Genomic DNA, 72,089 nt, shown 5'->3' with positions numbered 1-72,089 from the left:
AAGCACACCATTTTGAAACTTAAGAGTTATGTTCAAAGTTTAAGTGACAAAATTGGAAAATGTGTTATATTTTTTAATATTTTCATGCATCCAAAATGGAATTTTTGTCACCCTGGATTCCATATGAATGCATGTACTATGCTACATGCATCACCACAAAAAATATACTATGAGGCAGTAGTTTTCAAACATTCTGCCTTCAGGGAACACTTTCCATAATGACTTGTTCAGTAAAGCAATCCCTGAGTCTGCCACAGAATCTTTGCACATTGCAGAAGATTCTGGAATGTTCTAGGGTGCACATTCAGTTATAGAAAGGCATAGGCCTGGCATTTGAGACACACACAAAAAATCTCACAAATGTTGTCATGTTTATCTATATTATTATTTCTTATTTACACAGTCAGACAGGTGTTATTGACTGGTTTGTTTTATCCAGACATCGAGTCCTTCCCAAGGACCTGGGATGGCTGAATTTTATTGTTAGTTGTTATAGATATCGTCGCAGAATATAGGCTGTTCCCAGTAAAGCTGCTTTTTGTAACTGGCTGATGGTGATTTCTGTGGCCCCTATGGTGTTGAGGTGCTCTTCAAGGTCTTTTGGAACTGCACCCAGGGCGCCAATTACCACTGGGATTATTTTGGTCTTTTTCTGCCACAGCCTTTCCATTTCAATTTGTAGATCTTTGTATTTGGTGATTTTTTCTATTTCTTTTTCTTCTATTCTGCTATCCCCTGGTATTGCTATGTCAATTATTTTAACTTGTTTTTCTTTCTTCTCAACTACAGTTATATCTGGTGTATTGTGTGGCAGATGTTTGTCTGTTTGTAGTCGGAAGTCCCATAATATTTTTACATCTTCATTTTCGACCACTTTTTCAATTTGATGGTCCCACCAATTTTTGGCTACAGGTCGCTTGTATTTTTGCAGATGTTCCAGTGTATCATCCCTGCTACCTTGTCATGCCTTTGTTTGTAGTCAGTCTGTGCAATATTTTTACAACAGCTGATTAGGTGGTCCACTGTTTCATCTGCTTCTTTACAAAGGCGGCACTTGCTGTTTGTGGTGGATTTTTCTACTTTTGCTCTTATTGCATTTGTTCTTAGTGCCTGTTCTTGCGCAGCCAGTATTAAACCCTCTGTTTCTTTCTTCAAGTTGCCATTCTTAAGCCATTGCCAGGTCTTGGTGATGTCTGATTTTCCACTTATATTGTGCAAATATTGACCATGCAGGGGCTTATTTCTCCATTTTTCTGCTCGGTTCTTGACTTGTTCTTTCTTGTAGGCCTGCTTTCTTTCATTGGTGTTGAATAGTTTCGCGTTATTGATCATTTGAAGTGCATCTTCTTCACTGTCCTTGATATATTCTTCAAGGCCTCTTTTCTCCTCCTCTGCTGTTTGATGGACTTGCAGCATTCCTCTTCCACCTGAGCTGCGAGGGAGGTATAGCCTATCTACATCACTGCGGGGGTGCAGAGCATGATTGATGGTCATGATTTTCCTGGTCTGACGATCCAGCCTCTCTAGCTCTGCCTGGGTCCAGTCTATTATTCCTGCACTGTATCTGATAACAGGTATAGCCCAGGTGTTTATGGTTTGTATGGCGTTCCCGCCATTGAGTTTGGACTTGAGGATTTTTCTAACTCTCCTTCACTTCCAATTTTTCTTTTAACTTCAGTGTGTGCAATGTTATCAGCCTGGAGAATGCCCAAGTATTTGTAATGTTCTTTCTCTTCCAGGTTCTTGATCTTGCTTCCATTGGGCAGTTCTATTCCTTCTGTTTTTCTTATTTTCCCTCTGTTCATTATTAATGCAGCACACTTGTCTAGTCCAAACTCTATTGCTATATCGCTACTGAATATACGGACAGTATTTAGCAGTGATTCGGTTTCTGATTGGGACTTTCCATACAACTTCAGATCGTCCATGTACAGCAGATGGTTGATTTGACTTGATGTTTTAGATGTTTGGTATCCGAGGCCTGTTTTGTTTAGTATTTGTGAAAGTGGGGTCATGGCGATTACAAACAACAGAGGGGATCGTGAGTCCCCTTGGAAAATGCCTCTTCTAATGCTAACCTGTCCAAGTGTCTCTCCATTGATTGTTAACTGTGTACTCCACATGCTCATTGCTTTTAAAATAAATATCTGAATGTTTTTGCTGACACCAGTTGTTTCTAAACATTTTAGTATCCATGTGTGAGGCAATGAATCAAAGGTTTTTTGTAGTCAATCCATGCAACACTTAGATTTGTTTTTCTTCTCTTGCAGTTTTCTAAATTCATTTTGTCAATCAGCAGCTGGTCTTTTGTGCCTCTGGTGTTCGGGCAATTTCCTTTCTGTTCAACTGGAAGCTGTTTGTTAGTTAATAAGTGTTGCATCACTTCATCTGCTGTTATTCCAGTTAATAATTTGAACATGGTTGGCAGGCACGTTATCGGTCTATAATTACTTGGAACTGCACCTTTTTTGGGTCTTTCATGATGAGATGAGTTTTCCCAGTTGTAAGCCATTGTTCAATATCACCTCCTTGCAAAATGTGATTGAACTGTTTTGATAGTTGTTTATGAAGGCTTGTTAGGTGTTTAAGCCAAAAGCCATGCAGTTCATCGTTGCCTGGCGCAGTCCAATTTTTAATTTTCTTTGCTCTTTCACTTATTAATTCTGGTGTTATTATTAGATCTTGCATTTGTTGGTTACATTTTTCGACCTCTTTCATCCAGCCTGCTTTTTTATTATAATCTATTGGATTGTCCCATAATTTCCCCCAGAATTGCACTGTTTCTTCTTTATTTGGTGTTTCTAGGTTTCTTGCAGTTTCTCCTTCTATGCTTTGTTAGAAACGTCTTTGATTCGACTGGAATTGGAGATTCTGCCTGTGTTGTGTAATTCTGGCTTCATACCTGCTAATCTTCTTTGACACTGCTGTTATTTGCTGCTTTATGATTTCCAGGACTTCTCTAATTTTCCTTGAATCTAGGTGGTATTTTTGGATCAGATACTGTTTGGTGTTTTCATTCTTCAGCTTCTTGTCTTTCACATCTTTCAATTTACTAGCATCTGATCTAAGCCTGGAGATTTTATTTTCTAATCTAATCTTCCATTTAGGTGATGTCCTGCTTTCTTTTTTTACAGGTCCACTGATCTTATATCCGAGCTCTTGTGTTGTTATTGTTGCTGCACTGTACATTAGTTGGTTTGTTTCTTGCAAATTCTTGGTTGTTATCTCTGCAAGTGCAGCATTGACATCTTTTAATGCCTGAGCAAGTTGTTTTTTGGCAACTGTTTTTAGAGCTGGAAGTCGAACCCTGGTGGTTGTTTGGTTCATGAGCTCAGTTATTTTTTGCTTTAGTTTTTGTTGCTTTTCTGTTAAATGGCATTTGGGTTTTTGAGGTGAACGCAAAGGGGTGGTTGCCTGGTTTTGATTTTGAAACAGTTCAGTAACAGTGGCATCCTCGATTTCCAACACCTCCTCTACCTGCGCCTGAGCAACTTCTTCAATTGGTGGTAATTCTTCTTCCATATCTTGAGCCTGTGTTACTCTTTCCAGTTCTTTCAGTTCAACTCCTGTGAATACTTTATTTCTTATTATGTATCTTCTTTGGTCTGCTAGCTTTTGTTCTGTTATTTCTGTATCTGGATGCTTCTCTTTCCAAATTTGGTACATTCTTTTAAAATAACCTCTTCTAGTTGGACTAGACTTGTAATAGCAGATCATTATTTCCTTGTTGGCATTTTTCGTATATTTTTTTCAGTTAAGCGACGTTTCTTCCAGTAACTTTGCTGTCTTCAGCCCTGGTTGCTCAACTGAAGATTCTGAGTCCTGTTGCCCACTTGCCACCAGATGTCCAGGGACTATAGCACCTGGTGCGGTCCTTGTTGACCCAGGCGATGACCGATCCGGTATAGATTTATTAGGGATGTGCAAAAAATTTCGGGCACAGAACGATCTGTGCCCGAAACGAACAATTTTGGGTGATTCGGGGCCGAACCGAATCACCCCCGATGCCCCCCGAATTTTTTCGGGCACGAGCCGAATCACCCGAATTTCGGGCACAAAAAATTTGGGTGATTCAGTTCATGGTTGATTTTTGGCAATTTTTTAAAGTTTTAGTGACTTTGGGGCAGTTCGGGGGCATAGCATGGGATTTGGGCAAAAGGAGTGGGGTGGGGTGGTAGTGCCTAATGGGTGCAGGCTACCACCCCAATTTCAGGGGGATTGGGCAAAGGGCTGATTTTTGGTAAATTTCTGAAAATTTCATGTCTTTGGGGCAGATTGGGGCATATTGGGGCAGAAAGTGGGGGCTGGGGCAGAATAGTGGGGTGGGGTGGTAGTGCCTAATGGGTGCAGGCTACCACCCCAATTTCAGGGGGTTTGGACAAAGGGGTGATTTTTTGAGAATTTTTGAAGTTTTAGTGACTTTGGGGCAGTTTGGGGGCAGAAAGTGGATCTGCCCCAAAATAGTGGGGTGGGGTGGTAGTGCCTTATGGGTGGAGGCTACCACACCAATTTCAGGGGGATTGGGAAGAGGGCTGATTTTTTGAGAATTTTTGAAGTTTGGGTGTCTTTGGGGCAGATTGGGGGCAGAAAGTGGATCTGCCCCAAAGGAGTGGGGTGGGCTGGTAGATAGTGCCTGATGGCTGGAGGCTACCACCCATCCCCAATTTAAGAGTGATTGGGCAGAGGGGTGAATTATGGTGAATTTATTTGTATGAGGTTTGTCTTCATAAGGTGAAGTGTGCTAAATTGATTACTTCCTCATATTATTCATAGTAAAGGAAAGTGTGAAAAAGTGAAAGTGGGGTCATGAGAGTTGTTTAATTGAAAAAAATCTCATTTGCTATGATAGAATGAGAATTCACACCTTCTGAGATCCACTTTTTGCCCCCAATCTGCCCCAAAGACACCCAAACTTCAAAAATTCTCAAAAAATCAGCCCTCTGCCAAATCCCCCTGAAATTGGTGTGGTAGCCTCCACCCATGAGGCACTACCACCCCACCCCACTATTTTGGGGCAGATCCACTTTCTGCCCCCAAACTGCCCCAAAGTCACTAAAACTTCAAAAATTCTCAAAAAATCACCCCTTTGTCCAAACCCCCTGAAATTGGGGTGGTAGCCTGCACCCATTAGGCACTACCACCCCACCCCACTATTCTGCCCCAGCCCCCACTTTCTGCCCCAATATGCCCCAATCTGCCCCAAAGACATGAAATTTTCAGAAATTTACCAAAAATCAGCCCTTTGCCCAATCCCCCTGAAATTGGGGTGGTAGCCTGCACCCATTAGGCACTACCACCCCACCCCACTCCTTTTGCCCAAATCCCATGCTATGCCCCCGAACTGCCCCAAAGTCACTAAAACTTTAAAAATTCACAAAAAATCAGGACTTTGCCCAATCCCCCTGAAATTGGGGTGGTAGACTCTACCCATTGGGCACTACCACCTCACCCCAAAATTTTGCCCCTGGGCCCCTTTTTACCCCCCCAAATCGATTCGGATTCGGATTCAGATTAAATCCGAATCCGAACCGAATCAAGGGTGATTCGGGTGACCCAGATTCGGGCACAAAACAGAACGGGGGTGATTCGGCTCGGGCCCGAGCCGAATCACCCGAAAATCCGAATTGCACACCCCTAAGATTTATTAAAGTTACGTCTCACCATATTGTTGATGGGAGAGGCACTCTTTGTCTGGCTCCTCTGGTGAGACCTGTCCAGTATGGTTGGACCTCTGGCATAGCTCTCACCTTCCTCAGAGCACACAAGCCCCACAACCACGCCAAGGTAGTGCCTCACTGGGGGTATTATTATTATTATTATTATTATTATTATTATTATTAGTTTTTACTTTGCCCTTACATATATTAATAAAAAATATTTATTTAAAAAAATCTCTACATGTGCTCAACAAAAGCATATCTAAAGCTGGAAATTGTAGGGGAAGAACAATGGCTGTCTTTCAAGGAACTTCTCAGATTATCGCTGTAGAACCACTGTTCCCTCTAAGGTGTGCGCATGTGCGCGCGCTCACACATTTTCTGATGTCTACTCACTTCTTTTTAGATCCTGCTCAGGTTGAATCAGGAAGGCCCCACTCTGAATGCATGAGCGCACACACACTGCCTTGATACTGCCACCCATAATGAAACTCATTCCGCACAGAGATGAAAGAAATTAGAAAGAGCACCTGATAAGCTTCCAAGGAATTCAGCATTCCCTGGAACACAGTGGAAAACCAATTGTACAGTATAGGGTTTTTGCCTACATGTGTCTATGCACAGAAACTACAGAAATGTTATCATGTATTCAGTGAAATGCCTCAGAAGAGTGAGTATGAAGTTCAAAAACTGAAGATCCTCATTCACGGCTCCTGCTGTATGAGATCTGCACCAGTGCAAAATCAGTGCATGATACAATTTGAAGATCATTACAAGAGCTGCTAATTTTGACAGCTGAATTTAGGATTTAAGCTAATTTGGTTTAACGAATTTACAGGAGGTGACTGGTTTTTAGATCTGCTATAAAATATGAAGGAATTGACAGATGTATTCAGTTCTATCCAATTTACACCCAGTGCAGGGGCATCATTAGGGGGTGCCCCCTCGGGCACAGGCCCCCAATGAATGCCTGAGAGCCCTGAATCTCATCAGCCACCCCCTCCTCCATGACCTCCTTCAGATAGGAAATACAACAGTAGAGGCAACTGCATAGAGTAGGGGAGAGAACTCCTAGTCTCACCTGGTTCTCTGCGATTTCCACCTTCATACTGTAGGTACTGTATTATAACATTAGAGACTTTAAAAAACATACATAATTGTTCTTGAGGGAAGGGTTTGATTAAGTTTAATTATTTTATTTATTATTTATTTAACAAATTTATATACTACCCCAAACCTATGTCTCTGGGCAGTTTACAATAAATTATCAAAGTGGGGGTTGCTGTAGGGCCAGGCTCTAGATCTTCTAAGTAAGGTAAAGTGTGCCATCAAGTCGGTGTCAACTACTGGAGACCACAGAGCGCTGTGGTTGTCTCTGGTAGAATACAGGAGGGGTTTACCATTGCCTCCTCCAGCGCAGTGTGACATGATGCCTTACAGCATCTTCCTGTATCGCTGCTGCCTGATATAGGTGTTTCCGATAGTCTAGGAAACATACCAGTGGGGATTCAAACCAACAACCTTCTGCTTGTTAGTCAAGCATTTCCCCACTGCAATATCTCTGATCCAGTGTAACAAAGGAGATACAAATCCAAGTAAGGAACTCTGAAGCAGTATTGGATCTACTGTCTCATACCTGCCAACATGTCCCTATTTTCCCATCCAGGTGAAATATATAGGGTACGCAATACACGGGACTTATAACATTATACTATAGCTGCAGATGAGAGCATTCCTGTGGTCAGTGTGTCACCTTTTGTACAAAAGTGCTGCAACCCAGGGGAGTAACTTTAATAGGGCAAGGGGAGACAGTTGTCTGGGGGCCCACTGCCTTGGGGGACCCCCAGAAGCAAGTCACATGACAGACTCCCCCAGCCAAGCACCCGCCCGGACTTCCTTCAGTTGTATTCATCCTCCGAAATTGATGTGAGTGTTAAGACCTGGAGCTACCAGAACAACATGTCTTTCTCTAGTACCATTAAATGACTTGCATTGTCCACAATTTACAAAGCCTAATATCTATATCTATATCTATATCTATATCTATATCTATATCTATATCTATAGATATAGATATAGATATAGATATATCTCAATCAGTGAGTGGGGGGCCATTTTAAAATCTTGTCTCTGGGCCCACTCCAACCTTGCTACGCCCCTGCTCAGAGGCGTAACTAGGGAAAATAGCGCCTAGGGCAAGCACTGAAATTGCGCCCCTGTCCAAACAGGAATGATGGAACTTGTAGTCAACAATATCTGGAAATCCCTGTTAAAAGGAACACTGTACCATCTAGACATGGTTGTTGATCAAAACCTGAAAACACGAGCCATCTCTGTAAAAGACTTAGAACAACAGTCAGGAGTTATGTGAGGATTCCAAGTGTCATTTTCTCTGTCTCATCTCATTCTTTTTAAAAAACATTTATTTATTTATTGTTGCATTTATATACCGCCTTTTGTTAAAAGACAACCCCAAGGCGGTTTACAAAAGTTAAAACATACAATAAAAAGGCAATAAAAACATCAAGCTAAAAAATATAAAAACATATAAAAAACAGGCATAAAAACAATACAACAAGTAAAAACATGACTTTGTCCTAGAGGATCACCTGCCCAAATAGCCACTAGCAAAATAGGGGAAGAAGAAGGTGGTGGGGGGGTGTCTATAAACCAGTGAATAATTCCTGCCAGCCTTTGTCTTATGATGACTGTTGGCTCATGATGGGGTATATGTGCATTCACCACACTAGTGCTTACTTTGACACCAAGAGGGAGGAGGATACATTAGTTTGCCACACTAGACAGAGGAATTTTCAACAGGAGCAGACAGCCAAGTTCTGCCAGGGCCAAAACCAGCCCCTGCCAGACTAAGAAATCATTGTAATTTGCCCCTTCCTGTCACAAGCAGCATGCTGTTCTTTTATTATTGACTCTAACTCTCAAATATCCCAGTCATGGATGGAAAATTCAGGGTCTATTTACAAGAGACACATTTTCTACATGGACGTTTCTTCTGTGCAGGTGTTGTACAGAAACCCATGTGTAGTGATTGCCAGGGGCATAGCAAGGTTGGAATGAGCTAAGATGAGATTTAAAAATGGGCCCCCAGCCCCTCAAAGTCCAGGGCCTCCACACACCCCAGGCCCCCAAGGATTTAAGTCTGATATTTCAAAATACGTATGCTGCCTGGAAATACATTTCACTGAATACACACATGCACACTTCACAGTATATAGTGATATACATTGAGCAGATCCTTATATTGGGGGGAGGGGGGTAACCACAAAAAGGAATTCACAGCCTACCTGGCAAAGGTTGTACTGGATGGTCTGGGCAGAGGGTCTGCTGCAGGGAACTCTGCCAGCCTCCTTCCTGGCTTCCTGCCTCCCTTGGGGCCTTCCGAGTTCAGGCTTCAGGGAGGCCTACTCGGAGGCCTCTCTGGAAGCCCCGCCCACCCGCCAATCAGCTGAGAGGCAGGGAGAGAAGAACTCTGCAGTTTGCAGGCTGCTCTGATCCTAGGCCTCGTCGCCAATCCTAGGCCAGAGCTGAAGGCAAGTGGCTGAGGGGCCCTGGGGCTGGGCAGGTGGGCAATGGGGTGGGGGTGGCAGGAACTGGCGTGGCGCACCCACCTCAGTGGCGCCTAGGGCACATGCCCCTGCTGCAACCATTTAAAAGTGACAATCTTTAAATATTTCTCTATCTTTTATGACAATGATGAATACTGCTGCTATCTGTCTCTAATCTAGAGGCTTCCATATTTTCTATGATGAAGGAAGAGTATGACTGCATATTAAGTGGCTCCATTCTGACTTCAGATAATCAAAAAGCACCTGTGCTTGTGGAACTGGGCAAATGGTTATAGTAAGCGTATATATAGCACTTCTTCATAATGTTCAAAGTACATCTCAAAAATATATCCTCAGAAATCCTTACAACAACCCTCTTCAATATTACAGGGGCTGAGAGGTAGGAGGCAGGTACTGAGTCCATGGCAAAATGGAGATTTGAGCCAGAGACTTCTCAACAACACAGTCAGGTAAAACACGCTAGCAGACATTTAGAATCATATCCTTTATCAAAGGGATTCTCAACATTGGGTCCCCAGATGTTTTTGGACTTCAACTCCCATAATCCCCAGCCCCAGTGGCCTTTAGCTGGGGATTATGGGAGTTGAAGTTCAATAACATCTGGGGACCCAAAGTTGAGAATCCCTGCTTTATCACATATTTATTTAACACAAAAGAGATGCTAAGTCATGGCCTATAATGTACACATAAATGCACATTCTGGGGTCCAGCTTAACCATTAAGCTGCAGTGCAATATGTTTATTGATTAATTCAGCCCCTTATAGTCCTCTCTCGTATACAGAAAAAACTATGCCGCTTCTACGAGTCATTTTGGGCCACTGCTTCACTCACTCCTCCCATGGTGTCCTTCAGGCTTTTCTTGTTCCTTCCAGTTTTGTCCTCCTTGTCCCCTGCTTCTTTATCCTTGCACAAAAAATCGGTCTTCAGTAGTGGCATTTGATACTTGGAGGAAAATTGGCTTCTTTTGTGGGATTATAGGAAGGATGAAAAACTGGATTCCTTAATGAAAATGGTATGTGTCCCTTTAAAATAACATGTCATCATGCCGTTATGATTCAAAGTGGCAGAAACGTGCAGGAACGGCTTGGATAGATGGAAAATAGCTAGTAGAAATCCCCTCCACTCAAACGACCAATGCAGATGCTCTTGAAGTTCCTACATCTGCTTCTTTGAAAGCCGTTTCCTCCATGTCCTCTGCTATGGTGCCAATGTGCACTCTTGGGAGAGAGATAAAAGCACTATGTTGCATCTCACAAGCCAAAATAAGAATAATGATTCATATATTAATTCCTCTGTGCAAAACAAAAGAAAATAAAAATAATGAGGGGGTGGGGGAGAGTGGAGAGCTCCTTCGAAACAGTCTGGTTAATGAGAACTGTCTAAAAGTAGCATTCCTCCTCAACAATCTTTGAAAGACTTGAATGAACCTGCCTTTAAAAGGTGGGGGGAGGGCAGTTGCTTTATGTGCGCATATAGCTATATGACAGAGGGAGAGAAAGAGCAAGATTTGAACTCAGTCTCACAGGAAAAACAAAATTGTTGGGGAACTTGATGTACAAAGCTGAAACTTGGTACATTATTGCCCAAGATATTCTGCTTATTGTAGCCACCTTAAGAGGCGCAGCGGGGAAATGCTTGACTAACAACCAGAAGGTTTCTGGTTCAAATCCCCGCTGGTACTATATCGGGCAGCAGCAATATAGGAAGATGCTGAAAGGCATCATCTCATACTGCGCGGGAGGAGGCCATGGTAAACCTCCTCCTCCTGTATCCTACCAAAGAAAACCACAGGGCTCTGTGGGTGTCAGGAGTCGAAATCGACTAGATGGCACACTCTACCATTTATTCTGCTTATTAGAAAGCCCTAGGCCTCTTCACAGCTTCCCTTCACATGCAGAGTAAAGAAAATGGAAGGAGGAATGGAGACATGCCTGCTGACCCCACCCTGGTTTTATTTATTTATCTATCCTGCCTTCCCATTCAACTGAACACACAAGGCAGCTTATAATATAAATTAGAAACACCAATTAAATTAAGACATAATTAAGATACCATTATAAATGTCATAAAAACACAGAATAGAATAGAATTAGGGTTCGGATGAAATATTTGATCTGCCACCACAATTTGCTGATATTTCAACAGCTGTGGTCAGGGGTTTGACACAGTTTAGAAACTGTCAAGGTAGACACATGGGAGTTCTTCTAAATTAATAAATGGGGCAAATGGCTTACTTACAGTGGGGACAGCAGTGGTAACAGCAGGCTATCTTTTAAAAAACCTTTTCTTTAACACACACAATATATGCTTTAATAACACCATGAGCAGCAGTAGCAAGGTTATTAACACCACTTGTCTCCTGGCTGGCACTATTTTCTTTCCTGGAATGCACCATGGAATGTTGTGTCACAATATCAGGTCACTGCCTGGTGCATTCTGGGGAAGGAAAATGGCATCAACCAGAGACAAGTCTCTGCGATAACCCAGAGAGACCATATTACGCCTGTTTTAAAACAGCTGCACTGGCTGCCGATATGTTTCCAGGCAAAATACAAAGTGCTGGTTATTACCTTTAAAGCCCTGAATGGCTTAGAGCCAGGCAGAGAGTGCTTTCTTTGGTATGATCCCCATCACACGTTGAGGTCATCTGGAGAGGTCTGTCTCCAGTTACCACCAGTACGTCTGGTGGCGACTCGGAGCCGGGCCTTCTCTATAGCTGCTCCTGGCCTATGGAATGCACTCCCGGCAGATGCCTAGAGTTTTGGCTCGGATAGAGCAGATATCTGTAGCTGGCCTTCAAGAGAGCCCTAAAAATTTACTTGTCCTAGCCTTCCAAGGTTTTAAAATTGTTTTAAAGTATTTTAAATTGGTTTTAAATGGTTCTGAACTTTTTAAAAATCATTTTTATTTTGTTGTAAGTAGTGTGTTTTAAATGGTGTTTGGTTTTTCTGTGTTTTTTAAACTTGTTGTGCACCGCCCAGAGCCTTTGGATGGGGTGGTCTAGAAATGTAATAAATAAATAAATAAATAAATAAGTGGTATTTAACATTGCTGCTGCTGCTTGTGGTGTTATTAAAGCTGCTGCTGTTGACTGCCACATTGTTAAAGCAAAGAAAATGCTTTTAAAACAAGAAAAACAGTCTAAGAAAGGAAAAAAACTTCCACAGCCCCCACCTTAGATGAGCCTTTTGCTCTGTGGGTGAATTTTGACAAACCTTTGGTGGTCCCCACATGACACGTCAAGTCTATCTAACATTTATTTCCTCCATTACTGTAATGACAATATGAGGCACATGCTGACGCACACCTAGATCAGAGGATGAAAAAATTAGGGAAATGACTTTGGAATTACCTAAGGAAAGTATCTGATTTTTCTTGATTTGCGAGAAATTGAATAATTTTTAATGAAGTTTATGATGAAAAAGGGATGGCTTATCCACATCTAATGCTGGCTGATATTGTTTAGTTGTTGGCTTATGATATTTTTAATAATAGTTTGTATTGTATACACCAACCATCCTGTGATAGGTCAAAGGGAAGGAGATATATATTTAAAATAAATATAACATAATAAAAACGGATCCAAACTTGCTGACTTTAAAATTCATACTTTAAGTTCTTACTAGTTCCCCTCAGTAGCCAGTTGCCTGGTTCTAGCCCTTTATGACATGAGGTCAGCTAAATCAGTGTCACCATTGAGTTCATGTTCACCTGACCTAATCATGGGCTAGGTTCTCATGACCTGTGCAAGGCTGGCTGACCAGGAATTGTGATATTCATGAGCCGTGTGTACTCCCAATTTCTGGTCACAAGAACCCAGAAATTTTTGGTGATGTTTGGTTGGCACCAACCTGACATTTAACCAGAATCAGTAATCTAGGATTTGATCTACTGCCAGTTTTGGTTAAATGCTGGGCTGGCACGATAACAACCTGACATCACAGAAGATTTCCGCATTCTTCCGACTGGAAATCAGAAGTATGCATGGCTCGCAAATTTCCCAGTTCCCCATCAGCTGGCCTTGTGTGGGCAGAGGCGCTCTTACCCCTGGAGCCAAAGTCCAGGGCCTCCACACCCTCTGGGGGCCCCAAAATCATTTTTAGTCTGTCCTGGGTGATGTGGTTTGTGCCCTCAAGAACCTACATTTTAAAAAATGATGCTTAGGTTGCAGCGGGAGGTGCAAGGGGCGTGGCCTCCAAAGGCCTTTAGGTACAGGCTCCAAAACCACCTAGGTACACCTCTGTGTGTGGGTCATGAGAACCTACCCTATGACTGGCATTAAAAAAAGGCAAGACAGGAAGGTCAGGAAGCGACTGAAGGACAATTGGGGAAGGTTGATAACCATAGCCCATTAATGATGAATTTGCTCATAGATACAGAAGCAAGAGGCAAGAACTTTTTAGAATACAAGCCCTTTGAAGGTATAGATACTGGCTTTTTTTAAACGAAGCATTGAACCAAATATATATATTTCCGCAAGACTTCCCTTCAAATATAGTGGCTTATTGGAATATTGGTGACTCTGTCCGTCCACAAAGCAACCACCTAGCAAAAGAGAAGTCTTTGCATGCACCAGCATTACCAGCTTGTCCATCAGTCCAGCTGAGAGGGCTGACAAGACATACTGCCCTCAAATGTAAAACACATGGTTGGGAAACACTTGGTTTCCTGGCAGTAATTAAGAATGTTACTAGGCAGGTTGGCAGCCACATAAAACAACTGTTACTCAAAGCTAAATTTATTACTTTCTCAGCTTATTGAAATGAAACACATATTATAAGCATATGTATGAAGCTACACACGTACAACGATGGAATAGGACATACATGCAATCAAAATAGGTACAGATCATTTTGCTGGCCCTTAACAAATAAATGCATTCTGAAATGAACTGAATGCTTGCTGCAGTTTGCATTATAAGGACACTAAATAAATGGCACAATTTTGAGCAAAACCATCTCACCTCACTGCAAGTACTGGTAAAATAAAGCTCAATCCTTGGAAATAAACCTTCATTGAGCAGGCTCGTGGCAGAAGGCATCAAGATGGCTCTGAAGATGGTTTATGGAACCTGAAAAAGAGAAAACAAATTCATCTGAAGCTCAACAGAACATACAATTCATAAAGGTAGTGACTGCAGTTGCTTTCATCTTTATCCTCATCTGTAGGTATGCATACATACATATGCCCTGTATGCATACCAAGAATGTATTAATACACTCTGCATAATAAATATCTCTGCATGAGAGCAATTGTCTGGGGGTTTTTTTGCTACCCATTTACAGCCAGATGTATAGGTTCTATTGTAAAACCAGTGTGCCAGTGTGGAGTTTGATGGAGACATATGTCTATTCTTAGACTCTTTCACATGATAATTCAGTCTTCTCATCCATGGCAGACATCCTGATTAATGAAGTGCTTGCCTAATGAGCAAAGTTGTGCCAGCACAAAACAGATTGCATAGTTTCAGGGTGGGAAATGGGGATTTGTGGAATTGTGCTATAGTGTTCTTGCACAAAAGTTCCCTAAAATAAAGAAAGTGTGCCGCAGGTTGCACAACTGAACTGTTGTGTGTGCTTGTGGTTGTATAACTCTCCTATTTCTCCCAGAATTCACACTCCAGAGATCAATACTGAAAGAAATTGAGGCAAATTTAATCATTTAAAAGATTTGAAGTGATCAAAACAAATATGCTTTTTACACATATGTATTTAAAGCAAAAACCCAAGTCTCTTGTTCAGAAGAGTAGACGTAAACAAACAAAACAGACTACAGGAGTCTCACAGATTTTTGTAATCCTCACAGGACAGATGAAGCAGCCACTCCTCAATGTGATTGGACACTCTCCTCCAAGTAGACACAGAATTCTTAACAAAGCATTTTTCATTGAGCAGCAACTACACTAAGTAAAACTAGCGGATTCAACAGCTTGGCAGATTCAACATTCCTCAGTACAGAGTGAAGTGAACCCTAACTGCAGATTCACTAAATAATTCACCTAACACTCAAGCGTCTCTGCAGTTTGTAGGCCCCCGTTTCTCTGGCTTCTGGTGCCGATTCTGTGTGGCTGAGCAAATGATGCTGGAAAGCAGAAAACTACTCTTCTCTTCTCCAGTGTTCCCTGGAACAGAGATTCCCAGAAGTTGTTGACTACAACTTTCATCATCCTTAGCTGCAATGACTTTTGGCTGGGAATTATGGGAGTTGTAGTCAACAGTATCTGGGAAGCCCTGTTACTGGGAATACTTGCTCTTTTCAACTGTTCAGTCTCTGCCCTTATCGATATATTTAATTCTCTTAGCCGGCATGCGTGCCCAGGATTTGGTGGTGGAACTCTCGCAACACGCTGCGAGAGTGCGGGAATAATAATGGAGGCGGCCTAGCCCCGCCCTGCCGAGTAAGGAGGGAGGAGGAGAGGGGGAAGAAAGTGGCAGCAGCTGGCTGGCCGGCTGGCGGATGGATGGATGGATGCGGGGGGGGGGGGAGAAAAAAGCGGCGGTGGCGGGCTGATGGGGGGAAGAAAAAAGCAGCGATGGTGGGTGGATGGGGGGGAGAAAAAAACGGCGGTGGCTGCAGCAGCAGCAGGCAGATGGGGGGGAGAAAAGCCTTGGCGGCGGGCGGATGCGGGGGAGAGAAAAGCCTCAGCAGGGGAGGGCGGGCGGGAGAAAGCGGACGCCAGTGGGGGGGAAGGGGGAAGAAGGCGGCGGTGGGCGGGCTGGAGAAAACGGCGACTGGCGGATGGGCTGGGGGGGGAGAAAGCGGGGGGGCTAGAGGCGCAAATGGTCTGCACCTGGTTCAGCTAGTTAGAAGTTATTTTGCTTAAGCAGCTAAAAGCATAATTAGTTTCAAATAATGCTTCCCTAACGAACAGATGATGTCAGCTGTGCCAAACAGAAGCTTCTTCTCTCCTTGAAGAGAGATCTGATACAAGCTGAAAGAAATGTCTGTTTGGGAGGAGGGGCGTAGCAAGGTTGGAGTGGGCCCAGAGACAAGATTTTAAAATGGGCTCCTCACTGCCTTCCTCTCCTTCTCCTGGCTGGCAGCAGCAAGGCCGGGAAGGAACACAGCCTCCAAAAATTGGGGATGGTCATGGGCAGGCAGAGGCTCACAGTGCCTGCAATGATCTCTCTGTTGCTCCCGCCTGCATGTTCAATGCAGCAGCTGAGGGTCATGTGCCTCTCATGTGCGGCACCCAGCCAATGAGAGCAAAGGGGGAGGGGGAGGGGGAGGGGGAGGAGCCTGCACCGGGCAACGAGGCAAAAGGGTGTGGGGGAAGGAGGAGGGAGAGAGAGAAGGATATGGCAGCACGGTACGAAAAAAGAACCACTTTCCCCCAGAAATAAATTATAATTAATGAAACCTGGGCGGGCAGGCAGATGGGGAGTCATATGACTTGTCTCTGGGGGGGGCCTCAAGGCTGCGGGCCCCCAAAGAACTGTCTCCCCTTGCCCTATTATAGTTACGCCCCTGTTGGGAGGGTTGGAGCAGCTCACAAGCTAGATCTCTTGGAGAGGGGAGTGGGCTGGGGAAAATCACACTTAGGAGCACGTTTTGGAACCTCTGGAGTTAATAATTGCTTTTGATTAGTACACAGTGCGCAAGCGTGAAGTGTGTTTTAATCTCAGTATATAAGATAACGTAGAACTTGCTAGAACTGGCGATCGCACACCAAGCTTTTGTTGCTAACAACTTTTAATAAAAGCTTTTCTTTGAATCTCTGATCACTGGCGCTTGACTTATAAATTTACCTAGCCAAGAAAACAAACTACAAGGGAAGGTCCCTGGCTTCCAACACCCTTTTTCGCGTCCCAAACTCTTCAAAATCTCCTCCTCCTTTTCCCTCGCAAAAAGTATTCAGTGCTATAACTATTGTTGGGATATGCAACAGCTCTCTTAGAACAGGGCTGCTCAACTTCGGCCATCCTGCAGATGTTGGCCTACAGCTCCCATAACCCCTGACTATTGGCCACTGTGGTAGCGGATTATGAGAGTTGTAGTAAAAAAAACCAAACTGCTGGACGGTAGAAGTTGAGCAGGTCTGGCTTAGAACATATCAGTAATCAAAAAACCTTTGGTTTAAAATGAAAGTTAAGCCACTTTACATTTTCACTCGTGCTCTAAAAAGAATGAAAACTGCAAGTTAAGGTTCCCACCTTAACTTCCACACCATATAACAGTAAAAACTATGTATGATGTGGTATATGATGATAGCTTTAGAAATGAGTCTTCATGCACCCACACTTTGCCTTGGTCTTTCAGCTGAACATTGGGCTGGGGAGGGATGCATCCAGGCAGACATTTAACAGGTGCAGTTTCCTAAAGATGCCCCTGATTAATTTCTTCCTAATGCATCTCTGATCATAACAAAGTGTGCATGCATGAAGCCTCAATTCCTAAGCCATCATCATATACCAGACTGTACAAAGTCTTTACAGCTTATATGGCACGGAAGGCACCTTAAATTGCAATTTCCATTCTTTTTAGGGCATGAGTGAAAATAGAAAGCATCTTAACTCTCATTTTAAACTGAAGGTTTTTGGATTATTCAATATCCAGGTGTTTTAAAAAGGAAAATATGATTAGATACTATGGGGAAGAGCTTACCCAAACCACAAGGTAGAACTTCCTGATGTTGAACACCCAAAACTTTGTGAAAACTTCAACTAAGATAAAGTCACACTCCCCCATGACTTGAAAAAAACACAAGTAAGTGGACAGCAGGGGGTTGCCTTTAAAAAACACGTAAGGCACTCCTTAACTGTTGACCCCCTCCCCGCCACTTCCCCCTCCCACCGCTGGTGCTTGATTTTGAAAGAAACACGTAGGGCTGCAGTGTTCCTTCCTGCAGCCCCAATCGATGTTGGCACGCACATGGCCGGGGTGCACGTGAGCCGGCCATATGCATTCTGACGCCACTCGGGGCTGCAGGAAAGAATGCTAGAGCCATGGCTCTTTCAAAAACAAGCACTGGTGGAGCAAAAGTGATAGGGAGGGCTGAACCGATAAGGAAGACCTTAACTGCTCACTTAAAGGCATCCCCTGTGCTGCCCCAGGGAGTGCACAAATTGTTCATGCACATCCCTAGCACACACGCAGGGACACACAGGCACAGGCACACACACACACACACACACACACACACACACACACACACACACACACACACAGAGTCACACACAAACACAAGCAAACACAGACACAACCCTCACCCATTCCTGCAAACTCCTCATCCCAGCCCCAGCAAGCTGGCATTCCCTGCCAGCTTCTGCACTCCCATCAGCCTCTGTACATGTGCAGAGTCCACACATGCGTGAAGGCCAGCTGAGTCCTGGGGTCAGACGCTAACGCAGCTGGCAGGGAACACAAGCTTGCCAGGGCCAGGGCGAGGCGCGTGCCCAAATTGGTAAGAGGTATGCTCCCGAACGGAGTGGCGGGTGGTAGTGTTCCATGCTGGCTGCCCCATCCCCAGGGCTCAAATGGCCTCTGTGCACCTGTGGAGTCTGCACATGTGTGGAAGCCATCTAAGCCCTGGGGTCGGAAGCCGGGGCAAGTGGCAGGGAACACTGGCTTGCCGGGGCTGGGGAGAGGCACACATTGGAACAGGTGAGGGGCATGTGCTAGAATAAGGTGGCAAGCAGGAGCAGCAGCAGGCAGCAGGGGTGGGGCAGGGGCAGGGCAGCTGGAGGGGCAGAATGGTGAGTCAGCTGCTATGTTTATTGTGGTCAGCGCTGTGGGCACTGGAACCTCCAACTGGCACAGACTCTGTTAGCACTAAAAATGCATTTTTTTCCTGCCTCTTAAAACCCAACATTGAGGATCAATTGTAATATAACAATAAACTGGGTCCCAGGGGGATTTAGAGAAGGCACTTTTCTGGCATGCAGTATAAAGGCTGAAACTATTCAAATGGATTACAAAATAGCAACATTTAAAGAGCACTTCCTCAGTATAAAATTTAAATAGCACCAAACAAATGGATCAGAGAACAAATCAAACCAGAATTTTCACTCAAGGCACAAATGACCAGGCGCAAAATATCATAGTTTGGACACATTATGTGAAAACCCAGCTCCCTTGAGAAGTCCATAATGCTGGAAAATTTTGAAAGAAAGAGAAGAAGAGGACAACCAGCAGCAAGGTGGATGGACCCGATTATGTCAGCAATGAATGCACCACTGAGAGACCTTAAAGGCCAAGTTGAAGACAGATCATCCTGGAGAAAATCTATCTATGTGGTCACTAAGAGTTGACACCGACTTAATCAATCAATCAATGAATCAATCCTCAACAAAAAAAATTTTGCCAACCCTTTAAAAGAGAAAAACTTTTAATTGCTCTATCTAAGCCATTTTCCAATGGATCTTAAATTTACATGGGAGGTGTCCCTTGTCACCTAGTGATTATGTGCTAATGGCCAGACGGATCAGACAAATGGTTTTGATTTTATAAGCAATAGAATGTTCAGGGCTTATAATGGTGGAATGTTGAGGAAGGGGCAATCACCACTGGTGAACTGGTGAGTGGATTTGTGGAGTCCTGAGCTGTACAAAAGTGGAAACAATAGTGGTGGAAAAGGAAGGGAAAGCAAATGGGAACAAGAAATATCTTCTATTTCTGGGAGAAATAAAAGCAACAAAGGTGATAAAAAATCATATGGCATTCAAACCACATTATTTTGATCAACTTCACTTTCCCCCCCCTTATGAATAGAACATATTTGTTTATTTTTCAAATATATAGATGTACGAGTTAGTCAGCAGGGCCATGTCTTGTGTGTTAGAGGAGCTTAAAGCCAAAGGGAAATATGTGTTCTTGAAAACAAGAGTGAGAAAATTATTGTAATGCTACTTCAAACAATTTGTAAACACCAAAGCTACCAAGGGAAGAGGGATACTATTTGGCAGGGAAAGAGTTTTCCATAGGCACGAAATGTCACAGGAAGTGTTTGTGAAAATTGGCTTATTGAATATCCTACCTTAGGAGCCCTGTAAAATAGGTGTTGTACGTGGCAGAAACAGCCTTTGCTTTAGCACTTTTGTTTTTATGAGAGAAGACAAAGTGAGTTTCCCCCTCCTCATATGGCCCGGTGAATGAGGCAGGGTTCTACACAAGGATGGTATTCCGCTCACCAGAGCGCTGCATAGCTCTTTGCTGACAGGACAGAAATGCTGAGAATTGTAATTCTCTTTTGCATTCCAAGCTCTGATACCAAGTACATTTGAGGTGTTATTGGCTGTTCCATTAAATGGTTGATGACTTTAACTGAAAAATCATTTTTAAAAGGGGAAAAAAAAGTTCAGCTGAAGAGTTTTGGGCTGTAACAAGAGAGTCTCATTAAACAAGGAAAATGTAGCAAGCCTGTAATTCCTAGATGGAACCATCAACCAGTATGAAAACATAGACAGCGCATGTTTCTTGGCATGCAGTCTAAGGAATCAAATTTTAATGGCACATCAATAAATGACCTTTTCACATAGGCCAAATGCTATGTCTGTAGTTCCTCTACATCTCAACCTAAAATGGTAGAAAGTAAAATGGTAGAAAGGCACTATATGATATTTAGTAGAGCAGTTCATACTATCTTAATTAGGGCAGGAGAAGGCTTCTTCCCTCATTTGGGAGCTGTGCGCACTCCTGTTTGAGGACCGCCTATCAATTAAAACCAAGGTTGGCAGTGCTGTCCGTGCTCGTCTGCTAATAGCTGCTAGGCCAGAGTACGACACCCAACTGCTGAATGAGGTAAGAAGAAAAGTCCTCTGACCCAGCTGCTGCTGAGCAGATGAGCATTGACGGTTTTAACTAAGCTCCGGCCTTGATTTTAACAATTGGCAAACAGGAGCGTGTCCAGCTCCCAAATTAGGATAGAAGCCTTCTCGTGCCTTCATTATGATCCTATGAACTGCCCTACTCTCAAATGTACCAAGAACCGTAGACCTCTGCCAACAAAATCTTTCACACATTTACTGAAGGTGGTAATGGGTAGATGGTGAGGCTCACACACCAGTTAGACATGTTTCCTGATGCTGACACGCCTGTTGGCCAAGTTTCCTGATGGCTGCCTACCCATGTAACTTCACATTACACACTGGGTTCCTGTCATGATGGCCTTCAAGTCCTATTCTTTTCTCCAAAGTCAATCCATTTGCTGAGATTCAGGAGCTCACTATGCAAGCAGGCAAACACATGCTCTAGAGGTGGGTTTGTGACCCAGAGTGTCTTTTTCTTTTTGCCAAAAACAGCTTCATAGGGGGTGAACTGGGTCAGAATCAGGATGGGGGGGAGTGGGGGGCACTCTTTTCCTGTGAGTTTTCCTGACGAAAATCATCTCCTTGAAGCAGCTCCAGGAGCAAATCACCACTTCAAGGGCATGACATTCAGCAGGAAAATGAGGCAGGGAGAAGACTGAACCTCCTCCTCCTCCTCCTCCTCCTCACCAATCTGGTCCCTCCACAGCTGTTTTTGCCAAAGAAAGAGGCACTTCCAGTCTCAAGCATGCTTCTAAAGCATATGTTTGTGTGCTCATTTAAGTTTGGCCCTCAGTTTTTGTTTGTTGAGGTTTGTTTGTTTGTTTCTTTATTTAACAAATTTGTATGCTGCCCAAAACACAAGTCTCTTATTAAATGCAAGTTATTACTTGGGGCACATCTTAAAAGCTTGTGTGCAAATGCTCCAGATGAGAGGAACATGTCCTGAACACATTGTGGGTCCCAGGGGCTGGTCGAGAATTGATGCACAGCTAGTGCATATAATTATGCCATGCGAAAGCTCCAGTGAGCTCCTAATAATGAGTACATGGACCATTTAAACAACCAGTAGACAGGAAAACCATTTGCTGCATCTGAAGAATATCTATATGGCAGAGAGGAGTTGCAAATATGATCCGACGTTTCTAAAGTTCTAGGAGATGTTTAATGTCAATGCATGTTTTATGTCAATCAAACACATAAAACACTGTCATGGTAACTGCCTATGCCATTAAGATGCACTTTTAAATCTCTAAAAGTAAGGTACTATAATTATATATAATAAAACTTTCAGAGTCCCTGGAGTGCTTTATTTGTATTTAAGATACCCAAGGTAGGTGAGGTAAAAGAAAAACTTTAACATTCTGAGTGCAGAAAAATGTAAAAGCTGTCCAGTTGTGCATACAGAATCTCTCTCACTTTGATTTATTGACTTTAATAACTGTGGGGTCTTGTCAGATTTTTGGCTCCAGGAACTGAATGTTGAGATTGCAAGAAGACTTTTTTTTTTTTTAAAGAAGAAATGATCTCTGCTTGTGTCAGTCATTTGGGAAAGTCAAAAAAGTTCAGTTGTATTTGACTATGATCTAATTTTCTAGCAATAGTTTTAAATTAAATGTTCTCCTTCCAACTTGCATGCTCTTTTCATGAAACCCCTTGGGAGAGATCAATAGCCTGCATATTCATATAGAATACTTATAGAAAAGCAGTTTGAATTCATTCCAAAAGGGTTAAAATGATTCAACAGTATTTTCAAGAGGCAACATTTCCAATTGCTTCAAATTTTCCTCACACAACTTGCCTGCTAGACCTTTAAGTCCTATTACAGTGGTCTGATTGTACTGTTAACACACAAGACTGTTCACTGTACACCAAATTAGTTCTTACAGGGACCAAATGGAGTAGACCTATTTTGCTTTTCAAGTCAAATATAATATGCCTGTCAAAACCAAACTAAAATAAGCAGCATGTTGTACAACAATTTCATATTGCCCCAAGTATAATTAAACTCCTGTAACCCCAAAAGTCTTCATAGCAATGCCACTTTACCACCAGCCTCTGTGTATCATAATTAGTGCTCGGGAAACTCTCTTGGGCTCACCTCAAAATCCATTCAGTTTTAGGAGTTCTCCTAGACAATGGCTGAGAAAAACAGGTGTGTGTATGTGATGGGGTTTTGTGTCTGTGTGTTTTTTTTAAAAAAGAATATTTGGGAAAACCTCATAGGTGAAGCATGCCCCCTCTCCCCTGCCAGACCCTCCACTCCCTTCAAAACCAAAAAAGAAAAAAGAAAGAAAAAGAAAAAGAAAAATATGGAAAAACAGAAAGTGGGTAACTGGTGCCACAGAGTGCTTGCTAGAGATAGGAGAGCCCTGCCAGCATACTGTTAATTGAAAAATATCCCCATGTTATATCTGGATCCATGGAATTTGCTGTTTCTTCTGCCTCCCAAATAGAATTGGAAAGAGTAAGCATGCACTCCAGCAGGAAATGATTTCCAGGAAGTGTGACATTTGTCATTTCCTCTTTCTCTTGGTCCCATTAGGAAAGCAGTGGAAATGACAATTCCCACGTTACGTGCCAACTCTTGAACATACTCCGGAACATCATTTCCAGTTAAGGCCAGCAAAGCCTCTCCTGTCTCAGATAAGCTTTCCCCACCATCAGGTGCTCCATTCTTAGGGATGGCTGGCTAACAACAGGGAGAGTCCATTTCATGTCATACCCAAATTTAAAGAGGTCTGAGCCTGCATTGAAATGGAGTGGGGACCTTTTGAACTAAGGGGACTTCATATTTTGAACTTCTTCCAGTTCATAACTGGAAATAGTGAATGAATAATGGCTAGCCTTGCAATATGCCTGATTGTTACTGAAGCCTAAACATGGTATGATACTGAGCTTGTGCACCAAATGGGCATCATCTAACATAGTTAGATGTAACTTAACTTAGATGTAGCAATCTAACTTCAGACCACTGAATTACATGTACTTTACTCTGTGTTGGATTGTGTCCATTATGTCTTACCAAGAAGATGACTTCATCTACTTGTAGAGAGTTGTAACTCTCCCTTTAAGAGGTGACCAGCTCTCCAAGCAGGTGTGGAGATTGCCCATGGGATCTTCCCCTTTGAAATGTGTGAGAAGGGAGAAATTCGGTGTGAACAATAGAAAATGCCTGTGCATTTCCTTCTCATAGAACAGAGAAACCCCTGCACACATGGTCAACTGGATCTTGGCTAGTGGAAGAGTCAGTCCACTGGAAATTAGTGAGAATCCAGGTCATTTATTTCTAGTGACAGATGGCAATTAACTCAGAGCAAATACACACCACCACTCTTCTCTGTCCTCAAAGATCACTGATTAATAGTTTATTTTCGGGGAGCTGGGGGGGGGGACTTGGAGAAAATAACACACTCTCTGACTATTTTGTTTTGGTTAATTATTATTATTTTTATTTTAAAAGTGGTTTCCATTAAAACAACAACAACCCGAAAATTTTGTTTGGCTTTCCCAAGGCAATTAATCTGACATTGCATTTGTTAGCTGACGATCAGATGTACTCTTCCCTCTAGCACATCACTTTGCTCTTCACAACACCGCAGATTTTACTTTATGAACAATTGGCTTTGGAATTTTGGAATCATGCATTTTTGGTAATGGATTAGAAATGTGATGTATTATAAATGTAATTAGAGAGATTTAAGCTTCCACATGATGTATGAAGAGTTGGTGTGCCTTTAGTTTTGCAAACTTTAAGGGGCCAAGAATGCATTTTGTTCTTAACACACTAGGGTTGTTCTCACAACCAGCCCTACTTGGGTAGGACAGGGCTATCCCAGGTAGGACTGATTGTGAGAAGCCCCGGTATCACTCCCAGTCCCGCTGGCCGCTGCTCTTCCCTCGGGTAGCCCTGATTCTAAACCTGGGCTAATGGGGAGGCAGGAGGGAAAGTGTGTGCCTCCTACCTCACTTGCTGGTCATGTGGGTTGTCAGGCTGCTGACAGCTATCTTGGACATAGAATCAGGGGGAAGCAGCCCAGCAGTAGCGAGTGTTCCCAATGCTGCTCATGTGGTGTGTTGTGGGATACCTGGAGGCCCAGCTTCCTTCTCTCCCTGCTACTGATTGCTCAGTCAGGCCCTGGCCATCTAAGGGAACGCTAGTAGGTTCCTGTTTTCTCACCAGTCTACCCCCTTGTGGTTGTATGAATGACCTCACTCTTCTAATAAAATTTGTGGATTTGTTGGCCTGGTTCATATATTAGTGACAAAACAATTATTTAGGAATGTTTGAAATGTTTGATGGTCAACCCTATAAAATATCTATCTATCTATCTATCTATCTATCTATCTATCTATCTATCTATCATGATTGCTTTTAACCATTACAAAAAAGACTCTGCCATTCAGTCTCACCTTCTGGACCTAGGCCTGCTTCGAACTCAGAAATGCTACGATGGCATATCATGCATGTGAAAGTATAGCCTCTGAATATGTATAATCCAGGTTGGTGATTTTCTTGAGAACTTCCAGGAAACTGGAACAGCACTTGAACACTGCTTTAAGCATCTCCTATATAAGCTACCTCAGTTTTCATTGGCAAACATGTTTGTGCATGTATTTTTGTTATATTTGAAAGTAGTTGATCTTGCAGGCAGAAAGTTCAACATGCAATACACCATTGTTTGGTCTGCTCTTTTTCCAGGTCTCGTTGTTCTCTCAGTCTCTCCAAGTTTATTTGCACTATGCGGTAATCTAAATTCCTCATGAACACCTTCCATCACCTGCTCACTGATCCGTATCCTGTTCTTTTGGTGGAATTACATTTTAAAATCCTGTCCTCCTTCCAACTTCCCTTTGCTGGACCTAATGCTGGTTGCCATCAAATGACCTTTGTCCCAAGTGACCATTATTCATGATTGCCCTAAAAAAAATTTTAAAAGTACAATGTACCTATAGTGTTAAAGCAAATAAGCCACATGTTATGTTAGCAAATACGTGAAGCTAAAGACCAGTAGACCAGAAAGGCCCCATCTCAGATTATCTTATGATTCATATTTGAATATTTCTTTCCTCAAAGGTGGGAACTCAGTCAGATAGAACTTGTGTGGCCCTTTCCCACCAGTCCAGAGTGACCAATAATTAATTTATGCTGAATGTAATTACTCCCTTGTTAATGGTAGTTTTTCTGCACTTTCTCTCAGTTGGCTCTGGAGACGAACATGTTGAGTGTGATGTATGACTCCTGGCACAGAATGAAAACCTTAGGCCTGTGAAAAGACAAAGATAAAGTGAAGTTGTTCCATTACTTGCTAATGAATTTATGGACTCACCGCTCTTATCTGAAGTGCAGCACAGAAAAAATTCTTTGGGGCTATTAGTGTAGTCTTGAGATGAAGATATTAAAGCTTAGATTTATCTGCTACCACCCCTTCAGTCCTCCTGTCACCTCGGTTTGCACTTCAAAACAGCAATAACAAACCCTTCTGCAAAAGAGACAACCATTGTGCAGCACATTTTTAGCTAAAGATGTTAAAACAAGACTTTATGGAAAAACTTCTAGTCAATCATTCCCAAACTGGAGAAATATATACATGAAATTAATGCAGGAGAAAGAGAGCCTTTGGGGACAACAGGTTGCCATACTACCATAAAGTGATATTAATTCTTAATGTGAAGGATTGTTTATCCATTGGTAGCTCTGTTACACGTTGTGATTCCCTGGGAGGTTTTTCTGCATGTGACCAGTACCATAGTCATTGAGAGCAGAGGAGTCGGGGAACCTGGCCCCTGGGTGGCCAAGCCCCTTCCCTCAATTTTCTATTTTCTTTTTTAATTTGAAGTCTCTTCCCTTTTATTTGTGGAAAGATAAGCAGTCCTTGATCCATTTACTTGTATGAAGTAAACTTACTCCTGCCTCCTGGTATTCTTCTGACCAATGAATGCAAAAGCACTAGAATAGTCACATTTTAAAATTTTATAAAAGTTAATATAATTAAATCATTTCAAACATATTGGGCTTCCTGTACTTATGTGTTTGTTCTCTCTCACACACATGAAGTGTTCACCTTACCTTAAGATTTCTGGCTACAGACATGCATGTGATTCCAATATTAAGTAAATTAACTGTATGAAGATGTAGAAGGAGGACCACCTATGCCCATGGGAACAATACACTGCTTATCATTCAATGCATGTCCCAGCTGCATCTGTACAATACTCTTGTATATATCCTCATGTTATGATAGTAGGAAGGATAGCCTTGCTGTTATCCATAGGCAGCTATATTGATGTTTCCTCTTTGTCATTCTGTTCCCTTAAAAAAACAACACACACACACACAAGTTGAATGCATGAACAGGAGTTTACAGACTCAACACCAAAACCTTGTGTTGTATGTGAGCCATTTTCACAATGTTTGACTCCTTGTCTGATCCTACAATCATGATGTAACCCCATCTCAGAAATGCATTATCATTGTGGTTAATGCCAGGGCAGGAGACATATGAATTATTCCTAAAGATGCATTAAAAAGTGCATTGGTACTAATTAAAAAGTGCCTCAAATTCATTAACAGCCCTCCCGCAACCATGTTGGCAATAAACTGTAGTGTAGAAAGAGATAATTCTTCTAATTATCTCTTTACTTCTCTTGGCTCTAGTAAAACCTTTAATCTGTGGTTAAAAAAAGAGGATAGCATTATAAGCATACTGCTTTATTAAGAAATGAGGGATGATATTTGTGAAGGGCAGAAAGGGAGCGCTTGCCCTCCTTCCAATATTTCAGACCATATACAAGTATTCTTTAAGAGTACTTATATTTCTGTTCCACTCACAGGTTCTAGTTACTGCATAACTATTGTTATAAAGAACTACATGGGGCTATGAACTAAATGTCACCTTATGTGGCGCAGCGGGAAAACGCTTGACTAACAAGCAGAAGGTTGCCAATTAGAATCCCTGCTGGTACTATACCAGGCAGCAGCGACATAGGAAGATGCTGTGCGGGAGGAGGCAATGGTAAATCCTTCCTGTAGTCTACAAAGAAAACCACAGGGCTCTGTGGGTGCCAGGAGTTGAAATCGACTTGACGGCACACGTTACCTTTTACCTTTATGAACTAAATATAGGAAAGGCACAAAAGGGGTGACTGACCGGTGTCCACCTCTAGTTATTGTCATGTATTTAAAAGTAACCACCAATCAATCTTTATTATAATCCTTGACTAGTCATAAAAGTAACCATAACAAATACAGTATTTTGTGCAATTTAATGGTGGGTCAGTTCTCACGATCTGGCAATTGTAGTTATACTGCCAAATGTTGGGTGGCGGAGAGAGGAGGTGCCACACGTGCTCCTGATTCCCAGTTGTCTGCAAAATGAAAACAATCACATGTGAGAATTCAGTCATGGTTGCTTTGCATGGGCAACCAACATTGGTGATCTTAGATTTTCAAGTAGGGTGGCTGAGTCAGATGCCATGCTGAGCAACCACAACTGCACCCTTGCACATGATCACTTCCTGAGCCATTTTCACCACACAGACGATTGGGAATACATGCATCTCTTCCCCACTCCACTGCCTGACATTCAGCAGCAAGAATGATTGTGAGAACCAGCCCATCAAATGTATCCAAGAACAAAAATTTTAAATCCACCGAGAAATACACACACATACACTCATTCTCTCTTTTGAAATCTGAAAGTATTGCTCCTGAAATAAATCCCCTGGGTTTCAGTTGAATAGATTTTCAGTTAAATTTGCACAAGATAACATACAACCCATGTGCTTGAGTTCATTGATATATTCTATCTTAGATCATCGTGGTAAATGGTGGGACAATATCAGTGGTGAATTATGAGCCCTAGTTGTGGAAAACCCATATGAACAGTCCTGAACTGAATGGCGGCTGTTATTTTATTAGAACAAAGACTTCTACTTTGGGAGTAATGTTATATATGAACAACTATTTGTAGTCGTCAAAGATCCTTTGGGACTTAGTAGGATGAAAAAAAAATGATGTAGCAGTTCCTGGAAACAGCAGACTTTGCAGACCATCCATCTAGTATAATTAAAGCTTTCAGACTTGTCAGTTTTCTTTTGGAGTCAGATGCCATTAAGCTATATGCAGTTAAAATTGTTTATTATTTAAGATGCTAAAACAAGATGCATGTTTTTGTTTAGCAGCAACAGAATAGTTTTGTCCTTGGAAAAAGAAAAGCTGTTAATTATTGTAATATATTGCATGCAGCTTTTCAGAGAATTATGAACAGACACATGAAACATTCAATATATCCAATAAGCATGGGACTAAAGACCAATACCTCACAAAACTACAATTCCCAGGATTCTTGGGAGAAGCTATGAAGTTGGTATGAAGCCAATATAAATGTGTAGAATAAGTTTGCCCACTCACAGAATACAACTGCTAACCTGGCAAAGAGGCACCTTTTAACATGGTGATTCTCTCTATTGAGCAGGGGGAGAGTAACTGGTCCACCCCCAGCACACTACCTCCAGTGACTGTTGCTGGTGTCTTTCTTATGTTTCTTTTTAGATTGTGAGCCCTTTGGGGAGAGGGATCCATCTTATTTATTTGTTATTTCTCTGTGTAAACCGCCCTGAGCCATTTTTGGAAGGGCAGTATAGAAATCGAATGAATGAATGAATGAATGAATGAATGTTACATAAGAACATAGCAACAGCCCTGCTGGATCAGGCCCAAGGCCTATCTAGTCTAGAATCCTGTTTCACATAGTGGTCCACCCACCAGATGCCTCTGGGGAGCCCACAGACAAGAGGTGAGGGCATGCCCCCTCTCTTGCTGTTGCTCCCCTGCAACTGGTATTGAGAGGCATCGTGCCTCTGAGGCTGGAGGTGGCCTATAGTCACCAGACAAGCAGCCATTGATAGACCTGTCCTCCGTTGCATTCCCAGCAAAATTCCCATAAAAATACAATACAGAAATGGGACAAATAAAGCTGTACACTGAGAATCTTAGTTACTTTAATTTCATATTTCTTTTCCTAGGATCACACTTTTTAAAATATTAAGATCTATGGCCAACATACCATAGGAATCATGGACATCATCATGTTGTCTGAATTGGCTTATACTGTAGGCATGCATATTCTCAGTTATTTGTAAATATCTGGATATATACATGATTGACAGCACAGTGCTAATATCTGGTACAGCGACAATATATATATTATTATATTCTTCCTGTCATTAAAATGTTCATTGATAAAACCTAATATCATGGAAAGTATCAGAATATTGCATAGTATACACTGCTAAATTCTTGCTCTCTTTTTATTTTCAGAAATAAAGTAAAATAGTTAACTGAACACTTCAACTGAGAAAAAAACCTAGGGTTTGATTCAGCCAGTTCAGTCCGCAGACGGAGTCCCACAAGGCTCATTAGAATCCTGTTTTCTTTCTCTCTTCCCACAAACCCCTGGGTGTGCATACAGAGAGTGCAAGTGAGCACTGCAAGGAATGGGAGGCCCTTGTGTGTCTCCCATTGCCCCATCCAGCCCTACCCTGTGTACCATGTAAGTAACTTGTGCTCTAGAGCAATGCTATTTTGATCTAAATACTTTTTAGTCACAGTCTCTAGACTGCTACCAATTTGATTGTATAACCAAAGTGGTTGTATAATCATTGGGCGATCTCTCACTCTCTCTCTCTCACACACACACACACACAAACACATACAGTGAGATTGCTCAGTCTAAACTTATTTACTCAGCAATATGTCTCCCTGAATTTAGTGGGACTTATTTCAAGATAAGCATGCTTATGATTCAACCTAAAAAATCCCATTTAATGTTCTTAACAAGTTGTCCTGGTAAGAACTAACCTACCTACTTTCCTTTCACTTTAATCTTGACCAGGGACATACCTAGGGTGGGGCAGGAAGGGCACGTGCCCTGGGAGCCTCATGAAGGGGGGCGCCATTTTTAAAAATTAAAAATTTTTTTAAATGACCACTGAACACAAAATGGCCACTGTGCATGCTCAAACGGCTTATGTGAGGCCCTAGGCCATGCCAGGCCTTGCAAAGGCCATTTGTGCATGTACAGCAGCCATTTTGTTTTTAGTGGCCATTTTTTAAAAAAAAAAATTAAAAAAATAGCCACCGCACATGCTCAAATGGTCCCTGTGAGGCCCCAGAGGCCAGCAGGGGAAGGGGGAACCTTTGAAGACCCTCCCACAGCCTTTATGAAGCCCCCCGAACGGACCACAGGTAAAAAAATTTTTTTTAAAAAAATTAATATAATATAAGTCACTGTACACATATTCAGATTGGCACTATGTGCAGAGAATCAGGGCTTGTGAATACTGATCTGAAGCTTATGAACTAGGATTGTATTCATTTGCTCTTACTTTGCTTCTTGTGATAAGTGAGTTAAATGTGATGTCTTAATAATATGGCTATTAATGGTGAGTTTGTCTTTGAATCAGTGTGAAATCCTTAGTATTAAGGCCCACTGGGAGTTTCTTGCTCTCTTTCTCTCATTGTAAGTGTCTTTCTGAAATACTAGAATATATTCCGAGCAGTGACACAGTTTACTCTGCATATCCTTTAATTATTTTTAGAGTATCTGGGAAAAGTCAATAGTGAGGCTAGAGAATTAGACAGGCACTTTTGTTTAGTTTTCCAAGTACACCTCCACATAGTATTTGGGTATTTCATGAGCCCCAGCATACTGAAATTCGTAGTTTTCCAGAATTTTTTGGTCTGGCTACGTCCACTGCTAAATAGTTTTTGAAATATTAAAAGATTAATGAGCTTGACTTGTATTTTTGAGCTGATAGTATGGTCAAGTTATCTGAAAGATGGGTGTCAGATGTTTGGACAGGGGGCGCAATTTCAGGGCTTGCTCTAGGTGCCATTTCCCCTAGATACGCCTCTGATCTTGACTAATAATTTGCCTGTCACACACTTGCCTGGGGCCACAGTCTCCAACTGCCTCTGCTCCTGTTCATAGGCTGTTGAGGTGCCCTCCGAAGTGCTGGGAAGGATATTAATTGCCACCCTATTCCTCCACCAGCCATCAGGGAAAGGGGTCAGACTGCTCCTCACTGCAAGTCTCTAGGGCCAAGCCACTCCCATCTCTCCAGACCCCCTCATCCCTGGCCCTCCAAACCTTAAAAAAGCCCTGCAATCAGGGCAATTCCAATCATCCTCTCCTGACTCCACCCTCTCCAATCTAGCTGCCTGCATCCTCCCTCCTTCAGCTGTTGCCCATCATGCCAGCTGTTGATGCTCTGCCTTCTCCTCTTTGCCAACAGGAGGCAACCTGCTGGGCCATGCTGGCCCACCATGGTCTGTTGGTTCCTGGGTGTCCTGGCTCTCCCTGGCAAACAGAGAAGGTCCCAGCTGGTTTTGCCTGTACCCAGGAGCTGTGTGGCCTCCGTCTTCTCAGCCCCATGACTAGGTGAGTATTCGTGCCCTCCTGTGGCCTGTGGGAAGGCCCAACATTGCCATCCTCACAAGTTAACCCACTTCAGCCTTAAACGCTTGGACGTCCACCATGATGAACTGGGATGGATGACATCATCAGAAACTATGCCATTGGGCCATCTCTATGTGTCCCTACACCTGCAGCAAATTTGGTTCAAATCGGTTTGACAGTCCACAAGTTAGCCTACTTGTGCCTGAAATGTTCACATGTCTGCCATCTTGAATCAGGGTGGATGACATCATTACTAACAATGTCATTGAGGTGTCCTTATATGTTCCTACAGCTGTAGCAAATTTGGTTCATATTGGTCCAGGCATTTCGAAGTTGATAGGGGACATAAACACACAACACACACATATATATACAGAAAGAGAGAGAGAGAGAGAGAGAGAGAGAGAGAGAGAGAGAGAGGGAATGATGGGTGATCTCATAAGCTTACTTTTCTTAAGGAAAGGAAGCTAAAAGCTTAGTTTCATATGCACACTATTTGGCATTTATGAATTATTGCTGAAGCTGTCAGCCAATCTTCTAACCCAAACAGAAGCAGAAATAACAGAACTGAGCCAGCCAGTTTGTGGAACTGTATTCCCAATCCTAATTTTTCAGTACAAGTTGTTTCTTTTTTAGGTCACAGAGTAAAACAAGAAGGGTGTCAGGAATGTGTTAGGCCAGGATTATTTTAGAAAGATAGATGTAGACCTATGCATGGGATATATAGATTAAAGAGAGATTTGGAGAAATGAGGTGACTTAATGTAGAGCATGATGTAGTGAGCTTTTATTGGACTTTATTAATTCTGTGTTACATAATGTAATAGTTGTAACGTTCTGCAGAAATGATGGATTATCTGAGGTATTACATTTATATCATGTTCTCTGCATATAGTTCTGTATCATGTGTAAAAAAGAATGCTTGGCAATCATTTGCACCATAGGCTTTCAAATAAATAACAACAATCATGCTCCAGCACTACTGAATCCTTGTTCTGAAGCTCTCTTAAATGTTACTGGTTCAAAGTACTATCACACAGTCAGAGTCATATATTTATAGAAAGATAATTGAGAATAATTATGTATTGTACATTGGAAACTTGCCAACATGGTATGTCAGATGGTTTTGTGAAGAGCTTTTGCAATGACAGCCGATGTGCATCCAAGCAGCTTCAGTTCTGAGTTTCAGACTCAAAGCACTGCAAAGCTCCAAAACAATGTCAAGGATTCCATTTTGGACCCATGGATGGGATTTTAATACCTGTAGGAATATCAAAATGTGTGTACTGTGCACACATGTGAAAATAATATTTTAAATTAAAAATAAATATTAAATAAACCAACATCCTTCCTGCCCCCACAGTATCTTCAACCCCCACATGTCTGGCAACAAGCCAGTAAAATAATAATAATAATAATAATAATAATAATAGATCAGATGCTAGTAAATTGAAAGATATGAAAGACAAGAAGCTGAAGAATGAAAACACCAAACAGTATCTGATCCAAATATACCACCTAGATTCAAGGAAAATTAGAGAAGTCCTGGAAATCATAAAGCAGCAAATAACAGCAGTGTCAAAGAAGATTAGCAGGTATGAAGCCAGAATTACACAACACAGGCAGAATCTCCAATTCCAGTCGAATCAAAGACGTTTCTAACAAAGCATAGAAGGAGAAACTGCAAGAAACCTAGAAACACCAAATAAAGAAGAAACAGTGCAATTCTGGGGGAAATTATGGGACAATCCAATAGATTATAATAAAAAAGCAGGCTGGATGAAAGAGGTCGAAAAATGTAACCAACAAATGCAAGATCTAATAACAACACCAGAATTAATAAGTGAAAGAGCAAAGAAAATTAAAAATTGGACTGCGCCAGGCGACAATGAACTGCATGGCTTTTGGCATAAACACATAACAAGCCTTCATAAACAACTATCAAAACAGTTCAATCACATTTTGCAAGGAGGTGATATTGAACAATGGCTAACAACTGGGTAAACTCATCTCATCATGAAAGACCCAGCAAAAGGTGCAGTTCCAAGTAATTATAGACCGATGACCTGCCTGCCAACCATGTTCAAATTATTAACTGGAATAACAGCAGATGAAGTGATGCAACACTTATTAACTAACAAACAGCTTCCAGTTGAACAGAAAGGAAATTGCCCGAACACCAGAGGCACAAAAGACCAGCTGCTGATTGACCAAATGATTTTAGAAAACTGCAAGAGAAGAAAAACAAATCTAAATGTTGCATGGATTGACTACAAGAAAGCCTTCGATTCATTGCCTCACACATGGATACTAAAATGTTTAGAAACAACTGGTGTCAGCAAAAACATTCAGATATTTATTTTAAAAGCAATGACCATGTGGAGTATACAGTTAACAATCAATGGCGAGACACTTGGACAGGTTAGCATAATAATAATAATGATGATGATGATGATGATGATGATTCGATTTCCATACCGCCCTTCCAAAAATGGTTCAGGGCGGTTTACAAAGAGAAATAACAATTAAGATGGCTCCCTGTCCCCAAAGAGCTCACATTCTAAAAAGAAACATAAGACACACACCAGCAACAGTCACTGGAAGTACTGTGCTGGGGGTGGATAGGGCCAGTTACTCTCCCCCTGCTGAATAAAGAGAATCACCACGGTAAAAGGTGCCTCTTTGCCCAGTTAGCATTTTCCATAGAGGCATTTTCCAAGGGGACTCACTATCCCCTCTGTTGTTTGTAATCGCTATGACCCCACTTTCACAAATACTAAACAAAACAGGCCTCGGATACCAAACATCTAAAACATCAAGTAAAATCAACCATCTGCTGTACATGGATGTTCTGAAGTTGTATGGAAAGTCCCAGTCAGAAATCGAATCACTGCTAAACACTGTCTGTATATTCAGTAGCAATATAGCAATGGAGTTTGGACTAGACAAGTGTGCTGCATTAATAATGAACAGAGGGAAAATAAGAAAAACAGAAGAAATAGAACTGCCCAATAGAAGCAAGATCAAGAACCTGGAAGAGAAAGAACATTACAAATACTTGGGCATTCTCCAGGCTGATAACATCGCACACACTGAAGTTAAAAGAAAAATTGGAAGTGAATACATCAGGAGAGTTAGAAAAATCCTCAAGTCCAAACTCAATGGCGGGAACACCATACGAGCCATAAACACCTGGGCTATACCTATTATCAGATACACTGCAGGAATAATAGACTGGACCCAGGCAGAGCTAGAGATGCTGGATCGTAAGACCAGGAAAATAATGACCATCAATCATGCTCTGCACCCCTGCAGTGATGTCGATAGGCTATACCTCCCTCGCATCTCAGGTGGAAGAGGAATGCTGCAAGTCCATCAAACAGTAGAGGAGGAGAAAAGAGGCCTTGAAGAATATATCAAGGACAGTGAAGAAGATGCACTTCAAATGGTCAATAACACGAAACTATTCAACAACAATGAAACAAAGCAGGCCTAAAAGAAAGAACAAGTCAAGAACCGAGCAGAAAAATGGAAAAATAAGCCCCTGCATGGTCAATATTTGCACAATATAAGTGGAAAATCAGACAACACCAAGACATGGCAATGGCTTAAGAATGGTTACTTGAAGAAAGAAACAGAGAGTTTAATACTGGCTGCGCAAGAACAGGCACTAAGAACAAATGCAATAAGAGCAAAAGTAGAAAAATCCACCACAAACAGCAAGTGCCGCCTTTGTAAAGAAGCAGATGAAACAGTGGACCACCTAATCAGCTGTTGTAAAAAGATCGCACAGACTGACTACAAACAAAGGCATGACAAAGTAGCAGGAATGATATACTGGAACATCTGCAAAAAATACAAGCGACCGGTAGCCAAAAATTGGTGGGACCATAAAATTGAAAAAGCTGAAGAAAATGAAGATGTAAAAATATTATGGGGCTTCCGATTACAAACAGACAAACATCTGTCACACAATACACCAGATACAACTGTAGTTGAGAAGAAAGAAAAACAAGTTAAAATAATCGACAGCAATACCAGGGGATAGCAGAATAGAAGAAAAAGAAACAGAAAAAATCACCAAATACAAAGATCTACAAATTGAAATTGAAAGGCTGTGGCAGAAAAAGACCAAAATAATCCCAGTGGTAATTGGTGCCCTGGGTGCAGTTCCAAAAGACCTTGAAGTGCACCTCAACACCATAGGGGCCACAGAAATCACCATCAGCCAATTACAAAAAGCAGCTTTACTGGGAACAGCCTATATTCTGCGACGATATCTATAACAATTGACAATAAAATTCAGCCATCCCAGGTCCTTGGGAAGGACTCGATGTCTGGATAAAACAAACCAGTCAATAACACCTGTCTGATTGTGTAAACAAGAAATAAAACACAGTAATAATACTACAGTAATCATAATACACAGTAATACAGTAGTAATAATACACAGTTAACAATCAATGGCGAGACACTTGGACAGGTTAGCATTAGAAGAGGCATTTTCCAAGGGGACTCACTATCCCTTCTGTTGTTTATAATCGCCATGACCCCACTTTCACAAATACTAAACAAAACAGGCCTCGGATACCAAACATCTAAAACATCAAGTAAAATCAACCATCTGCTGTACATGGACGATCTGAAGTTGTATGGAAAGTCCCAATCAGAAATTGAATCACTGCTAAACACTGTCCGTATATTCAGTAGCGATATAGCAATGGAGTTTGGACTAGACAAGTGTGCTGCATTAATAACAAACAGAAGGAAAATAACAAAATCAGAAGGAATAGAACTGCCCAATGGAAGCAAAAAAAATTAGAAATACTTGGGCATTCTCCAGGCTGATAACATTGCACACACTGAAGTTAAAAGAAAAATTGGAAGTGAATACATCAGGAGAGTTAGAAAAATCCTAAAGTCCAAACTCAATGGCGGGAACACCATACAAGCCATAAACACCTGGGCTATACCTATTATCAGATGCAGTGCAGGAATAATAGACTGGACCCAGGCAGAGCTAGAGACGCTAGATCGTAAGACCAGGAAAATCATGACCATCAATCATGCTTTGCACTCCTGCAGTGATATCGATAGGCTATACCTCCCTCGCAGCTCAGGTGGAAGAGGATTGCTGCAAGTCCATCAAACAGCAGAGGAGGAGAAAAGAGGCCTTGAAGAATATATCAAGGACAGTGAAGAAGATGCATTTCAAATGGTCAATAACGAGAAACTATTCAACACCAATGAAACCAAGCAGGCCTACAAGAAAGAACAAGTCAAGAACCGAGCAGAATTATTATTATTTTTAAAAGCCACTGCATGGTCAATATTTGCACAATATAACTGGAAAATTATATTTCCACTTATATTGTGCAAAGACCTGGCATCACCAGGACCTGGCAATGGCTTAAGAATGGCAACTTGAAGAAAGATACAGAGGGTCTAATATAGGCTGCACAAGAACAGGCACTAAGAACAAATGCAACAAGAGCAAAAGTCGAAAAATCAACAACAAACAGTAAGTGCTACCTTTGTAAAGAAGCAGATGAAACAGTGGACCACCTAATCAGCTGTTGTAAAAAGATTGCACGGACTGACTACAAACAAAGACATGACAAGGTAGCAGGGATGATACACTGGGACATCTGCAAAAAATACAAGCTACCTGTAGCCAAAAATTGGTGCAACCATAAAATTGAAAAAGTTGTAGAAAACGAAGATGCAAAAATATTATGGGACTTCCGACTACAAACAGACAAACATCTGCCACACAATACACCAGATAAGTGTAGTCAAGAAGAAAGAAAAACAAGTTAAAATAATTGACATAGCAGTACCAGGGGATAGCAGAATAGAAGAAAAAGAAATAGAAAAAATCACCAAATACAAAGATCTACAAATTGAAATTGAAAGGCTGTGGCAGAAAACAACCAAAATAATCCCAGTGGTAATTGGCGCCCTAGGTGCAATTCCAAAACAACTCGAAGAGCACCTCAACACTATAGGGGCCACATAAATCACCACCAGCCAATTACAAAAAGCAACTTTACTGGGAACAGCCTATATTCTGCGACGATATCTTTAACAACAGCAGCAACATTGACAATAAAATTCAGCTATTCCAGGTCCTTCAGAAGGACTTGATGTCTGGATAAAACAAACCAGTCAATAACACCTGTCTGACTGTGTAAACAACAACAACAACAACACTAGCCAGCTAGTCAGCCATGCTAATTTTTCTGGATGGTTGGCACCCTTCTTCCTGGTCTGCAGTGGCTCTGGCTTGGGAAGGTTAGATGGACCATTTAAATGTGAAAGCTGTTCAAGCTGGACTGGATGGGTCTTTCGTCTAGTTCAGCAGGGGCCTTCATATGTTCTATGCCCTCTAGGCTGCTCATAGGGAGCAAGGGAAATACCTCAGGGTGCTCAGTTTTCCCAGCCTTACTGTCTGCAGCCTACAGGCAGGCCTGTAGCCCTCCTTAACTTGTGACAGAACTGCCTAATATTATTTTATAACTTGCTTGCTTCTATCAGGACTGAGTTACAAAATAGCATTAAATTCACTAGCAACAAACAAACAAATCTACTGTATGCATGGAACCCAGGGCCAAATTGGAGCCTGTGACAGAAGCATAAGATTAGAGCAGGTTAAAAACAGAACAAAACCTATTCCAAAAAGCTAATCAAGAAGAACGTCTTGTTCATGCCCAGAGCAGCAAACAACACATTCCCAGACTGCCCTAGTCCCCTAGAGAAATGGCAGGAGGGATTGCCAATCCCATTGAGATGTATGGAAGGTTACAGTGTCGAAACACCTAAAAACAGAAAGAGTGCAAGCTCCCACCGACTCCCAAGCACAAGGGAGCCTCTGCCATGAAGCATCTCTCCATAACGGCTCTAGCAAATTGTATTCACACAGGAGCACTTCACAATCCCATACTACCACCAGCAGCCACTGAGGGGAGGGGGAGCATAAGGATGCAGTGGAAACAGGCACTGTGACTTATCTCCCTAGCCATGGGAACCCAGGTGACACTAATGGGAAGCTCAAAGCTGACCAAGAGACAGAAATTCAGTTTATGGAAACAGAGAAATAAGGTTGCAAGCTACAAGGCTACAAGGTAACCTAAATGCAGAAAGAACAAAGATTTATTGAAGAAAAATGGGTGAATTTAAGTCAAAATAATCAAACTCCTTGAAGTAATATAAGAATGGAAAGGGTAAGTAATAATTAGAGGGATAAAAAATATATATACTAGAGTAAATACGTCTAAATTAAAGCAACATCAGTTCTTCAAAAATGCCAGTGTTTTCACTTTTGGTTGGGGAGTCCTTTATTATACAGAAGATGAAAACCAGAATCAACTCTGGCTGCTCTTTTTCCCATTAAAGGCCAATTCCAAGAAATTTAAGCACTCCTACACTTCAGGGAGTCTAAGTTCTTAAGTAGCCTGAATTAAGAATGTAGATATGCATGCTGGAAATGCAGATTGATAGGTTTTTGATTCTGAGCGAGAAGTTTACGCACAAGGCATTTCTGAAGAGCAGGTCATTCAATCAACACTTGTGGGAGGCAATAATCATGAGATGAGCTTGGCTGTGAGTTCAGTATTACGTCTGCCTCTTGCACCATTGGCAGCACAACAGCAAAAGTGTGGTCCTGCTGCCTGGTTACATTCTCAGGAGAGTTGTCAGGCTGCTGAAAGCTTCACTAACTAATCATGCCCGTATACTTTTATTTTATTTTATTGCCAGGCCTAAAGTACAGTATATGCCTTCCTTGATAAAATGCAATACTTTGGATTGTTAAGCCAAGCTTGAAGAGAGGCAGGATTTTATTGATTCACAAATCAAATTACAAAAGAAAATGTGCTTATGTTTATTTGTGCATGGGATTTTTGCAAAACAGTAAGCAAAGCTCTGTCATTTCCTTCATTTCAGATATAAGAAAAAGCTGGGTTTTCATTTAGTCACAAGAATAAATGAAAATACTCAGTCAAGTCTCCTGAATTTCAGTGAGACATACTTGTGGACGTTCTATGCATTTAGGTTTTAATAGATAAAGATTTTAGATGTTTTTATATGTGGGGATACAGAACTATTAACACCTATATTTCAAAATTCATTTCATATCACCTGAATACTGTCAAAAGGAAAAAAGATAATTGGTATTTATTTTTAAAAATGCAAATAACAGAAACATTGCAATTGTATTTTGTATTCCTACAAAAAAGATGTTAATCTTATATAAAATATAGCAGCCTATAAGATGGCAACTCTAGTGGCTGTTAGATTCGATGACAGTGGACAGCATGCAAACTAGTCATGACAAAAGGTTATTGAAATCAATGAGACAAGTTGGTCGTTACTAATGTAGTCTCCCTACTGCCCCATATCACTAATTTGGATCTGTATATTTGAGAAAGAATTAGACACTGAATATTCAATTAAAATATGGTCACTATATCTGTATTATTTCCAATGCAAGTTGCACTCCCAATGTGCCAATGTACAACTTTAAGTATTTGCACACTTGCACAAAGCCGCCAGAGCTGCCTTCGATGGACAGAATAGATGAGGTTGATTGGAAACATCGATGTAGCCCTGTGCAACATGTGGGACATTATTATGATATTCTGTAAAGTGCCTAAAATTGTACATTGGAACTGGATATTATTATTTATTTTATTTAAATGTTTTGCATCCCTTTATCTCTGAAGATTCAGAACAGTAATCAAGAAAACAATGACTGACACATTCCACAGCATAGCAAGGAACAAAAGCAGCACCCTCGCACTGAGGACTGCTCTGAACTCAGCCAATATGTTGCTGAGCAGTTGATCGTGTGTGCAGGGCTGCTCTATCCTCCCTCCAGAAATAATTTCTGGATTCAGAAATATGTCCCTGAGGACAAAGCACATAATTCCTTCTTTAGGGGTACTCTGATGTTTGCCTGTGTGCCTGGGCTGCCATCCTTTGTTATTACAGCCTTGGAAATTGGTTTCCGAGCTAATTCTCCCAACTCAAGCGAAAGCATAGTTACAGACCGTGATAGTTGACATTCCTCTGAGCAAGTGTGCTAACAACATCAAATACTCATTATAGGGACCCTGTTAGATGGATCCCATGAACCAAGTTTATTGCATTCTCTGGGGTCTATTGCACTATGGCAACTCAGCTTCATACGCACAAGTCCTACTTACCCAGGCTTTTAAATACCAGAACATATTAGGCATTCTCTCTAGGTCATTTGTATTAATGAAGATGTGATGTAGTTATTTTTTTAAAAAATCACTTTCTCTTCTTGTGATTTGACTTCCAAGACTTTTTCTCTCAGATTTGAGGCGGTCGGGGTGGGGGTGGGGGCGTTGTTGGTTTCTTTTTCTCAGTTGCCATTTTACAGATATATTTTGAAGAACTTGTTAAATGCTAGAGCTGGTGAATAATTCATTTTTTTAGGGATACAAGCATTGCATTTTCTTTCAACATTCTAAAAAAATTTTTTAGAGGTCTCCCGTCTTTTCTAAGTGATGTTCCCACCAATCAAAGCCAGCACTCCTCCTAAGCACTCTTGATCCTGACAAGTCTTTTACTCAAGTTTAAATTGAGCTCCCCTTGTAGATTTATTGTCCTAAAAGTCCCTGTCGCCAGTCAAAATAATGCTATCACTTCTGAAAATATTTTCATTTTCTGGCATGTACTGAGGTGCCATAAAATGGTGCTGACAACTCCATCTCTCACATTCTACAAATCTTATCAAGATACATCATCAAAAAGCCACACAGTGTATATCCGGCCTCTGACAAACCTAAAGCATGGCCTGCCAGCCAAACAGATAAGGTCTGAAATGTTGGGCACTGAAAAGGTGATAACAGTAACAAGGATTGAATGCATGTACAATGTCACCTTTAGACAGCAGCAAGTTTCACTAGAGTCACTATACAAGAGAGACTGTTTTACCTTAACAGATATCCTTACTGACAACTAGAGAACATATACCCAGGAGCATTTAAGTAGCCATGTTCATGCATTGTCTTGGTACTGGGGAAAAGAGACAGCAGTCTTGCAGAATTAAAGAACTTCACTAAAATTACAAAGAACCCTTGAAGGAGCTTGTTTGAGGAAATCTTCACCTGCATAGCAAGGAAATCTTGACCTTTTCTCGTGTTTAAATATAATGGCAAAATGGTTTCCTTAAAAGAGAGAGAGAGATACATGCAGCTTCTCCAAGAAAAAAAAATTCATTTTTTTCTATCAACATGTCAATCTTTATCAGGACATCTTAAAGAATGAGTAAAATTAATAATGACAATCTATGCACATCAGAGGTAAGGCGTCAATAAATTATATAGCAATATTTTAAACAAATTTCTATTAAACAAATTCATTCAACCTTTTAAAAAATGCTATAATTTAAACAAGTAAAAATATTTGTTTTTAAAAATCTATTACTTAAGTCCAGATTTATAATCCTGTGCTTCTTAATGGTACTTTCCTCATGCCATCCATTTTCAAACAGTCCTCGGTTTTATGGCTATCATAAGAGATTACGTTCCCTTACAGTTGCAGTATTTCTTGTATAAAGATTTATTTTCAAGGGTTTCACCATGATAGCTCTCCAACTTTGTTCCTTCCTGTATATCACTGTTCAGGGTCAAAAGCTGGGGAAAGGGCTGGTCCCAGAGGCCTAACATATTTCACCAATGGAGACTCTGGCTTTTCACTTCTCCTTCTCTCCTCATCACTTTATGTTTAAAGAATAACAGATGTGGAAACATTTAAGGGAGAGAGAAAAAACTAATTGAATTTCACATAACACAATTTAGCATTGTTTGAGGAAGTACCTAAATCAACAGCACATTTTCTGAAAGGCCAAGCCGCTGCCTAATTAGAACACCAAACGTGTGACTAATTGGCCACACTTCCACCAAAGGCTCTGTTGCAGATGAGCTGTTGCCTATTCATCTTAGCTAAACTTGGTCCAGCGGTTTGGCTGCAAGGTAACTGTGGCTGTTTCAATGAGCTGTGCCAAACATAACCCGGGGGTAGGGTGGGGGAGATGACGGGGGGGGAGGGGGAACTCAGCCATGGTAGTAGAACAAATCCATGTAGAAAGCAGAAGAGTAATCACAACGGTTACACTCTGGCAACACTCTGAGGATTACTAGGAGATTATCAGCACATAAATTATTTGGTACTCGGTGTTCTGTAATTGGGATACTTAAATAGCCTGCTGTTTATCAAGGCTAACTCCATTGTCTTTAAAAAAAAGTTCAGCAACTAATTAAAAAGTAACCTGATATCAAAGTGAAAGAGTCCATTTTGTCCAGCACTTCCCACAGGCAGATCTGCTTTTTATATGTAACAGGATGCTTCCTTTCTTCACACACCCACAACCATTCTTTACAAAATAAAATAAAAATAATATAAAACAGTATGGCAAGCATATTGGAGCAAAAGAAGAACAACATGCTGTTTTCTTAATATCCTTCTGAAAGGATATTAAGGAAGATGTCCTGGAAAATGTATACAACGAGCAACATCCAGATTAAATGACTCTTGAATGGTACTGTAGAAATTAAGTAGTCCTGTAGAATAACTCCTGAGTATTACTATTGATTAACTCAGTCTGGATGCTGCTCAGTATTATTTTGGAAAGCCAAAGACTTTCACAAGCCAAAGTTTGGAGGGCTTTGTTTCTGAGGAATTATCAGCCTGAAACTAAATACTCCAACAGTGGTACTGGAAGCGGTTGAAAGGTGTGGAGGTAGTATTAGATGGTTTCATGAATATCTGCTAACAATCCCAATTTGTGCGGGATTGTCCACAGGCTAGAATCGAGACATTCTTGGCCTGGCCTATGTCCCAAGAATGTTGGCACCCCTCAACTGATGCAATCTTCCATATGCTTCTGGTGACCACCATTGGGGCTTGTTTATTGCTGTTACTCAGGCAAGAGACTAACAACCCAGACATCTGTTCCAATTCAACAGTCACACGACTTTTGCTGCCTCATAATTGCTCTACTGTGACTGCATTTGTTTCTCTGGGAAAAAAGGAGTAGAAATATTGAAGGCGATGTTCTCTCTAAGTAATAATAAAACAAAACGAGAGCTGAAATACACTGATCCTCTTGCTGTTTAACTACCACCCCTTAGGTAGGGGGACCAATAGAAGGCGAGAGAAAATGTGGACGCAACCCTGGCTAGTTGGCCATATGAGGTCTGCTATTTAGTTTAAGATGTACAAAATGGCCCACAAACATATGTCACATGTTGGCTTGTCCAACTGGCACTCTTATAGCACTGACTGTGTGGCTTATTGGCCACAAATCAACAAGATGCAGTAAGTGACTGCTTACTTGCATTGAAGCTACCTGGTTTGGTCAACTTGGCTCACATTATGTTCAAAGCTCCATCTCACCTCAGGTTTGTGGCAAGAATATAGAAAATGGGAACTGAAAGCAACTGACAAGAAAACACTTTTAAAGCATTCTTATAATACTTCCTGTGTCAAAAATTAAGTACCTAAGAAGTGATTACTGAACAATGCTGTATTTATTGAACATTGAACATCAATAGAACACTTACTTGGTCATCCATAGCAAGTAAAAGTTACCGCCAGGTAATCAGGCAGGGACATAAATTGGAAGAAAGTTCATTCTTTTCCCCCTTTAAGCTAAGGGTGTGCCACAAATTACAAACATGCATTGTGTAGCGTACATAGCTGAAATTTCTCTAGAGTAGGCTCTGAAGCTCTCTAAGGCCTCTACCATTGCACACTAAGTGAAAGGGGGGAATTCACTTCATCAGAGGTTAAAAGTGAGTAGTCCAGCCAGTCCAAGTTCTGGCCTTTTAAAAGTTATCTTGAGTCTCACTCTCCGATCAGCATGCTTTAGGGAAGGAGTGTCCTTCCACAGACATGGAAGAACTACTCAAGCAGTGAAGCGGTAGGAGTCAGCATTCTTGTTGCCTTTCCCATCCTCCTCATCCAGAGACAAAACTATGGAAGGCTCTCCCCACCTTCCCTCTCATGGCTACCTGGGTTCATCACCATCCTCCCAGCCCCTAGTTTAAATGTGCATCAAGGTGGAATACAGCCATCCACATCCTGATATTTACAGCACTATGTTAATCATGGTTACTTATCAGATATCACTTCACTTTGGCCAGCCCATGCATATGCAGGGTTAATGAAATGTCTGTGAGCTAGTCATCCTTGTGGGCATATTTGCAAGGCTGTTGTACTGGGTGAGTGTACAACAGAGTGTTCAAGCCCTCTTGTGAGGATCGATGTAAAACAATCCTAGTACATCTAGGATGATGATAAGCAAGTCAGTCTCATCAGGCATGCCAACCAAAGCCAAAGGCCACACAGTCTGCTGTATGCCAAGTCCAAATAAAAGGGGCTCAGAAACAGAGGAGCAGATGAGCAGACAAATGCAAGCTAAGACATGCGAACCAATCCTATGCCCTTTAGAGACAAGATAAACTGCAGTGCAGACATGCCCTAAGCCTCGGAACTAAACCCAGACAGCCAAACACACGGGCTCCTGTCTGAGTCCCATTAAAACAAATATGATTCACTCAAGAGTGAATGAGTAACATGGGAGGGGAAATGTTGATTCAAGACAGACTCTAGCTCTACAAGGAATGGTGCCTGATGAACTCTTTCCTCTTGAGCTGCTTGATGATGGCTGAAAATGACAAACACAGCTGATGGATTTATTGCATTTTAATTTCAATTTCTGATTGTATGGAAAAGCAACATAATATGCTGCTGGGTCCCTTATGGTTCTAATCTCTGCACGACTGCATTGTAACCTGCTGACCCTGTAATGGCTACAGCACTTTCAGCCTTGATGGGGAGATTGGGCCAGTGGGGCATTCTGAGGATAAGGGCTGTATCTTAATCACATGAACAGGTGCCTGCCCAGCCGTAACTGCAACATTTGGAAACCCTGCCAGCTAGCAGCCGCTTAACAAAATGCCTCAATTGATCAGGAAACACTGTAGGGAAGTTCCAAATCACATAGAAAAATGACCTGTGCAAACCCCTTAAGTACTTCTACTCAAACTTCATATTTCCACAGCATTAAAAATCCCTATCTATAAATTATGACCCCAAATAAGGGCATACACATTCAGGAGAGAATTGCATATATAGCCAAGTGTTTCATTTGTTGTATTAGCCATAACCATTCTTCCCACTACTGAAGAGACAGGGCCATTTTTATAACTGAATGGTAACTTGTCTCTTTGACAGGCCAAGTTGCTGTAGTGGAGACAACAAGCAATACTCTCTCTCTCTCTCTCTCTCTGTTGTAGTTGGAGTCTGAGTTGTTTGTCTATATCTAGCTTTATATCTCTATCTATTGGGCTGCAAAGTTTAGTCCATTAAATTGATCACAAACCTTTTGACTGGCTAAAAAGGTGGCCCAGAGTAGTCAGGTAGGAAATTTCCCCTGCTAACTGGGTGAAAAGATACCTTCTCAAGGGATGGCTCTCTTATTTTTAATGGGAATAGTATTAGCAATTGTCCATCTCAGTATAACACATATCTCCCACTGGCTATTGCTGGTGTCTCCCTTTCAGCAATTTGGGGACAGGGAGCCATCTTCTCATTCCTTTTGCTATATAAACTACTTTGAAAACTTTTATTGTTGAAAAGTGATTAACAATAATATTTAAAATAGTAAATTATTTTTAATACAAAACTGTGAATGGCACCATCTTAGGGCCAAACTATATGTTCCATTACACTTGTAGTTTGGCCCTTAGAAGTATTCTTCCCTGTTTTCCCTCAGACAAGGGAATGTCCCTTGTAAGATAGTGCCTGCTGTGACAACTGCATGCATCACCAAAAAACAAAAGAATCTCTTGGTACTTTTGAAATATTTTACCCATTTATTTATGCAGAATGAATCAGTTAATTAATCAGTTAATCCTCTAAGACTCACAAGACTAATCTGAGTGACAACATAATTATCTGTCTGTCTGTCTATGTGTCTAATATCTAATCATCATATAGGTTGGGGACCGTAGTCCTTTTACGCCTATGCTACTGATGTCACTTTAACCTGAGTTCTAGCTGTCACTTCTTTGAAACCAAATCTAAGGCAACATTCCATACTGTTGCTCTAAAGCAAAGAGTTTTAGTTCAAAACTAAAGTGATCATTACAGACTTGATGTCTATATTCATAGTCTCTATATTGCCTGAATTATGTGGAAATAAATCAAACTGAACTAACCCTAATTTCAGAGCTCCATAGGGAATTTGATGCACAAATGGACTGTTTTATAGCTGCTTCCCTCAGACACACAAGGAAATCTTATGTGGATTAAACTAAAGGTTTATTCAGCAACAACTCCATTTTCTCCTTCTCCTTTCCCTCCCTTTTCCTTTCTGACTCCTCCCCCATACTCTCTACAAGATCCCCCTTGGGGCAAATGTCCAAACAAACAAACTGCAAAAGATAACTGGATAGGATACAACACATCCCTCCTCTTTACAACAACCAATTATTGAATTGATTTGAAATCTAGTGACAAAGTTTTGAAGTCTTTCAGGTAGTCTCCTAAGTCTTGTGTTCTCTGTCACAGGAGCTGTTTGTTCTTCTGGTACTGAGGATTGCCCATCACCTGTGTGGTCAAAACTGAAGGCAAGATCACATTCCTCTTCAGTTCCTCTCTTGAGATCAGACTCCCTTCCCTCTTGTCTCATAGTTTGCATGCTGGAAAGTCTCAAACTATTCCATTTCTTTCCATCATCCAATTGACATAATCTCCTTGGATTTCAATTATTTCAATTATTTGTTTTGTTCCAGAATATCAGGATCATCTCTTTCTCACATTACGAGGCAGCCGTAATCAAACAAAGTCCTCCACCTGAAATGTTTGCTGTTTTGCACCCCATTTCTGATCTACATAAAATTTATATTTTTGTTGCTTCTCCCTTTCTTCTTCATGAATCTCTGTATCAGGGTGAGATGGCATGGAAAGCCCTATCAGTTGTTGCCACTGGGTAAGTTTGGCAGTAGATTTGTGTCCTCTCAGTAGTTCAAAAGGTGATTTTCCTGTAGTGGAATGAGGAGTAGTCTGATAAGCATCTAGAGTTTCACATATTGCCTTGTTGGGCAGTAGCCAGGTGTAAACTTTTTTAAACTAATCTGTTTATTCTTTCCACTAAACCATTCCCTTGATGATGGTATAAGGAAAGAGGCTTGTGTTTTATCCCATGGTTATGCAAGTATTGCTCCATTTCAAATGAGGTAAGCTGTGTGCCATTGTCAGCCCCTAGTTCTTTAGGAAGACCTTGGGGCTATTCTTACGATCACAAAAATCGGGCTAGGAAAATCGTAGCCCGATTTTTGTGATCGTCAGAACCACCAGGCTCGCAGCCAAGCCCGGTGGTTCTGGTGTGGCTAACCCACTCCTGTAGCCCGCCCCTTAGCCCGGGTTTGCGGAGCAAGCACTCCGCAAACCCGGGCTATCTGCTCGTGAGTAGCCGTGGTGTGGCACGCTTAAAAGCAGCCTCCTGGCTTAGGGGTCTCCCCAGTATGCCCTGTGCACTCACTCAGGGCATACTGGGGCTTCCAGGGGCCGCGCGGCCCCCGAGCTCCCTAGCCCCTGCTGGCTCCGTCTCGGAGCTGCCCATTGTGTGGTCAGCTGATCCGGCCGCCCAGGGATCCCTGCTCGCTCGTGAGCGGGGAGAGAGGGCTTAGCCCACTCTTCCCGCTCACCAGGAGAAACCAGGTCTCACTGATCATGAGACCTGGTCCAATCTCTCACAAAAAATACAGCCATGAATTGGATCACCTTGTTTGTGTTAATATTCTCAGCAAATGAAACTTCTGGCCATCTGGAACAATGGGAGAGACCCATTCTCATGAATGAACAGGTTCTATAATGTCAGCATGCTGTAGTCTTAAGAGCTCCTCCCTAAGTGGCGGGCGCTGAGATATGGGTATGGGTACATTCCTAACTTTGTGTTGTACAGGAATTGCATTTGTCTTCATCTGAATTTTATGTTTGAATTGTATGGCAGTGCCAGGAGTATCAGAAAAAATGTCCAAGAAATCAGCAATCATATCAGCACATCGATACTCCATCTTCTGTAATATTGGTTCCTTGCTATTTGGGTCTAACATTATCCATAGATCTTTCTGATGTTTCCAGCCCAATATTGAGACACTTTTTTGTGATACATACACTTTCCCTTCTGCAGTACATCCTTTGCATTCCAGTACAGCATTCAAGTATCCATTTATGGCAACTTCCATATCTTCATGGGTGTATGTCTGAAGGCTGCAGGTGCAGATCTGATGTAATAAGGTGTTTCTTGTAAAGCATATGGGAAATGATAGTGTACGGAGAACCAGAATCAGACATCATCCGCACTTCATGGCCATTAAGTTTAACTTGATAATGTGGAGAAGCAAGCTCTGACTCTCACTGTCAGGAAGCAGTTCAGCTGCCTCATCCTTCTCATATGCTGAATCAGTAATGGGGTGGACAGCAGACTTGCAGACTTTATTAAAGTTTCCCCCTCTTTTGCACCTCTTGTAAGTGGTCTTCCATGCAGGACAGTGATCAAAATTGGCTTGATGGGCAGAGTCTCCAGACTGGTAACATTAATAGCTCCTCCTTTCTTGTGCTGCCACTGTCTGGGGCAGTGCCATATGAGAAGATTGGGTTTGGAAGGATTTAGACTGAACAGATTGGATTTCAGGAATCTGGTTTTGGGGTACCAAAGAGAGTGATTTGGCACAGTGAAGATCATTTTCCACCCTCCTAGCCATCTCTGTAACTTTATCCATGGTAGGTTTATGCTCCAATAGCAGTTTTTCACACAGTTTGGAGCAGTTGTTTTCATAACAATTTGATTCCTGATCATTTCATGAGTAAAGTTGGCAAATTCACAGGTTACACTTAAGGCATGCAGTGATATGATATAGATTCACCAGGCAATTGGGAATAGAATGTGTAACATTCAGCAATCACATTCAATAGGGGCGCACACAAAACTGGTTTGCCCAGTTTGGGTCACCCAAACCAGGCATGTTCAGTTTTGTGACCCTGAATGAAGGGCCTGGCTTAGCTCAAATTTGAGCCATTTCGGGGATTTTAGGCTTGTTTTTTTAAAAAAAATTACTCACCGCTGGGTTTGGCAGTGGCCTCAGGGGTTGCTGACATCAAAATCTCATCGCCAAATGTTTTATAGCTGCTTCCCTGATACATACAAGGAAATCTTATGTGGATTTAACTAAAGGTTTATTCAGCAACAACTCCATTTTCTCCTTCTCCTTTCCCTCCCTTTTCTTTCTGACTTCTCCCCCACACTTTCTACAAGATCCCCCTTGGGACAAATGTTGAAACAAAGAAAAAAAGAAAGAAACTGCAAAAGATAACTGGATAGGATGGACTGCCAGTACAGATAGATTTCCCCATTCAATTCACTGGAGTGTGGCATCTTTCCATAAGTACCCTTTGTGAATGAGTGGAACATTCCCCTCACTGAAGTGACTGGGTAGCCCTTGCAGTATTGTGCTCCTAAGAATTTACATACCCATAAGGGAGCATGAGATAAGGGTGAAAATGTTTAACACTGGAGGGATTGTTGACAATTTCAAATATTCCATTTTAACTAGATCATGGATTGGACTAGCACCATCACTATGAATATACATATTTTTATGAGAAGAATTAATGATGAGTTTACTCAGGTGCCAATGCCAATAGTCTTCCTAATCTTATGAGCACTGAGCAACTGAGCCCACTTATTTTGTGAAGATGAAACACAAAATATGTTTACATGGATGTGGTGATGTATAGCCATAGGCTTTTTCTTGCTTTATAGACCACAGCAGATGTTTTGCAAAACCTAAGTTGCCTTGGAGTTGATTTATGAACCACGCTTGCCTTTTAGTTATTCTAGTCCTCATTATTCATATTCATTGCTACCCACACTTAACCTTTTGACTCTAATTCTTTCTTTTGAATGATGCACATACAGAAACTTTGTTCTTCCTGACATGCCTTATCATTTTTATCTGTCATCTATTTTTCCAACCATTAGGAGATCCCAGGCACTCAGTATCTATAATCTGTTTACATTCTTCTTTGTTATTTTGTTTTAATGTGCTTCTTTCAACTCTCTCTCTCTCTCTCTCACGTTGTTATTTTCCCTTTGTTTCCTGCCCTTTGCCTTTCATCATATGAGGCAAATCTCTTCAACTGCCTCACTAGAATATGTCACAAGTGGAATAATTTAGTTGGCAAGGAACTTTGGGATAAGTTCTGGTGTTCAGTATATGGATATAGTCCTATACACATATATAGCCAATGACAGATTTAGGCCCTTTAGATTTTATTTAAATGGAAACTTTAAAAAAAATACCCCTAAATGCAGTCATTAGTTCCAAACGTTCGGTTTTATATGGCTGTAAAGCCATTGGCCCAAACCCATGAAAAAGCAGCTTGCGTGACTCCACTAACACAGTCAGGCTGAGTATGTTGGCATGTGTTTGTCACCACGTGACCACATTTACCTTGTTTTGTGCTTGTTGGTGTACAAAATCCTATGTGTGTTGCACATGCACATTACCTTTTTGCATGTATCCAATTTCCTGAAAGCCAAAGTGGTGGGGAGAATCTTCCTGTAGTGCAAATTGACGAAGGCTGCCAGCCCTTCTGGTATTGCTGGCAAAAGCCCCTTCCAAAAGTATAAACAGAATAACACCTGCTTAGAGCATGCCTGTCCAGCATGGTTTGCTTCCATGCGGTACCTATTTTCCTAGCCAGCCTTTAAGCCAGAACTGAAGAACCTCTGACCTTCAAAACTAAACCCAGTCCAGCAACCAGGTATTATGTCCAGCTGCAGGTTTCAAGGCCTCTGTCCCTCACCAAACTGCTCTCCTATCTGAGTGGACCCTGAGAGAATTGCTCTACCACACAAAGGTCATAGACACAAAGGTGATCTCAGGGATTAGCAGTGTGACTTTCTGAGGGCCCTGGGAAACTACTACCTAACACTGCCAACCCCCAAAACTAGCCCTGCCTGCCTGCCTGCCTGCTAGGTGCTTGACAACCCCTGCTGTTTTTGTAGCTCAAGCAGGCGGAAAACCCGGAATTTTATGAAGTCCCTGGCAGGCTGCCTTTAATTTGGTGAGTCACAAGTTGTATGCTGAGAGGAATTTACTTCAATCCACAGCTCAGCCACTTCTACTGTATTGAACGACATCTAATAGGTATGACGTGATAGCCAAATCCTGTTTCCTTGAAACAAATATCTAAAGGAAGGCCTCTCAGTTCTGTCAGACAAGATTGACATGGTCAGAAGTTGACATGGTAAAGTGCATGACCCAAGTGCCTTCTGGAGTCAGGAATGGACAAGCCTCACGCTTTTCATGTAGAAGGGTGATACTTTTGAGGGTAATACATATTGTAATCTCAATATGTATACAATTCATAGTAAAGGAAAAGGAAAGGTTGTGTTGTCGAGTCAGTGGCGACTCCTGGTGACCACAGAGCCCTGTGGTTTTCTTGGTAGAATACAGGAGTGGTCTACCATTGCCTTCTCCCATGCAGTACGAGATGATGCCTTTTAGCATCTTCCTATATCGCTGCTGCCTGATATAGATGTTTGCCATAGTCTGGGAAACACACACACTTGGATTCGAACCAACAGCCTCCTGCTCTCTAGGCAGGTTGCTTCCCCACTGCACCATTAGGTGGCACAGTTCATAGTACAGTATCCATTATCTTCATGAAAATAACATGCATATTATGCTAATTACATGACAATATGCAAATGAGCAGGAGAATTAATGCACAACAATGCTGTATATGACCAAGTGCTGTATATGACCAAAGTTCCTAAATTAAATTCATGAATCTGTTTTTAAGCCTTGTGCTTTAGTGTGCAATGTACTGTAGATACAGTTATCTACAATTAACAGATTAACAGATATTCACATGGCTAAACCCATCAAATCAGTTCTGTTAATCAGCAGGTTAATCTGTAAATCAGCATTTTATTTTGATTGTGCTAGTGATGTAGGGTCACTTTAAGTGGCACAGCAAGAAATGCTTGACTAACAAGCAGAAGGTTGCTGGTTCGAATTCCCACTGGTATATTTCCCAGACTATGGGAAACACCTATATTGGGCAGCAGCAATATAGGAAGATGCTGAAAGGCATCATCTCATACTGCACAGGAGAAGGCAATGGTAAACCCCTCCTGTATTCTACCAAAGACAACCACAGGGCTTTGTGGGCGCCAGAAGTCGAAATTGACTTGACGGCACACTTGACTACATCCTAGTGATGTAGGATATTGTAAAAGTTAGCATTCTTCCCTCTATATATGTTGTTAACTTGCAATTAATTGATTAAGTGATTGGTTAAAAAAAACTTTTGCCGCTCTTCAGAAATTTCTCCCCCAGTGGCATACAGAATATATATATATATATATATATATATATATATATATATATATATATATCCATTAAATAGTCTGCAGTTGGAAAATGAAATATATCCCTCCCTTTGTTCTGCTACAAGGTCCTGGCAGGACCACTTCTGAGGGTGAGACACTAAACACTATGCTTGGTATGGGGCTGCTGCCTAAAATGGCAGCCTCATGCTGAGCTTTCCTTCTGTTCCTTGTAACATTTCACTTCTTGTAATTTACCTGTGTCATGATATCATCACACGGTACATTTCCCTGCTTCTGATCAACATCATTTGCTGCGGCCGCTGGAACAGGCAAGAAAATGCACAACGTGGCAACATCACAATCTGATAAATCTGCCTGAACTTTATGTGGGAATGGACTCATAAAATGGAACTCTGTTTTCGGCAGAAGCCACATGTCAAACAGAACATTTAGGTCTGACCTCATACGTGTGTGTGTGTGTGTGTGTGTGTGTGTGTGTGTGTGTGTGAGTGAATGAAATCAGGACAATGTACAATCCAGTTCAACTGTTAGTACCTTTCACTTCCTTTTCCTTTTGTAAGACAGGTGATTTTAACTATAGATGTTCACAAAGTAAGAATGAAAATTAGATAGACTTTTGTGGCATGACATTCATACTGAAAGCAGACTTTTGTTCAAAGTAGCATGGGATATATCATTGGAGACAAAAGCATATACCTGTCGCCAGACCTGTTCAGACTAGGCATCATGTGTATACAAAGTGTATTATTACATTTTTTGCACCATCAGTCAGGGTGAGAATAGTTCTAGTAAAGTATGTATCTTGACTAAAACAGCAACAGGTACTAAAAAAATTAGAGAGTACTTTGGTGCTGAATATACTTGGCTTCAGGCTCTAGCCACAGGTTTTAGTGGATCACAAATATGAGCCTGTCATGCTGCTCTCATCATATGGTTTGAACATGTTTCTGTAAGCTGTTATTACCATGTCATGATAATGGCACATATAATGCTTTGCTGTCTGTAGGAAAAAGAAGAGTTTGCAGGCATAGTTTAAAGTAGCTGGGTTCTTCCAGAATGGCTTTAAACTATTGCAGTTTTTGCCAGGTGGTCGATCACCTTGTCAATTTTCTGGAGAAGGTAATTGAAGGCAAAGGTGTATACATTAAGTATTCTCTGTAGTCTTCGAGGGCAAGTGAGATACACATTCTCAGAAAGACAGAATAAATGATTCTGTCTTTAGTTTGTGCAGGAACCAAGGTGAAAATAGGTTGCAGCGCCAGGCCCCCACGAAAAATCAATATTGCTCCAAACCTGCTGGGACTCCCAAACCTGCCGGGCTCCCATAAATGTGGGACTGTGGGTAACTGCTCCTCTGGCCACCCTTTCAGATAGCCCTGTCACTGAGAATCTATAGTAATGTCCTGGAACTTCATAGATCTTTACATGGGCACACAGGTTTCTGCATATGCCAGTATTACTGTAGCAGGTGTCACCTTCACCATTCCCCCCCCTCAGCCCTGATCTGCTTGTCAGGCAACACACTTCTCTGAAGGTAAATGCCACACTATGAATGGATGGGATTTCTCTTCGTGCTAGTTTCCTTCAGACATTGATCCCTTTGTAATAATGTTTCAGACTTCTGTAAGCATAGGAATCTGTCTACCTCCTCTCCCTGAACTGCTTCACTAATGCAGCCATAAGAAGTACCATGGATATTTTGAAAAGTAAAGGAAGGTACCAGACTGTGTTTAGGGAATCTGTGACCCTTCACTTGGGAGAGAGCTCCACAAATGTGTGTGTGTGTGTGTGTGTGTGTGTGTGTGTGTGTGAGAGAGAGAGAGAGAGAGAGAGAGAGAGAGAGAGAGAGAGAGAGAGAATGGGGGAGAAAAATTGGAAATCCTCACCCATTCTATAAGTGTAACTTTGAAGAAACACATCCATCAAGATTGGCATCTTTTATAGCTATTGCTTGGACAGACAGCTGAGTGACAGGTTAGGTGATATTGTAGATGGAGGGTGGCTGGGCCACATGTTCCAGGCTTACTGGCAAATAATTGTGGAATTATCCATCCACTCTAGCCCACATGCCAATACACATTCTTAAATTCTTAAAGTCTGATGGACATCTGCTAGCATGTATAACATACCGGGGGGGAGGGGTCCACGGGGGAAAGCCAGTGCGGGGGTGGGGGTTGAATCCACTGCGGTAGCATTTACTGGAGTCTCTAGATTGGGATCAGAGTCACACATGCAACCCTGACTGCCATATGTAGGAAATTTTGACTTGACAGCATCTCACAGGTAGAGCACTCTTTGCCGGAATGGTGGCCAATACATTTTAAACAACACATTGCATATTAGTAATGGTAACACTTGTATGTTGACAATATAGTTAGAGTAATATATTTTCCAAATTCCACCACTGATAGAATTTACTACTGTTAGAACCCTTTTTGAGATTTGCATAAATGCCCGTTTTTTTAAAAAAATGAATCATCATCTTTGAAATGTTAAGTCTTCATCTATAATTAAAGAGCACGAGCATAGATTTATTGTGGTACTGTGAATCTGAATGCACCATTTTCAGGATGAACTCATGAACTGATGATCTAGCTTCCTATGCAAGAGACAGAGGTGCTATCATCATATAAGTCTGTTTTCCTATTGGAAAATGACCAAAATACAGTTCTACGTTGCTTAACTGTTATAGATAAGACATACTGAAGTAGCAATAATAAATTAATGGCCATGCAAGATGAAACCCCAGTTGCTCAGACGGCTGTCTCCACATAATCTGTATTTTATACAAAAAGAGAAAGAACTCCATGGAATTTCAGCTGTGACCGGATAAAAACTGCCAACAAATGTGATAAGGAAAGTCTAATGTGCTTATTAATCATGTTTATAGCTCCTCATTTGCTGATATATTAGTTCAAACTCCCTTTTTATAAAAAAGAAAGAAAGAAAGAAAGAAATCACTGGTAGGTACATTTAATAGAGTTCCTATTGTTGTTCCCAGTTTGCATTAATTACAAACTGATTCACTATGATGAGTTTTTCAATAAATCAAATAACAGATATTCGGGAAACTGTACAGCAAGATGGCAAGTTTTGCAAAACAGAATGTTTGAAATAGCTCTTCACTTTCTACCCCATATCAAGAGATTTATTTTCTACCTTTGTACCAAGCCTTTTCAGTAGCTGGATAGGTCTGCTAAAAGTAACTTCAAGCTGGCAAAAAAATGTAGTAAGAGTAATGTCAATGCTATGAGCCTCGTCTCATATTTCTCAATTAGTTTTAGTAATTGAGAAATTACTAAATTGAGGAGAGGAATGCTGGTCTTGTGGGAGAGGAGAACTGGTCTGCTAAGCATGGTCTGCTCTGGTTGCAAGTGAATGGGAGACTTTGATATGTGAGCACTGTAAGATATTCCCCTTAGGGGATGGAGCCACTCTGAGAAGAGTATCTAGGTTCCAAGTTCCCTCCCTGGCATCTCCAAGATAGGGATAAGAGAGATTCTTGCCTGCAACCTAAGAGAAGCTGCTGCCAGTCTGTGTAGATAATACTGAGCTAGATGGACCTATGGTCTGACTCAGTATATGCAGAGGCGTAACTATAGGGGGGGCAGGGGGGCACGTGCCCCGGGCGCCATCTTTTCTGGTCACGTGGGGGGCGCCGCCATGAACAATTTTTTAAAAAATACAAATGTTTCCTGCTGTTAATACAAATGTTTCCTGCTCAGTGCAGCAGTGCTGCAGCAGTCAAGGAAGCGCGTCGGTGCCCCCTTCCCCACGAGCGGTCCCTTCTGCGCCGCCTGCGCCCCCCCCATTGCTTTGCTGGCGCCTGGCGGCCAGTCAGTGGCCTGGCTTGGCGGCGGCGGCGGTGGGCGCTTGTGAGGAAAAACCTAAGGGGGGGGAGCGGTGGGGGGGCGCCATTTCAGTGCTTGCCCCGGGCGCCGTTTTCCCTAGTTACGCCTCTGAGTATATGGCAGCTTCCTATGTTCCTGTGCTCCTAATGTCGATTGCACACAGTCACATAGAGCTGACTTTATAATATTTGCAAAATCCATGCTTTTTCCATTTCCTATATAGGACAAAAATTACAATATATCAATGTCCTCCATTCCTTACAAAACTCCATCTCAAGGCCACACCTCTAGAAGATGTTATCCAGTGGATTCTTGGGGGTTTTCTTTTTTTGAGGGTACAGTGCCCACTTCTCTAGTTCTTGCCTTGTAGACAGTCAATAATGGCTATCTGATCTGAATAACTATGCAATACTATAAGAACTATCATCTTAGATCATACCCAAATACCCTTCCCAAGTGGCTTTTATTAAACGCTAAAGAGGATATGCACAACAGCACAAGGTAAAGATGACATGAAATAGAAGAGGCATTCTCTAATGGTCCTGGCAACTAGCAGCCAATTGTTTTGTCAAGTCTATTTTCAAATTCACAGATAGTGCCATCAGCACACCCCATGGCATTTTGCCTCACAGTGCCAAAATGCTAGGAATCTAGAGGAAGTTTCTCGATGACTTATCCAAGAGAAGGTAGAAACTCCAGAGGGAGTCAATAAAGGAGCTGACTAGGGCATTTTCACATTTAGGCTCCATGAAAGCAACCTTATCTATACAGGAATGTAAGAATACAAATTCCACTAGGGCGTGTGTGTCCTGAGCTGGGCATTTCTGTGAAGATAAATGGAGAACCCAGTAAAGTCATCCTGGATAGTGGTCCACAGGTATCCATACTCCACCAGTCATTTTATCAGTGTCATTATTCTAACTTAGGAACATAGGAAGCTGCTATATACTGAGTCAGACCATTGGTCTATCTAGCTCAGTATTGTCTTCACAGACTGGCAGTGGCTTCTCCAAGGTTGCAGGCAGGAATCTCTCTCAGCCCTTTCTTGGAGAAGCCAGGAAGGGAACTTGAAACCTCTTGCTCTTTCCAAATGGCTCCATCCCCTGAGGGGAATATCTTACAGTGCTCACACATCAAGTCTCCCATACATACACAACCAGGGTGGACCCTGCTTAGCTAAGGGGACAAGTCATGCTTGATACCACAAGACCAGCTCTCCTCTCCAAATAAATGCAAACCAGGGTGGACCCTGCTTAGCAAGGGGGACAATTCATGCTTGCTACCACAAGACCAGCTCTTACCTCTTCATCTTTTAGATGGCCTCACTTTGTGGGGGTTGAGTGAAAATGAATAACCCTGTGATGGTTACATTAAAGTGCATGTCAAATTCTCAAAGGATGTATTTGCATTTGCTCACCCTAGTGATACCCTTGTTCTTGTATGTGCTGGACTCCGCCCCCCCCCCCCCCCGTATTCTGAATCAATCACCTTTTTATTGGTACTAATTCCAACATGTTTGCCATACTAGGAGAGCATTGTAAAGGCCTGGAAAGGACTCCAAATCTAAATGAGATGCCTATTTATAGTTTGTGCTTGACAGCCTACAGAAAGAGGTAGGCCTCCAAAGAATGGTTAGAAGTTGATGTGATTGGAGTTGTAAAGAGACTTTCAAAAAAGTGGTTCACCTTGCCATCTCAAACAGAGGCTGATTGAATGTGTTGATTGAATGTGTTGCTGAAATTTTCTTTCATTTCCAGTCCAAGTTGGTAGATCCTCAACAGCAGCTTCCCTGATTCTCTGCTTGTGACTAGTGAGATTGTTAGTTCTCCTTTGCCAAATAATCATCAGGTGAACTTTAGAGTGAAGAATGAGTCAGCTCATTCTGAAATTACATTTCAGCCTAGGCCACTCATGGCTAATTTGTATTCAGTGGCTTTGGTGAGTCCTAAGCAACAGATACGTGTTGACACTCCAACACTGAATCCAAATTTTTCTTAATTTTCACAACTCCCTGGCCCCTTCACAATGGAAGGAGCATCTCAGAAACAGAATGGTACTGGGCAGAAAGGGCCAATGTATTCTCTACTCATGGCTGGTATATGGGGTGTATACAAGCTGTGGAACATACCATAAGATTCACTAACACTCATCCTTTTAGAGAAAGGTCTCAAAGAATTGCCTCTGCAGATGTGGAAGATGTACAACACAATTTGTAAGAGTTGTTGGCTGCAGGAATAATCAGGGAGTCCAGAAGTGCATACACCTCTCCTATTGTAGTGGTGCAGAAAAAGAATGGCCAGATGTGGATGCCTATATATTACCACATTTTGAATAAAAGAACAGTGTAGGGATGGGCCCGGACCGGTCCAGAGGCCATTGAAAAAGCCTGCGGACTGGTCCAGACCGTTCCGGACCTGGGCAGTCCGGTTCGGATGGGGGAGTACCTTTAAGAGCGGCGGGAGGGTTTACTTACCCCTCCTGCCGCTTTCCCACTCTGTCGCCATAATCCTAAGAGTAATTGGGGCGGCAGGATACCTCCCTGCCGCCCCTTCCCCAACGTTGCTGGGAAAACTCCCAGCAGTCCAAACCCTCCCACCGCTCTTAAAGGTCCCCCCCACCCCAGTGCCGGACCGCAGTTGGCGGTTCCGTGCACACCCCTAGAACAGTGTCAGGTTAGTACACATTTCATTGTGTGGATGAAGCTCTGAATTGTCTTGCTGGAAGCAACTGGTTTTCTGTCTTGGATTTGAGGATGGATATTTATTTTATTTATTTTTAAAAAATTAGATTTTAATTTATAAACATTTTCCTGCACATATTTTATTACTTGTGAGTACTATCCGAAAAGGTTTGTATGTAAACAGATTTTTATGACTGAATATTTTACGTCTCTTTGGGTAACAGTGAATTGAAAATGGAATTAAAAAGGAACCCCTGCTAACTTGGCAAAGAGGCACCTTTTAACGTAGTGATTCTCTTATTTAGCAGGGGGAGAGTAACTGGCCCTATCAACCCCCAACACAGTACCTCCAGTGACTGTTGCTGGTGTCTATCTTAAGTTTCTTTTTAGATTGTGAGCCCTTTGGGGACAGGGAGCTATCTTATTTATTTATTATTTCTCTGTGTAAACTGCCCTGAGCCATTTTTGGAAGGGCGGTATAGAAATCGATCAATCAATCAATCAAATAAATAGATAAATAGATAAATATCTCTATCTCTGTCCTTGGGAAGGACTCGATGTCTGGATAAAACAAACCAGTCAATAACACCTGTCTGACTGTGTAAACAAGAAATAATAATATTATCAGATCCCTATGAGTGCAGCAGAAGACTGCCTTTATTTGTCCCTTGAGTTTTTACCAATTTGACAGAATGCCTAAAGGAGTGACTGGAGCCCCAGCTACTTTCCAGAGGTTAATAGAGAAGATAGTGTGAGACATGAACCTTTTGGAGGCCCTTGTCTGCTTGGATGACTTGATTGGTTTTGGTAAGATTTTGGAGGAGCATGAAGAGAGACTTCTGGAATTTGGGGTTGTTTAAAAGCCTGTGGAGTAAAACTGTTAGAGGTGCTCTTACCCATGGACTTTGAGGCCAAAGTCCAGGACCTCCACACCTCCTGATTGATTGATTGATGATTGATTAAGTGCCGTCAAGTCGGTGTCGACTCTTATCAACCACATAGATAGATTCTCTCCAGGATGATGTCTTCAACTTAGCCTTTAAGGTCTCTCATTGGTGCATCCATTGCTGTCGTAATTGGGTCCACCCACCTTGCTTTTGGTCATTGTCTTCTTCTCTTTCCTTCAACTTTTCCAAACATTATGGACTTCTCAAGGGAGCTGGGTCTTCGCCTAATGTGTCCAAAGTATGATAGTTTGTGCCTGGTCATTGTGCCTCGAGTGACAATTCTGGATTGATTTGTTCTATGATCCATTTGTTTGTTTTCCTGGCTGTCCATGGTATCCAGCACCAAAGTTCAAAAGCGTCAATACTTTTTCTATCTTGCTTCTTCAAAGTCCAGCTTTCATATCCATATAGTGTCATGGGAAAAACTATTGTCCGAACGATTCTAATCTTTGTAGGTATAGACATGTCTCACGGCATCTAACTATCTTTTCCAAGGCCTTCATTGCAACCCTACCAAGTGCTAGTCTGAGGCATATTTCTTGACTGCTTGATCCTTTACTGTTGAAGGTCAATCTGAAAAGGCAGAAGCTATCCACCACTTCAATGTCTTCATTGTCAGTTCTGAGGCTGGTTGCTTTACCCGTTGTCATTAGTTTAGTCTTCTTTACATTTAGTCTTGCTTGTCTTACTCCTTTCTGAAACCACTCTGTTTCACCATGTTCCGTCTGGACTGCGGCTTCCTGTCCTGTTTATAGGTTTCTTATGAGGAAAATGAGATGTTCTGGGATACCCATTTTCCTAATGATATTCCACAACTTGACATGGTCAACACAATTGAAGGCTTTTCTGTAGTCAACACCCCCTGTAGCCACACCTCCGGGGGGGGGATCATCTTTAGTCTGTCCTGGGTGGTGTGGTTTGTGCCCTCAAGAACCTACATGTTAAAAAATGATGTTTAACTTGCGGGGGGGGGAGGTGGCAGCTCCAAAGGCCTTTAGGTCCAGGCTCCAAAATTACCTAGGTGCAGCTCTGAAAACTGTCCTTGGATAAGTGCCAGACATCTATTTTCAAACATCTATTCAATATGTGGTACGTATAATATCTGAAGAGACAATTGCTACTGATTTAGCCAAAATAGAAGCTGTCATATCTTGGCCAAGGCTTATTAATTTGAAGACCCTACAATCATTCTTGCGGGTTTGTGTAGCTGTTATAGGAGATTTGTCAAAGGGTATTCTATAGTTCATCCTTTGCATGAGTTAACCCAAGGTTATGCCTGTAAAGGAAGGACAGCAAGGCATGCAAAATCTACCTCTGGCGTTACTTGCTACAAGGAACAGCAGCCTTTTGAAGAATGCTGGAATGCTAGACCCAAGAGTGTGACAATGCTTTCCATATCATTATTGATTATTTGACTCATGCATCTATACTGACTATTGCTTATCCCAGTAAGCTCTACATTCTCCATGTTAATGCTAGTTTGGATGGACATGGAGGTGTATTATATCAGGAGCATCCTGAAGGATTGTAGTTTGACACCCACAAAAAAACTCTCCCCTCAGATCCATACTGATCCATACTGTCCAAAAACCCACCAAAAACTCATCTGTCCTTGTGTTCCAATGGGGGGTACACTCATAGAGTTACACAATGAAATTGTATGACTGAATCCAGTGAACTGAAAATGGATCCAATCCGAATTATTAATCCTAACATATTTGGGGATTGCAGTCTGTGGTATTTCTGATTAATCCAATCCTTGATCCAGGCCAGCTTTTGAACAGTGCTTTAGTAATTATTTAGCCCAGTCCTAGACTGAAGGCGGGGAAGAAAAACAACAAGCAGGAGGAAAATAGAAAACAGTCTACACTTGCACTACACTAGAGGAGAGCTGGTCTTGTGGTAGCAAGCATGACTTGTCCCCATAGCTAAGCAGGGTCTGCCCTGGTTGCATATGAATGGGAGACTTGATGTGTGACCACTGCAAGATATTCCCCTCAGGGGATGAAGCCGCTCTGGGAAGAGCAGAAGGTTTCAAGTTCCCTCCCTGGCTTCTCCAAGATAGGGCTGAGAGAGATTCCTGCCTGCAACCTTGGAGAAGCCACTGCCTGTCTGTGAAGACAATGCTGAGCTAGATAGACCAATGGTCTGACTTAGTATATGTCAGTTTCCTATGTTCCTATGTTCCTATGCCCTTCTGTAAATAATACTTATATCATTAAGTTAGTAATTTTCTTAAATATTTTCCACTGTCTGTTCCTTGTGTGCCACAACTCTTTCCTCTGGATTCTACATAGCCATATACTACAACATAATTTAGTTCATGACAAGCTTTTCCCTAGATGCCATGACTTCATCCTTCTAGTTATGTTACTTGTCAAGTGATAACGCTTTAATTAGCTGTTGAACTTTGGTATCCCCTGCACACACTTCCCAATCCAAATGTTCACTTTATCTGTACAAAAGTGCTACATGATATCCTTGTTGTTTCAGGAGAATATGGTTGCTATTCCATGATTACCCTGCACTACTACAGATAAGCATATAAACTTCTGACACTCTACACTACTGAAATCAGAAACCATGTACAGGCAACAAAACTTTTCCTCTTGGACTTCAAACATGATAATCATATTTACTATTACCAAATATTTTCTGATAAAATATCTAATTTTTTGTTGTAAGGCATATTAAAATTGTTATTATTTTTCAACAATCCCCCATAAAGTAGAGATACACATTTTCAAGTGAAGTGATAATGATTTTTTTTAAGCTTGCAAAGCACTCCAACTAGAAATGTGTAAATTGATTCAAGTTTAATCAATTCAAGCTCGAATCAGGCCAATTTGAATGAGATTCAACGCAAATTGAATCTCCCTTAGAATAAAGGGCCTGATTCGAATTTGAACCAATTGATCCTGATTTGAGCTTGAATCAAGTTGAGTGACTCGAACACCATTCTGGTGGGGTTTCCCTCCTTGCTGATTGGTTTTCTGGCACTGGCTTCTGATTGGTTTGAGATCTCCTTGCGTCTTAGTTGCTTATTATCATACAAATCAAGTGTTGTCATGGGCAACTGTGCCCCCATTGGCTGGGTGGATGGAGGCAGAAGGGGGAACAAAAAATGAGGGAATTGCAAAATGTTTTAAAATGGCCTGGGGAGGGGAAGCAGAGAGAGCCCTTATTGTGCCCTTGAAGATGATACATCAGGAGAGGAGGAAGGAAGGAATCAAGGAAGATATGATTTTGGGATTTTCTTTTCTCAGCACTGAGTATAATATACTGTACTATTGCTGCTATATTATTAATTATCTGGTTTTGCTAGATCTCAGACTGACAAAGGCAGAATTTGGGTGCCTTCCTTGAGTTGTAGTTTGGTCTGTTTGTGAGATGGTGTTGTGGCGAGGAATGGACAATGGCAGTTCAGCTGTGTGTGTGTTTAATATTTCTTGGTGATTGCTGGGATGAACTCCATGTCTGGCCTTTAGACTAACTTGTGCTTCATCCACTGCTCTGGTCTGGTCTGCAATCTGCTTTCTGCATTGCGGGGTATACTCAGTCAAAATGTGGCAAAATGTGGTATACTCAGTCAAAATGTTCTAGTTGAGCTTATGGCTATTCTTGCTGGCTTCTAAGGGTGCTGTGGTGGCAGCTGTTACAATGCTCCTTACTTGTGCCAATGATGTTACTGCAGCACAGGCACTGTGGCTGGCAGTGGGTTCTGGGTCAATGATTCTTTTTTGGCCATTTGTGGACTGTGTGTTTGACAAAATGTGGTGTTCTGTGTTGGGAGGGACTGTGTGCTTCTGTTCTGAAGTTTTTTTCAAGGCAGGGTTGCAAAATTTGTTCAATCTGCTTGTTTCAGCCATAGGGAACAATGGTGAACTCAAAACACCACATTGTTCCCCATAGGTAAGGCCTATGGATAGCAATGTGGGTTGGGTGGTATGGCATGATGTGTGCTACTTATCACCCAACCCACAAACAAAATGGGCAAGAAGGTAATTTTTTTAACCTTCCCCCCAAATCCCATAGGACCCTACAGGGTTTGGGGGAAAGGTTACATTTTTAAAAAATCGCCTGCTTGCCCATTTCTTTTGTTGGTTGTGTGGTTGGTAGCACCCATCATGCCCTACCACCCAGCCCACTTTGGAGTCCCTAGGACCTTCCCATGGGGAATAATGGGATGATTCAAGTTCCCCACTATTCCCTATGGCCAGATCATTCAAATCACTTGAATAGATTCAAGGAGATTTGTTGAAACATCCCGCAATGGCCGCTGTTTCAACAAATCAATTTGAGTATTTTGTGATTCAGTTTAAACTTGAATCCGATCCATGTACATCTCTAACTCCAACATCAATCCAGGCTAGCAATGTGATACTCTCACACAGCTTGTGTTAATTTTTCTGTGCCTTACTATCAGATCATCCAAATAATGAATGTCTTTATTTTTTAAATGTGATAACCACCTGCCTGTTGAGGAGATTCATATATTTTGTAAGTAAATATCCATCAAACCCATATCATTTTACATAAATACATCCATGGAAACCTTTTTAAATGAGCATTTTAAAGTTTGTATCTATTATCATAGACATTTCATACTAGCTGATGTTTGTGCAAATTGTCAATATTCATGTTTGCCTCCTTTGAGAATACGAATTATAAAGTTTAGCAATGGGCAAAATTCCAGACTATTCCATAATCAGGAGTTCGTAGTTTTTTAAATAAGTACTTTCCCTTTAGCTGCTCTCCTCCAGTTTCCTTCAGTTCTCTTTGAAAACTTTTATTTTGGTTTCGTCAACTGGTTTCTAAGCAAACACTGCCAGGCTAGATGCAGTCACGGATGAAGTTTCCTGCAACTGGTCTGAGAACAGTGACAACTGACTGAGAAAGCCCTTGTTATTCTAAGACAAGTCCAGGAAAAACTGGAACAAATCTACATCTCCTCCCTCCCAAGACAACTGTTGGAGTTCACTTTGTGGGTTGCAATCCACACATTAAGAGCCTCCAGTCACTGACATGGCCTGCTGGGTTCTGCAAAGCAGGCTTCATAACACCCTGAAGCAAAATCTAACAAAGTGTTGACTGAATTCCAGCTGGTGACAACATATGGTACATTAGCAGGCTTATCTTCGCTATCTCTGCATGCAAACAAATGTGCATTTGTTTCAGCAACAGTCCGATTTCTCCTCTTACCTCACAGGACAGAGTATTGCCTTTTCTAGGTAATGCACTGAAGCATTTCAGTCCCTAGGAAACCATTATAAAATTCAAGTTGGTGTTTCTCCAGACATCCAAATGTGACAAATAGATTGTCAGTCTTGCTACAGAAATAAGATAATTGACAGCAATGTCATACCTAGTATGAATTTGACTTTTGGAAATTGGGAACATTGGAGGAAGACCAGCACGTTTTATGTACAAGGAACTGAGCTGAGAACCAAAAAAAAAATTATGCCTGGCCACTTGCAGCTCCATTCCCAAGAGATGCAGGCGTTCCTTGAGTCATAATAATAATAGTTCTCAAAGCAGTTTACTTGGGGGGGAGAGGGATTAAGAAGATTCCCCTGACTCTAAATAGCTCATAATCTAAACAAAAACCCAAACAAAAATAGACACAAGCAGCAGCTACTGGATAGATGCTGTACTGGGGTTGAATAGTGTTATGCTCCCCCTGCTAAAGAATAACTTCTTTGAACGGTGTCTCTTTGCCCATTAGTGAGGGTTCCATATGTGGTAATCTCAAACTTACTTAAACCCCACCTACTCCTAGTTATCCCCATATTGTATAAAATAAGAGTATACAGTTATGGAGATAACTAGGAGTAGGTGGGGTTTAAGTAAGTTAAACGATCCTTTTACTTTATGATTCACGCCATGAATGTACAAGGGAGAAGGAGCATGGAAGAAGCACAGTGGTGGCAGGCTTCACTCCTAGGAACACAAGAATATAGGAAGCTGCCTTATACTGAGTCGGCCCATAGGTCCATCTCACTCAGTATTGTCTGCACAGACTGGCAGTGGCTTCTCCAAGCTTGCAGGCAGGAGTATCTCTTGGAATGTTCTGTATGCAAGCAGGCCAATGCTCTTCACAGAGCGGCCCCATCCAGTGGCACACCAAGGTAATTTTGGCACCTGGACTGCTCTCGCCGTGATGTCACGGGGGTGCGGCAATCTATTTCATCTGCGCAGGCACGCTGGAGCACCTTGCAGTTCTCAAGAGCTCCTGGGCCGGATGGACAGGTTCAGTGGGCGCTCTGTTTACCACCACCTGCTGCTGTGGGTGGGGGAGGCCTGCTCGACTCACACTCAAGCCACTCAGTCATGTACATGGTGGCTGAAATTATGGGGGGGGTCAGAGTTTCAGCATGGTGGGGCAGTGGCGGGGCAGGTGTGGGATGGTGGCAGGAGGCCCCCCCCCCAGCCATCTGGAGGCCCCTCGGACCTTGGAGGCCATGGACTTGGGCTCCACGGACCTGGTCCGAGGGTAAGAAAGCCTCTGGCCCCATCTCCTAAGGGGAATATGTTACAGTGCTCACAACAGCAGTCCTTCATTCAAATGTAAACCAGGGTGGACCCTGCTTAGCAAAGGGGACAATTCATGCTTGCTCCCACACCAGCTCTTGTGGTGATGGCAGACTTCACCTCCACACAGTGGTGGCAGGCTTCAGTTAAAATAGTAAAGAAGCCCTCTTGAGCTAGTAAAAATATATCAATGGACCTCAGACTGATTTGAGTTGTGCACCCCTGATGTACACTGTGCTGTATCTGAAAAGTTAGCAGGTAAGGGCTTCTAGCACCAGCAAGCTGATAAGATCTGAGCCAGCACCTACAAATAGTTCCCTGGGAAATTATGTTCTTGGCCATGCTGGAAGTTACATAACTTCTCAATAGCATAATAGTCCTCTTTTGTCTGGCATCCAATATGATAAATTTGGAAAGAACCCTGGAGCAACAAGCAACTGTAGTAATCCACAATCTTAACCATGTAAGAACAGGATATATAATCTCACAAATTTTATTTGTGGGATTCAGCATGCTATTAAAGTGGTAGATATTTTCCTGTGCTTTGCCCCCTTTTTAAGGGGTGGGAAGGTTTATTATAGCATTCATTTAATCTGAATTCCTTAATATCTCCACATAAAGGCACATTCTCCATTCAGACTGATATTTTTCATGGTTTATTTATGAGCACATAAAAGTATGGCTTCCTGAGCATGATCTGTGCAAGCTTTGGGTTTTTAAAACTCCACCTCATCCATAAGCACAACATGAAAAAATAATTTTGGTTCCTTTTGGTTCCACCCAAAGCAATGTTTAAAAATGGTCCTGGCCAAAGGTCATGACAACGTGTCATTTTTGAGTATCAGTTTGCCAGATGTGTGGTTCTGCTTTTCCTCTCAAATTTAAGAAGAAATGTACAGCTAATCCAGATCCAACGTGTTTAAAAAGGTAGACACTTAAAATTTCAGCTTCTATGTCTAAATATGGACACCTTGCACCAATTTATGGAGACATAAGCAAATGAATTCACAGGCACCAGAGACAGTGGAGTCAGTAGAAATCCCAGACAACATATGACAATACAGACCTATATAGTACATGTAAAACGTGTTAAGCTGGCAACAATGCCACTCATTGTGGATGTTTGGGGGAAGGATCTGCATATATTTGCTGGGATTTCTAGAGAATGGAATGTGCCTGTGCACTGGCCCTCATGCTCTTCCTGTTGGTGAATAGTGGGCCATTCACTGCTGCCCGCCCCCCTCTAATACTATGCATGCTTGTGTCCAAATGCCTGTGTTGCATGGTTTGTTTTTCAGGATAACATAAGGCCACCAAAACATTGTGCTGGGAAAAGACACTAGCACCCACTGAAATATGTTTCCTGTTACATTTTATTTTACCTAATGCCTGGACGGATTATTGCTGGAGGTATCTGCAGAGATCAACAGGGAGACACCTAAAGAACCAGATGCATCGATGCTATCAGGAGACAGTGGTGCTTGGACCCGCTCCGTTAATCACTCCACTAGCCCTTCCATACAATACTGGGGTGGGGGCAGGAAAGGACTGCAAAGGCTACAGTAGCAAAAGGGTAAAATCAATTTGGAAGGCTCTTTTAATGTGTAAAATGTTTAAGATTTTTTTTTCTTTATATGCTGAGCTCTCCACAGTACTGAGAGGCAGGCCATTATCAGCACTGTTTTGACAGATGGGGCTCCAAGCCTGAAGGACAATGACTGAACCAATGGTAGACATCAACAGTCTGCATGTATTTGTACGAATATGATGGATATTTATATACTGCTTTTAAACAAACATTCCCAAAGATATGAGAGATATAAATAAATTTTTAAAATGGCTCCCAGTCCCCAAAGGGCTCTCAATCTTTAAAAAAATAGATACCAGCAATAGCCATTGTAGGGATGCTGGGCTGGGGATGGATAGGACCAGTTGCTCTCCCCCTGCTCAAGGAAGAGAATCACCACTACAAAAGGGGGCGTCTTTGCTCAGTTGGCTGGGGACTTGTTCTTTGTACTTTTTCTTTGTACTGATTGCGCACAATCACAAGTAAATGACACGTGAGCATTTTCTTATAGCCAAATGGCCAACTTTAAATTGACAGATTTGGAGTCAATCCAAAATGTGTTTAATTGGGAGTAACTTTCATTTGTTCAGTAGGACTTCTTCCTTGGTAAATACGCTTAAGATTGCAGTTATAATTTTGTCCTCCCCTCCCCCTCTAACCAGTTTCTGCAGAAGCAATAGTGATGAATGTTCAGCTTTTGGCAGCAAAATCTCTTGCATAGTTCTGTGTAATTCATTTATCAAGAATATTAAGTGTTTTCTAGTTGCTGATGAGCATAAATGAGATACTCTAAAAGTTCATATACACTTTGCTTCTTTTATATGATCAGTTGCCTTTAAAAGACCCATTATTTAAATCCTTTCTATCTAACCAAGATAAACCCAGACTCTCATAAATAAGGGCAGCACTATTTGTTTTAATGACTTATTTGACTCTGGGAAGATTTGTTGAGCCAAGGCTGAAGTTTGATAATATTCCACTATGTGAAAAATTCACAATCAGACACATCATTTTTTTCCACATAAAAGAGCAATTACCTCATGTTTTCATAGCATTTAAAGAATGATTAGATTTTAGCACCACAAGTATACCTAAGGTTTCAGATTGCTGCTGTCTCTTTCAGCACAGAAATACATTTGTTTCCTGTTCTTTAATTTGGTCCCACTTATCTATCTGTAGAAAGTTCACTCCTCATGCTGGTGATGGGCATGAAATACAGGCCTACAATAACTGTTAGGAAGGGAGTCATTGGAAGATAAATGGCTCTATAGACCTGCCTTCTTGGATCAGTGGGATGATCCCTGCATCCTGGCTAGTCTACTCTTTGCTATTTGATAATGTGCTTATATGTTCTGAAGAAAAATGCCAAGCAAGGTCAAAAAGCCACTTTTAGGAAGACTCCCAGGTTTGGACAGGCAAGGATATCATGGAGAGAGAGAAACAGTGGAAAAGTTAAGATGTGGATGGCAGTAACTTGGCATCAAGAGATAAATCTTAAATGTCTTGAATATTAAATCAGAGGTATCTTTTGGGGAAATAAATTCTGAATAAAGCGTCAAGCGGAGAGACATTTTTATCAGTAAGCACCCTTGGAGACAAGACTGTAACTGATTGGTGCAGTCTTAAAATCTAATTATGCACTTAAAATAACTTTGTAGATGGAAAACAAAGCATGTTCGTTTTTTCAGTTATTATTTTCTTGTAACTGGTTAGGGAAGAATATTGGTTGGCATGAGAAAATTCCTCGAAGTAGTCCCATCATGCATTCTCTTTCTGTCTCTCTGTTGCTGCCTCTTCTGCTCCCTGCCCACAGAACTCCCAGAGTGTGGTCTAAGGGCACATGATGCAGCCACCTTCCTGAAGCTAAGCAGGTCTTGATGTGAATGTGATCAGAGCTTAGATGGGAGACCCATGTATGTCACCTTGGAGATAGAGCTCAAGCTCAGTGGTAGAGCATCTGCTTCATATGCAGCGGGTCTAAGTTCAATCCCAGACATCTCCAGGTAGGGCTAGGAAAGACTCCTTCCTGAAACCTTGGAGAAGCTACTGTCGGTCAGTGTAGACAATACTGAACTTCTACTACTATTATTATTATTAATATTATTATTATTATTATTACATTTTATATCCCGCTCTTCCTCCAAGGAGTCCAGAGCGGTGTACTACATACTTGAGTTTCTCCTCACAACAACCCTGTGAAGTAGGTTAGGCTGAGAGAGAAGTGACTGGCCCAGAGTCACCCAGCTAGTATCATGGCTGAATGGGGATTTGAATTCTGGTCTCCCCGGTCCTAGTCCAGCACTCTAACCACTACACCATGCTGGCTCTCAACTAGGTAGACCAATGGTCTGCCACAGTATAAGGTAGCTTCCCATGCTCCTATGTTCTTAGGATTCCCATTTCTCAGTTACTCTCTCTTTTACCTCTGACCCCTGTAGCTCCAGAACTATATTTCAAACATGAAAAGTCATGGGGGAGGGACAATTTGACACATTGCAAAGATGGGGGCACTAACCCTGCCTACTGTGTCCCTGCTGCAAATGGGCACATGCATGTGTGTGTAATGTGTGGTTTAGCCCCCATTCCCATTGCCACCCCTT

Source organism: Hemicordylus capensis, chromosome 1 (assembly GCF_027244095.1).
Source record: "Hemicordylus capensis ecotype Gifberg chromosome 1, rHemCap1.1.pri, whole genome shotgun sequence".
In the NCBI taxonomy this organism is placed as follows: domain Eukaryota; kingdom Metazoa; phylum Chordata; class Lepidosauria; order Squamata; family Cordylidae; genus Hemicordylus; species Hemicordylus capensis.
Note: the sequence above shows the minus strand (reverse complement) of the source record.